Raw genomic sequence first — 60,578 nt, 5'->3', positions numbered from 1 at the left:
CGAATTATTTCATTTAATTAAAAATTAGTAAGTTACATGTATAGGGCAAACCCTGAAGACAGTACCGATTCTACCAAAAGTGTTTGCCTTTCTTTATAATAATTCTGAATACAGTTCCCCTCTCTTATTTGTGTGCGTTTTTATTATGACATATTTCTGATTTATACCCTCTGTCTGAACAATTACCTAAAACAAACATTTCATAAAAACATCTATATCAAGATGGAGAAGGTCTTTAAAGGGGTTAAAGATCTCTTGTAATTTATTTGTAGATTTTATTTCATATAAGTTATCAAGTGCCCTCTTGGATGAAAAGGAGAAAATTTATTCAGAGGAACGTAGCGTACCCCCTCCACAAACACCATTCCCACCCCCTCTGCAGCAATAAGAAAAAAAATCATTTTCACAGCATAATAATTTTGTAGCAGAACGGTCATACCTACATGTGTAGTTAGGGTCAGTATCCTTAATTTAAGATAGCAATAGCAACGTTTACTTTTAACTACTAAATACTTTATTTTAACTACTAAATACTTTGAGACTAAATTTTAGAAAATTAAATATGCACTGGGTGTCTGCGCCACGACATACAGGCTTTGGAACGATAAAGAACCCTGACTGCTAAATGACTGAGTGTGTAGTAACGAACGTAATTTGAATATTATTGAAGTAAAAAAAGTATAAATCAAAATTAAAATTTTACCCCCCCCCCCAAAAAAAAACCCAATGAAGGGGTTATTTTTAGATTTTATATCCATTTCATTTTAAATATTCAAGGGCCGATGAGCACGAGAAAACTTGGATTTTAAGTCTTATTCTTATAACTTAGGTCTATCTAAACTATAAATTCAATGTTTAAATACATAAATGTTCATTCACTCTCGAGAAATTAAATTGTCAGCAACTCAGTCTTTTACAGCTTTCAGAAGACCTACATATAGGCCTATATATATTTTCATTCTTGTATGATTAAATCACTGCTTCTTACTAGTATCTACTGTTGGGGTTTTTCTGGGTCCATTTGGGTAAATCGGCGTACCGTTTCTATATAGTAAATTTTGTATTTAAATCATGACAAATATACAAAGACCAAGGATTTCGTGTTTGTATAACGGAATGATGTTTCCACTTAAAGTAATAGAGCGTATACATCACGGAATAGAGAATTTGCCTAATGTAAAGACTTATTTACATCACGTAATAAAGTTTAGACAAAAAGTCAAGACATTTTCGTATCAAGTTATGTACTTTTGACATAAAGTGATAAAGTGTTGACATAATGAAAGGATGAGTTAACACCATGTATTAAGGTGTTGATAAAATGTAAAAACGCATTGATATCATGTAATAAAATGTTGACATAATGTAAGGATAGAATCGCGATACGTACTGCGGTGTTGATATAATGTAAGGATATATTGAAAGCATGTAAAAAAAATTTGACATAATGTAAGGATACATTCGCCCCATGTAATACAGTGTCGAAATAATGTCATGATGTATTGACCTTTGGTTGTACAATGTTGGCATAACGTAAGGATGATTTTACATCACAACGTAAAAAATTGACATCATGAAAAGACATGTTTACTTCACCTAACGTGCTTTTGACATCACGTAATAACGATTTGACCTAGCGTAAAGATATATTCACACCACGTAATGGACTTTGACATAATGTAATGATAATTTGACATAATGTACCTATAGTATTATGCTATAAGGCAGCCATGGCGTTCCATATAAATTTATATATCAGATATGAGCTAGCCTGTTTTACTGTACATTGTAATAGTATAAAATATATTTATTTTTGATTGGAAAGGCTGGGCTAAGGGTCCAAATAATATGATAAATTCATTTGAATTGCTTAATTTGGTGTACATGGTATTTAACAAATCTGCAGATATCTTTGTTAAAAAAAGAATTGTGTTATTTTTTTTAAAGTCAACATCCCCAACAACCCCATTTCAAATTACGTAAAAATAATATGAATTCCTCAAAAGTACATGTAGGTTAAGGTATTATTGACCACCGAGACAAACAATATTGTATATAAGTTTTTAATGGTTGTACATATTACTCACTATAACCATGATATACAGCAGGTCGGACAGTTAATATTGTTCCTTTTCCCTGTTAGTTATCGTAAGCCTTGCTAACTTAGGCTACTTCCATTATTTTTTGATAGACACACTTATATATTGTTTTAAGACTTGTGATACATCATTAAATATTGTTGAAAACTAAACTTTTGATAACTTTATGAACGTATCTTTTAGAAGTCTGAGAAAATCCGGTATAAATTTGAAACACAATATTTGGTATTCCGATCCCGATCAATAATGATGTAAGATCACATTTTCACAGGTAATGGGTTAAAACAATAACATTTATACATCAATGAAATCAAAGTCTAATCCTTGTTTTAAAATGAAACTACGAATATGCAATATAATTATATTATTACTCTTAGATACATGTAAAAATGATAAAGATTTTTAAAATTTTGTTAGGAATCCCACATGATTGCTTAGATTATGTAAACCGTCTGTTAATTTTTCAAAACTTTTTATTATGTAAAAAAATATTTCAGAATATCCTTTATTCATTTATTTATAATACACAGTCATATATGTTTGCTGTTTTTTTTAAAAAGAGACATAAAAGTGATCGTTTTTCTCTAATTTTAAAGACTGTATGGCTCATTATTGTCGTGGTTGCCATGGAAACCAATGGGATACTACATCTTTAACATTAGAAAAAAGAAGAGGGCATTGTATTCTCTTCATACCAACATTTTTTAATAAATGAATTGACACTGAATTTCTGAAAATCCTGTCAGATCTTCATACCATAGTGTTTTCATTGTGTTTAAAAACTGTGACAGAGTGGATCTATTTTTAGTAACACAGCTTCACAATTATGCACGATTCACTAAAAATTTTATCATTTTTTGAGAAAACTTTTATATACTGTTCTCAAAGTAAATTATCATCTCAATATGAAATATATGACTTATCACTGTTTGCCTGATTCTTACGTGAACCTGTACTTAAAAACTAAATCTAATTTACAATACACCCTGAAAATTTGAATGAAATCGGATGACAAACAAAAAAAGTTATTGAGGTTAAAAAAACGTCTAGAAGAAGAATATTAATAATGAAGAATTACCATCAGAATCAGTACAAGGTCTTCCGTATGAAACGGAAGACCTTAATAAATAATTCAAAGAACAATGTAGACACTTCAGCTTTTAGAATCTTTCTATCGTATTTTTTTTTGCATAAAAGTGTACACTTAACATAAAAAGGTTCATATTAAATGAGGTACTGTTTAACATCAATTTGAGTATAAGTAAATTTCATCAGAACATGATTGAATTCATACTAGACAATAAATAGCTTTCAAGGTAATGGGAGTTTGAATCGAAGGAAAGAGACAAATGTTTACTTTAAATGCCTTTTTAAACAGTGTAAGTTGTTTGGTTCAAGTGTTAATGCATCATTTCAATTTGGCACAAGCAATTTATTTTTACGTCAGGTAGTATTCAAGATACTATTAAATGTACTGAAGCGTGATTAATATTAACATTTTCTAAAAGCTTTTCAGGGGAAACAAATCCACAAAAATTGATATCAACAGTTATTTGATTTTCTATCCAAAAACAAAAATATTTTTATCGAATAAACACGACGTTATTCGTCTTTTCACGAAATTGTTAATATGCTGTATGCTTTTTATGAGCATTATTTAGTTCGCGATAAATTAAGTGTGGTCAAAAACTACCTATCCTTTCCCCATTAGCAATTTTTCAACAACAGTTTCTTTTAAGAATAATGAAAAATAAATACGCATATCCCCACAGTATACATGTAACTCCACATTCACGTAAATGAAATTAAAAATTGTAGATTCCTCTTTATTGAGTGTTAAACTTATGAATTTACATGTATATTATTCTAGATTTTTCAAATACGACACAGAGTTTTAAAGCTACGATTAATGAAACTAATGTACCTTATTCCAATTCAATATCGATTGGTTGCTCATAAAACGAGACAAGTTACAGACTTGAGGTGTGATCAGTCAGCAGATGGTGTTCTTTCTTCTATCATGATGGCACCTGATCCTACCTCTTGTGAAGGTCCGTGTGTTGTATTAATCCTATTGATATGTTTGATTCACACTTTAAGAATCAGCCTATATGCCATGCGAAACAAAAGATAATAAACATCAGGTGGGTCATCAAAGGAAGAGAAAAGGTTCAAACTGAAATGTGAACACATATTCTGATGATATGCAACTTTGAATCTGAATAATATGTTAAAAACGGTGTTATATTTACAGTGTAGCCTCAGTTATCCGGACGTTTTCGTTCCCAAGTCAAATCGTCCGGATAGGTGAAGTGTCCGGATATCTGAAATGTGTCTATTGTTGTCACAAATGATAATGTATTAGTTTAAACTAATGAGTGTTAATACTGTTTTCTTTCCCGTTTCATACACAGTAGCAACAAATTAAAGTTGTCTGTTGAAATTCACCTTTTTAATACAATATTATGGAACACCGTTTTACATCGTTAATTCAACAGAAAAAATATTAATTGGACTATAATAATAACCGAATTTAGCCAAAATCCTGTGATCAGGGACATATATCTTATCAGGGTATGTACGTCCCTGGTGTGATAGCTGCTAATTTACGTTAATTATTTTTTATTGTACGCTTCACGACACGCCAATTTCCACAAAATTGATGATTTATTTTTTAAAACTCATTTTTATTCTTCAAAAACGTTTATTTGTTTGTTAAAATTATACATTTCTAACTATAAATTTACACCGATGCACTTACGATGAGTTAACATGCTTTCATTTTGTTTTCTAAGTCTACTTCCGGTTTTGAAATAATCTAACAATGCATTCATGAGACAATCCGTTTAAGATAACTTCTTTGAATATATAAACCACCAAGATATGTAAAACTTTGAAGTTTTTTTTTTTTAAATTAAATTTGCACATTCTTCTTTTGAAATAAAGGGAGATTTAAAAAAAACCCACGAGATAACGATACCAAAGCCTTGTGTAGTGAGGTATTGTTTATCCTGTCTGACTATAAGCATTGTCGGCAATTGGAAATAAGAGATTTTATAATAGCTACTCGTGAGGGTCTACAGGTAACACCTGAAAAAAGATGTGAAACTAAATGACAGAAGTAATGAGTGGGGTACCGTAATATTTTTTTCATCTGGTTAAATAAAGCAAAATTGATAGTTGAACTGTGTTTTGTGGTTAAAAAAAAAGGCCGTCTGGGTCCGAAATGCGGATTTCCGGATAAATGAGAAAAAATAAAGTATAAAAAATATGTTCCCAAATAAAATCGTCCGACAACTGAACGTCCGGATATCTGGCGTCCGGGTATCTGAAGTCCCACTTTATATATATATATATATATATATTATTAAATGATTACTTTGACAGATCTATAAATAAGTTTTCTTACATCGTATTTCCATTATTTCAAGTATGCTATCTGGAAAGAGTGCAAAGTCTGAAAGCGATTGAATCTTTTATTCCAGTTTACAAACTCATTAAACAAAAATTTATATACGTACGTGAAAAACAAATTTTATTACATAAAACGTTTCTTTTATACAAATAAAGACAGATTTTATAAATACTAAAACAACCTTTTAAGAAAATAGGAATAAGACAACTCAATAACTGACCGAAAAATTTTCTACATTTTTTAACTTTAGAGTTTTCGAACCATCATTCTGACTTCCTTCATTGAGTAATAGAAACCTTTCCAGTAATACCAATTGATCCCTTTGGACCTTATTGTGTTCCCATACTCCCCATTAGGATTTGCGGTGTGACATGTATGATACCACCAGCCTCCGCGAAAAAGTGATCCACATTATTATCATTGTCATTGTCGTACGTAGTGAAGGACATTCCGTCATGGAGCCATAAACTGTCTCCTGAAATACAGAATAACGAAAATACAGAAAAAACGGTTTGAAGAAAAAACATTCAAATCAAGATCGTGTCCTTACCATTGTCATGATCTTAGAAATATGTACGCTATCCATACTATTGTAAAGATCTAAGGAATATGTACACACTGTACTTTCGAATAAGTTGCAAAAAAATGTGAATTTCGAAATAACAGTAGTTTAACAAAATCCAGGTATTATACTTAACACCAAAAATATGTGTTTGGTCTTAGTACTTAATATCTTTAATTATATAAATGATTAATAATACTTGTAAATAAATCTTAAATTTAAACATTTTTTGAAAATGTTTTGTACATTTAACTTTAACTTTGTTTCAATCTTATTCAAACATAAGTAATGTGCATCTGCCTAAAGTTTGTTGTTAAACTAAAAAGTTTTATTTTTGTTTCCCTTTTAAATCATTTAGAAACCTGCATTAAATCTATTTGAATGAATGTAATCTTTTTTACTTTTGAATGATTTAATATATTTGGTAATTGTTAAATTTATATTGCCTGACTGATACAATTAAACTCTTGCTAATAGCTCTAAAAAAAATCTCCTATTTTCTTTAAACTTGCTCAGTCATATGCATAATCACAGCATAATAAAAATTAAATGACCTAAAAACGAAAAAAAGATAACTGTTTTTGTATGTAAAACATTTTTTAATCTGCATGATGCCAGTCGATCTAGATTGGATATCTTACATGTATCCAATGAGACACTTTACAATTCAAATTACTATATCTATATTTCAGTGAAAATGTGCTTGGTAGCAAAAATGAGTACAAAACAGTGAATTAAGTAAACAAGTAATTTCAGAAAGCAGTATTTTAATAACTTGAAGACAAATTTACAGAAAAGTATAAAATTAATGACGATTTGAATATAAATGAATCTAGAGTCGATAGGTATTCGCTGTCACCAATAATAAATTGATTTCACAATGATCTGAACAAAAATACCTGCATTCCCAGAATAACCACTGACATGCAGTCTATATTTGAAGCTGTCAGACTCCACATTAAATGTTGAATATTCCGCGTATTTCCAAACATTGTTATGGTCCATCAGTTCTACTCTGAGATACGTATAGCCATCATTTGTTAATTCGTGGATATTCCGGTTACCTAAACGTAAACATTACAGTAAAACACGCTTATAACGAAGTCCCAGGTACGGGCAATTAAACTTCGTTATAAGCTTAATTCGTTATATCCGTCAAGTTTACAACATGAAATAGAGTCTTGGGGAATGAAATTTACTTCGCTGTAAGTTTCAATGCATTATAAGCGTATTCGCTATAACCGTGTATTACTGTATTTCTTATATGAAAAAAAATATATGAATTATTTGACAAGGCATTTAAAAAAGCATGCTTCTTCTCGATTATAAATTTATGATAGAGTTGAATGAAATCAATAAAACTGATTTTTTTTAGCTTGGGGTCGAACTATTTTTATAAGAAATATGTTAATTTTAAAATCAAACCCGGGTCTACAATGGTAGATATAGAGCTGACCCTAAGTAGATATTTGTCACATCCTATGGGAACACATAAAGCAGACCCTGATTTCATCAGAAGACACTAAAATTGCATTGAAAGGAATGAGATGTATCTGCATATTTGTAATTAATATTTGGACTTACGGGCAATTATAAAAGACGTGTATGTTTCAAACTTAGTGTGTAAAGCGGAACAAAGGGGTTGGTTCCAGTCAAGTTCATTACAGACCCAGAGCGGACTTAGACCAAATTTTCTAATAATGCAGACCCCTACCAGATAACCTCAAGTAGATAAAAAGAGGATCGATGGTCAACTTTTTGGGATCGTTTTAGTGTTTGGTTGTGTAAATTCGTTACTGTTTTAGTAGATTAAAGAATCAATAACACGAAATGATTGCAATAAGAAACATAGATTAACAAAAAAACATTATGATGTATGATATGCATTATTACAAATTGATAACATGAATATACCAAGCCAAAACTCGGATCCCAAGCATCCAAAACCGTTTTCATAATCCGCCCAGTCTCTCGTGAAATTTACTGATCCATCGATACGTCTCTGCATGAGCTTTTTAATTTTTACATCGAAAAAAACCCCCAGAAAAATGGAGTAAAAGACATCGTTTCTAGTGATATAGAAGAGAGAAAAATTACGCTTGCGTTCTTGCAACTTTACAATATTACATTATTGTGTTTTTAATGATAACAACATCTATATTCTTGGTTTTTTTGTTTTTATTTATTCATTGAGAGAGAGAGAGAGAGAGAGAGAGAGAGAGAGAGGGAGAGGGAGATATCTATATACCATCCACTTGTGGGCCCCTTGATTACAGAGAGTAGATATTTCAATTCCATTTGTTAATTGTATTGTGCAATACGAGTCCCCTTCATCTTAAAAAGATTCAGAATATTGAGAGTTAGATATAACACATGAATAAAGAATTATGATATAATTAATAATTATTAAAATTGTATAAGGTTATTATTATTCACTGTTGAATTAAGGTACGTTAGCTTAGCTTAACTTTCATGAAGAAAAAAAAGAATGTCTATACACTACCACAAACTTGAGAGTGGTTTTGATTAAATCCGAACTCCACGACACAAACATACCTTAATTCAACAGTGAATAATAATAACCTTATACAATTTTAATAATTATTAATTATATCATAATTCTTTATTCATGTGTTATATCTAACTCTCAATATTCTGAATCTTTTTAAGATGAAGGGGACTCGTATTGCACAATACAATTAACAAATGGAATTGAAATATCTACTCTCTGTAATCAAGGGGCCCACAAGTGGATGGTATATAGATATCTCCCTCTCCCTCTCTCTCTCTCTCTCTCTCTCTCTCTCTCTCTCTCTCAATGAATAAATAAAAACAAAAAAACCAAGAATATAGATGTTGTTATCATTAAAAAGTCTGTATATGTAAATGAGAAAAATGGAAGGAAACATTATTTTTCGTATTGCTTGCTATATGATAATTTTTTCTTATCTTAAAAATGCCGATGCGAATAGGAAGATTAATTATTTTAATAATGTTTACAAATTTTGTGAGGCGCAAAAAAAGAGATATTTGTTAGCGTATCAAAGATTAAAACACTGCATACTGTAGAAGCAGAAATATTCGTTGAGGATTTAATTTCGTTATTTTCGTTGGCAGTATAATTCAACGAAATTAAATCCATGACGAATTTTTAACCAAAGTATTAATGAATACAAAGAGATAAAAATATAACGAAATTAAATGCCACCGGAATTTTATTTGGTTAAAAAAACACGAAATTTTGACCCAACGAAAATATGTGTTTCTACAGTAGATTGTAAAATGATAAAGCTGATTGAATTTGACGACGTAAAATTTTATAGTGTTGTTTGGCAAGCATGGAGTGAGTAAACAGCCTCATCTATAATCCAGGTATATTTTTGGGCATTTCAGATATGTTCTGTTTTATTTATTTGCTGATTGAAACTGTTGCAACTTTCACATATGACATTCACGGAATTTCTCCAAGCCATCAATATTAAAAAAACACCTTAAGCACACAACATTCATTTTTTTTTTAAAGCAAAATAATTTTACCAGTATTAGTTCCTGTAAGCTATAGCAAACATCAAAGACTATGATATAAAAAAAACCCGAAATACATTAACATTTGGATTACAAGTACAAAGGTTGTCCCAAAATAGCGTACAATATCTTTTTCTGATCTTCTGGAATATTAGTTTTCTTTTGTGTTCTCATTATTGAAATTGTTAAAAATTTTATGCTTTTTTATTATAAAATTGTATATGAATCATATATTTGATAAGATAGATAGATAGATAGATAGATAGATAGATAGATAGATAGATAGATAGATAGATAGATAGATAGATAGATAGATAGATAGATAGATAGATAGATAGATAGATAGATAGATACCTTTTGATATCGAATAACTTGTTTTGAAGTTTTATGCGATGATTTCAAAAAATCAAATCCAAACAAAAGACGACATAGTTTTGCCTCCTCTCCAATGATTTCCATTCCGATACACAGGTCAGAAGAGCTGCACAGTAATCCACATTGCATTTGTGCAGAAGTTGCTGAATTGTCTACAGGAAATTCGTCTATACTGCACTCAGATGATGAAATCTCGCCAGATTGTACACGAACAAAATTATTGACCGTAATGCGTGAGAAAACAAAGGGACACACTTCAATAAAGGTAAGAAAGTAGACTAACATACAAAACTGCATACCGTCTAATATTTTCCGGATTTCAAATTTCCTATCTAAGTGTATATGCCAATTGCATTGATTTTGTTTTGTGCCGGTTTCAAATTCCTCTCCGTAGATTTATGATTTATATGTTTGAAAAATTGTGTGTATCTCATTTATCAAATAATCAAATAAAATAAAATTCATTTGAAGCCTCCGTCCTATATCATTTGTCATTTAAAATCTAACAGAGTTTTGTTCACAGACAAATTCATTTCTTTGATCATATTGCTCTAAGGAAGATTAGATGATTAAACAAACATTTTTTATGTATACAAAGTTTTTAATGTTTTTACGTTGATCAAGTAATGAACTAATATTTATTCAGGTCTTTTGTCTTCGGGATTTTGATTGTTTATCAAAGGAAGCTTAAACAAAAACGCAAACTACAAACGCCTGCATGGATCGAATATTTATTCGCTATATTATCTATTGATACTTCGAAGAATGAGCATCCTGTCCAAAGGTACACAAAGTAACATTGGACATAAGACATCAAAAGCACCTAAGATGTGTTTCAAAGATCTGGGTTTTTGTTAAAATCAACATTTGAATTAAATTTGAATATAACAACTGTTCACAAAAATATCCTTATTATTGCTCAAGTTTATTTTGGCATGACTAGGATCCACGTACATGTGACAACAAAATGACGAAGATGGAATTTAAAATAAAACTTATGTTTATTATTTAAGTATATACCATTTGACCAAGTTTTTATAAAAATATTTGCTCAAAAACTTTCAAAAATTAATTTTAAATGCATTTATACCAATACCAAAACTTCTTAACAATATAAATTTTAGTGAATACATGTATCATACACCGTAAATAAAAAATGTAAAAGCTTGTGTTTACGCAGTGCATACGCAAGGTGATGTGAGTAGAGTATGCCCAATTTTAAGTGATATACGGGGTACCGTTGAAATACGAAATCTTGCAGATCAATTTAAGTTTGTTTAACTGTATAGTATGTTTGGTAGTTCCTTTTAAATTCCCATCACTTGTAATCTTGTTTAATCACAATAATCAATTATAAACCATCGATAACTGCATTTCTGCGGATGATAGGTTTAGAATATAGGAGTAAATTCCAAAATCATGTAAGCGAAAAAAAATTTTCAACAAGTATATATTTAAGATATCTAAAGAACACACTGAGAATTCATCTGACCATGTCAGATGTTTTGGTCGTTTGGTAAACACAATTGATATGGTCGAAACATTTTTTAAAAAGTAATTACTTTTTACAAAGAAAAATACTTTGATTTTTAAGAGATCGCTGGCAGAAAATAGATATGTAAAAATTCTTTTCCAAAAAAAATCTAAAAGTTTGTTTCCACTTTCCACTGTATTTCTTTATTTTTCAACACAATGCGACACTTATTATGTCACCAGGTAAACAGGTGGGTGGCTGTCTGTCAAAATACCGGTTCTTATTTGCTTGATGGTTAGAGCACTGGCACGGTATGCCAGAGGCCTTGGGTTCGAAACTTGGTTGAGACTTTGCTTTTCACAACCTGTTAAATTTGAATCCAACGTACAAATCCCATGGTCACTCCCTGGCAATATGTTTTACAACTTTTCATTTACTCGTAAAGGTGTAATGGTAAATTTGAGGACAAAGTTCTACCAAGAGGCCAGGAGGTGTTACATTTATCAAAAACCAGAGAATGTAGCATAACAATTGCTGGAATCAAAATACTTGGTAAAAAATAAAACACTTAAATAACTTTCCAAATTTTCATGAAGCTATGAATATTGTTATGATTATTTAAATTATATTAAATAATTTTAAGGTTTCCAATGCAAATAGACCATATTTTGTATCGGAAATATAAATGAATGGTCCAAAAACTATTTTGTTCCCTATGTTTGCTATTAGCAATTCAAAATATAGCATGAAATAAAAAACCGAATCAAAAAGTATTTCGTGTATTATGCCTTTGGTGAATGAATAACTGCATGCATGTGTACCTTTCAATTACACATTCACATGCATGTGGTAAAGGGTAAAAATTGATCTTTTGCGTATAAAGGGTCGTAAAAACTTCTTTGTACATATATTAAAGTTAAAAGTAAAGAAAATTAAGAGTCAGAATCGTGAGAAAAAACCCTTTAAATTAACTGACTTTGTAAAGATTGGCGTATTGCATTCAACCACTATTATTAGTTCGGACGACGTACAGGTTTTATTTCACTAAACCGATCCCACGCAAAGATGATGCTGGTCACAAGCTAGAACACGTGCGAGGACATATTGTTAGTAAGAACGCGCCCTTTTTACGGTTGTAAGTGGACCTTATCACCAGCAGCACTATTGGTAATTAGAATTTAAACCAAAAAATAAATCTTTATACATGTAACTTCATACGAAATTTGCATGACGTTTTGAGTATTATTGATTATTGAACGCGGCTACGGTAGGTCGACTGTTAAAGTTATCCCACAATTATGTTCTTTTTTGCTTCGCTCAGCCGAACATAAATTATTTCAAGTTCATAATCATATAAATATTTTGCGACTAAGTGGTCGTAGCTAAGTTGTCGAATGGCAATAGAGCCTGGGTACTGGGTCTAAATACCACAAGAACCGTATAACTCCTTCCAAGAAAATAGTTCCCAGCTATAACATTAACTCCTAAGGTAACCGCTACTTATATGAAAACGCGATACAAATGGAACACCGAATAGTCAAGACAGCCTGAGTGCGGCACCCAAACCCAAAGGCACCGGGATCGAACCTCAAATGTACAAACCAATTTTTAAAAATTTTATATTGAAACGAAAAGAAATATATTACTACTTTACAATCAAATTTCAAAATACACTTTACTTAAAAAAAACTATTGTACAAGAAAAAGCTGTGATTCCATGGGTCTAACAAAGGAAGTTCACTGGATAGTATTTGATTCAGATTTTTTATCGACTTAAGACTTTGCTCTCAATTCAACTGGTAACAAAAGTACGATTTTAGTCAAAGCGACCCGGGTGAGAAAACCGAATGAAGAATATCATCAAATGGCCGCAACTTTATGTCAATGCATTTTAACTTTGTTGGGAATTGATGATGCTACATGTAGTACGATGTTCGGTTTTATACATATTTTTTGTATTTTATTCATATCTCTTTACTTCTAATTTGTTTCCTAGTGTAACGTGTGTCCAGCCGAGCGGTTGCTTTTATTTATTTGGACACGTACCCGGTTACACGCGGGATTCTGCAGAGCATTTTATTATAAATTGGCCTGTTGTCTTTCAGGCTAAAAACGAACTGAATCAATATATATACGTTGATTACTTTAATAAATTTACTTAATCAAGATATTTACGACGATTGGCACTTAATCAAATATTAATTTCACAGGGATTTATCTAAGCCCAAATCAACCACAAGTTTCCCCTTGTTATACTTACCCAATGTCCCCGACCACTAGCTCAGGCTACAAAACTACCCCTTTACCAATGTCCCCAGACAATTGGCATAACCAAGGGTTCAGGCTACTGACTTGAGGTCTCTAACCAGTTGATTTCCCCAGCTCCCTTTGACACTGGTGTACAGGCTTATTCAGCCTTTATTGCCAAGTGTCAAAGCTACGGTGGTTTATCAACTGGTGCAACCTATACTATAAGGCTTATTCAGCCTTTTGTAGCCTTTCATCTAATAAGACCTATTCCGCCCTATTATGTAGCCTTTACTTACTCTATGCTCCTAGAGATCTTCTCAGTCTGGCTGCAGTTACCTCACTCTCTAGCCTCGGCACATTCCATCTTTACTTCCAAGGGGGAGCAGACTATTACCATGGAAATACCCTGTACTTCCCTATTTTCTTTAATTGGTACGACCTGATTCGTCACACTAGACACAGAGCTCAGTAAGGACGTTAAAGTCAAATTCACTATATGACAGCAAATCAGTTACACAAGGAGTTATTTTACTAATCAAATACTACTGTAAAAATAAAGAAAATGTAATCATTTGTTTAAGATTGATTAAGGTTTAAGTTTATTTGACGGAAGTAAAAATTAATAAAAATCCTAGATGGTGTCATAATATTTGACCTGTTGATATGACCTTGAAATTTGTTTGACATAAAGTCTAAACACTGGTGGTTGTTGTATCCAAATTGCAAGTCTTTACTTTGAAAACAACACAAGTTACGCATTTTTAAATGATATAAGGTTAAATTGCACAAAAATCATATGAACACCATATAACCGTATGTTTCAAAATTATCAAAATACGTTGTAGCTCAATTTATGTCAGCTTTGAGTAATTAACTGGTATAATTTATATATTTTTTGTTAATATAATGGATTGAAATTAGTTTTTAAATAATATTTAGTTATATTTTTCTGTATTTGAGAAAATATTTCAAATAAATAATTTCAGGGGTGTTCGTGCTACCTTAATTAAATGAAAAGCGAATAAATGTTTAAAGATTAGTATCTTTAAATCAGAATTGATATGTTAAAAACTATACAAAGTATGTATTTCAAAAAAAGTTAATGTATTTTATGAGCATCTTTGTTTATCTGTAACTGTTAGTTAAAACAGGTCGAGACCATTAGATTTTGTGATGTCGGCATAAATTTGTATACAAAATTAGCTATATGTTTACGTTTATTGACATACCAATCAGGTGAATGAGTTGCAAGGCATTGTGGGCTACTACAAGTTTCAGTGTATACAAAGAGTATTGAAAATATATATCATTTTGAATTGTTCTTTGAAAGCTCATTTTCAATTATTTTTCAGAATCAATGAAATAAATAGAGAAACCATGTCTGATCTTTTATTTCTATGCTAACATTTGAAAAATATTGCCTATGAGGCCTTATATCAAACCTATTTAAATACCCCATTGTCAAAGTTCAAAAGAGAGGTACGTCCTATCATATTTGAAGCATTGAGTACGTTTATCACGTGATGCCCCAGGTTTGGGACAACATTAGTAGAATTTTGATATTTTCTTCAGGGACACTCATCAGAATACTTAGTGTACAAATACTACATGATCCATAGTTTGTACATCTGTACATGTATTTGTATATTTGTTCATTTCTACTATCGTGGCTATTTACGTATGTTAAAAAATGTACAATTATCTGCATTTATTAATGGTTTTCAAAAATTAAGTCACAAATAAACAATTATTGAGTTTTTCCTTATCAAAATGTGCTTGTTCTTGTATACGTATGCATGCCAGTCTATTGATACATGTACTGATCGATTTTGAGGCATCGATTGATAAATTGAAACAATAGTATTTTTCAATGTGAGCATGGAACAAAGTCTACGGTACGTAATCTTTCCTTTTATACCTTCTAAAGTAAAAACCAAGTTGTACGAATTGGCCGGCAAGCAATTATACTTTGTGTATAAAACAGCCACAAACCACGTGTACGTGTTGAAAAGTAAACACGTTGTAGACCATCATGCTTTGTGAAGCATTCAATGGATTGGAGAACCTGTTTGACGTAAAGTTTGTCACAAGTTAAATAATGCTATCCATATTAAAGGAGAAACGGGTTAAATATCTTCATGCATACCAATATTTTGTGATGGGTGCGTAAAAGCTGCAGGTTTCCGTTCGGTGGGGTGCAACTTTTGGATGCTTATAAAAGTTATTTTTAATGTTTAACCATCTTCGCTAGCCAAGGTTTTCTGATCCGCACCGCTTCTCACGAACGTTCGTGAGAAGCGGTGCGGATCAGAAACCCTTGGCTAGCGAAGATGATGTTTAACTTTAACTCAACATACAGAAGTAAAACTAAATTCGACTCTTATTATACTACAAACTCGTTGTTTTAAAGAAAAGCTTAGTTTAACACATGCTTTATTACATTTATCATTCTTCAATTCATTGAATGCACAAATGAATAGACATGTAGGAAAAACTGAATATTTTCAAGCATATTTGTTTTTAAAATATATGAACGATCCTTGTTTGATGAGTTCTTAATAGGTTGCATCCCTAAGATTTTCGAACCATCATTCTAACTTCCTTCATGGAGTAAAAGACACCGTTCCAGGAATTCCAATTGACCCCTTCGCCAAATTTAGTGTTCCCATATTCCCCGTTAAGATTTGCCCAGTGACATGCGTTATACCACCACGCTCCATGATATGTTGTTGCACAGTTCCCCCCCCCCCCCCAATTATCGTTGTCGTTGTCGTATGTGGTGAAGTACATTCCGTCATGCTTCCACATACTGTCTCCTGGAATACGGTTTAACAATAAAAAGATTAAAAATCATATCATTTTTTTTCATTTCAAATCATGTCCCAACTACGGTAATATTATAACGAACATGTAAGCTTCCACATTTTATCACAAAACGAAATAAAAATTTGAAGCAACACTTGTATCCCAAAGTCCTCATATCGTTTTCATAAATTACGACTGAATACAAAAAAAATGTCATGCTTGTTTATCAGCATCAATGAGTTTGTTAACTATCATTTATGTGTGTGTTTACAATCAAATATAAAGATGTGATTATTCTTCAACATTCTATTTTGAGGATTATGGGTGGATGGACGGTTCATAACACTCAAAAACTCTAAATTATACCGGGCTACTTATATCTGTATATTTAAAAAATTTCAACACACATCCTCAATATCAATATGGTCAATGACTTAAAAAAACTTTTCTGACCTGATCACACTTTAAGTCATGCCTAGCGTATCATATCGGGGTGTGAATTGCTAAACACAACACGATTAGATGTCTGTCAAACTTTGATGTTAAGCATATTCATATGTGATGAATAAAAATACGTACCGAGCAAGTATACTTTTTAATTTATTTATTTAATTACACTCTAATCACTATGTGTTAAGTCCGTTTATGGAGACAGAGTAAGCCAGCCCAGGAAGTTAGGACCCTTGTAATATCCCGTGTAAACCCCTATTGTCCAGATTAGGAAATGTTGAAGAGAACATGCGCAAATAATCCGCGTTTCAACCTCTTTTTGCTGCTGACACTGGCCGGGATAAAACGCATAATCTGATCGCTTATCTAATCTACCGGAATCATCATCGGAAGCGTAAGTTAAGTGAAACTTCTAAATTCAAATTACTTTTTCTTATATTTTCATTTTGCGTATCTTTAGTTGCCTTACTTATAAAGAAAATTTTATAAAAAATCTATATGTAATATCTGCTTAATAAGGGTCTAATTTTTATTTTTGTAATTTCAGTCGTGCATATGGTCAATTAAATTATCGCTAATTTACTTAATGACATTTTCTCTACCAAACATCCATATTTATCGATAATTTATCATATATTAAAAATGTATGAATGATATAAATAACTTAAATTAACAGTTACACGTACGTGGAAAATATTTAATTTTCCGGTTTTTTTACCCCTTAAGACATCATGTTGAGAGCTAAACGCAAGTCCACGTCGCCATATGTCCGCCCGTTCAAAGCGCGTGGTACCCGGCTTACTTTCAACAACGCAACAGTATCAACGCCCAGTGTTGCCACAGCCAGTGCTGTGACAGTGATGCAAACAGGGCCCAGAAATGTTGCTCTAGCTCTCGTCATGCGGTTGCCTAAGGATCCGCGCTTTCATTTGATCATGCAGCCAATGTAGTTTCAATCCTCGCCCTCTAGTGTTGCCTAAGGTTCTGCACATGTTCCTGCCTGTGGGATTCCAACAATTTCTGCTTCTGGGTCATCTATATCCAACCCACCTGCGAATCAACGCGACGCATCTCCATCCCCGTCAGGTATGCTGCGTTAGCATACCTGATCGCTTATCTAATCTACCAATAGCTGTCCAACGTAGTTTAATGCTGTCTATCCCCACTAGTCCTCAGTCATTCCCACATCTTACCAACAACTCTACTTGCCTTGTAAGCGTATCCGATAATATTGCCTTCATATTCCGCAAACAACTAAGGACAAAATATGGGAAAAACAGTACATCGACTTGATTAAAGTCGTGCAATCTGATATTGATTCGGGGAATAAACAAAGAATTGCTATAGTTCAAGGTCAGTTGGTTCTTTAACCGAATCCCAATCAAAACAAAATCACTTCAATTCAATCATGGACCGGTGCATTCTTAATAATCGCCAGTATCTACCTCACAAAGTATCCAAATGACGCCTAGGGCATTCTAAACAACATGCAAATGATACGTTGGTGCCAATCGCAGACCTTCTTCAAACTGGATTGAGAATGACAGGGAATTCAGATTAAAAATGTCCAAGTATACGTCCACTCACTGGAGCTCAATCGATGCTGATCTTTGCTTGTTAAATATCTCCTCACAAGCACCAATGACCACTCAGCCTCCTTCCACTTTGAAAAGTTACGATTATAAATTCAGGGACTCTTGCACAAAGTGCTCGTGTTTATATCAACATTCTTGCATAAACCGCAGCAAAACTCACCTTCATTTTTTTTGCAGGCTAAGACCCCTTCAGACCGATATTACACAGCCAAACTTGCAATTCAACTCACGTCCACAACGTAATTCCGCTCTAAATCCCGTCAGACCGAGATTCAAGCCACTTCACCCTGGATAGAGATATATGGGACCTAAACCATAACTCAATTAATTAAAATTCACAATTTAAGAAATGCCTGGTGAATTTTACTTGTAAAAATATTGCAACCTTTTTGCTTAATGTGTTTTAAAAAGGGTTTGAGCTGAATTTTACGGGATTAAAAATACCATTAATACGCAAACACTTATAATCAGCAGTTTCCCATAAATCCCAATTCCTAAGTATTATTCAGAAAAAGTTCAACTGGGGCGAATGTCAGGTCCATTTTTAAATCCGCCTATGGCTAATATAAGGTGTAACCCAGTAGACGTGCTACCAAGGAAAGACGGTGGTTGGAGGCTTATAACAAATCTGTCAGCATTCGTTAGAAATGGTGTTCAACACCAATATTGAGCATGAATTATGTTACGTTTAGTATTCTTCATACGATCAAGCAATATAAATAATATTGTCTCATGGTAAGGCCTATTAACTTTGCAAAATGGATTTGTCCAGTGCCCTCCGACTTATTCCCATCTATCCATCAGACTTCTGTTTGTTGGGCCTGTTTATTGATGGAAAATACTATTTTGATAAATGTTTGCCATTTGGTTGCGCATTCGCTTGGTCAACGTTTGAACAATTTTCTATTTTTCCCAATTGGCTGGTTTCTAGAAGAGTGGGCAATGATAACACTATTCCTAATCTTGACGATTTCTTATTTATAGGTGAACAAAAGTCACAAGCGTACAAGTTGTAAACAAACGTCAACAATAAGGCGTATTTATTAACCACAACAAAACTCAATGTCCCTGTACAAAGTTGACGTTCCCTGGCCTAGGTATCACCACAATAAATTATACGATATTATACCTGATGACAAATCTATTAAACTTCAAGAAAACCTTACCTTACGTACTAAATGCAAAAAGGTAACATTGAGAGAAAATGCAGTCTCTTGTATGTTCTCTAATTTTTTTTATTTTTTTATTTTTGGAAAAGCACTCTCCGGCAGTAGATTCTTCAATGCAACAATAGGTATTAAAAGCCTCACCCATTCATAAAAATCACACATTCCATGAAACAGAATGTGGTTATATCTCCTAACCATTTTTTATTATAAAACTCCATTTCCATTATCAATTTGTTCCAACAACGAAACTTTATTACTTTTCACCGACAGTTGCGGCTCTTGTGGTGGATGCGCATTTTTTAACATTCATTGGACTTTTTAGTTTGACTTGAGATATGGACCCTAGAGTTGCGCTAAGACATTTCCTACTTAGAACTATACCTATCCTTGTAGCAAAATGGTTATGGTCGGAACAATTAGCAGCCCAAAAAATTATTGATAAATACCGACAACATGGCCTTAGTCCCCATTGTCAACTCCAAGTCAAGTAAGTCTGAAAAGGTTATGTCCTTGATTAGGCCTCTTGTGCTCATTTTTTAAAGTATAAATACCCACATGAGAGGATATCCATACCCCTCCTGCGGTACTGACCCGCTTAGGCCTCATCTAGAACATGGCGTATCCGCTGCTGTCTCGCACAATGCAGCCTTAACTTATCAGAAAGGACTGGATTCATGTTGCTCTTTAAGAAGTAAATACTCGCTCCCCGCGCTATGGCCATCTCTGCTTTATCAAATTATTAATTGTATAGCTTACCTTTCTGCAAACTCATGCTCTCATTCTACCGTAAGGTGTTATTTGAGTGCAATCAGTTAATAGTTGCTAATTCAAGGTAAGCAATACACCACTAAAGCATTTATTGTTTAGAATTTTTTTTTGAATGGTTGCATAGATTAAATCCATTTAAGGATATCTGCTCCCCTATAACTCTTCCTCTGTTAAGTCAGATAACGTCCTTATAACCACATGTATACACAAATTCAAACGAAGTCGTATTGTTTTCATCTGCATTTCAGTTAGCCTTTTTCTCCTTATAACCAGTCAGCGAGTTTACTTTTACAAGCAAAAAATCCACTCCTCTTTCCCTTGGTGATATTTCCATTTCGGAATCCGTAATAACCGTTACAATACGCAGTTCCATAACTGATCAACACTTCGCGGGCTCTACAATTCCTATTGACTTTGAACAATGCAGACACATCAAATTTCAGTCAATTTCGCAATATTTTGCAATTAGACCATTTCTTCAAGGCCTTCTATTTTGCCTTTCAATTCAAAACCCCTCACATCATACCAATATGCAAGGTTCGTCAGTTTTACCCAAAGCATTAAATTCTTAAGTTAAGTTACCTCCACATTTAAGTCCCGTTCATTCTGCATCGGTTGCGCCACTCATATGTATTCTACTGGTAGACTGGAAAAGAAAGTTAAAGGTAGAGGGTAATCGAACGCAATGTACTCGAACATTCGCATTTGATTACATATTATTCAATTACTCATTTACAGATTAACTCTAGTGATAGGTTTTTCAGATATTCATTTTGGAAGTTCCATGATACGTAATGCATCCGAACATGCCATCGTGAACTACGGTAACCACCACCTCAACCTCAAGCCTTACAATTTGTCAGATGGTTCGGCAAAGGAGGCATGATCTGGGAAGCCCTTGAACCCTATCTGCATAACATGGTCAGCATGTTTGGTCAACCAGGCGTAAAAGTAGTGCATTATGGTGGAGATAGTATTGCCTCGATGCCTTTGCGTCGACTTTAAAAATTTATGAAACTTACCATCTCCAACATGCAATCTCATTTTCCAACATGCAAAAATATTTGGTCGCAGATTTTACCAAGAAATTACTATGGAAATTCATATTCATTGCTGCAGAAAACCTATCAATACTCACCATGAACCTTCATCATGTGAAGAGGCGGGGGGGGGGGGGGGTTAATTCATTCATTACCCAGATTTTGGTTGTTGCTTGCCGAAACTGTACAGTGATGGAACCCTGTTATTTATCCGACATTGGACAATTCATATTTTTGAATATTATGCTGGCTGGTTTGTATAAAGTCATTATTCAGAACATCACCTGCTATAGTTCTCGATAATGTGCGTATTACCTAAAATATTAGTGTTAGCTTAGTGTTGATTCCCAGTAATTTCGTCTTGGTTTATACAAAAATTATTGGCTTGTGACGGGTGCCTTCCTTCTATCAGCAAGCTGATCAATGGAATGCATGGATCCGCATTTTGAAATGAGTCCCGCTGCACATTTTACTTTAGTCAAGGGTCTACGTATAGTTATATTGGCTCCTGCCATTTTCATTAAATTTGCTTAACCATATACTCTTGAAAAGTAGATGTAGTTTATTGCCATTTATCATTGTCATTGTCATATTATGTTTTTTTCCGGGTAAAATCATTTATTATAAAAAACGTCAGTTCAATACCATTTATCATTGTCTTATAAACAATATCATTGACTTAAAAACCTTATTATTTACTTATAAACCTAATCATTGACTTATAAACATTATCAATTACTTAATCATTGTTATATATATATATATATATATATATATATATATATATATATATATATATATATATATATATATATATATATATATATATATATTTATATATATATATATATATATATATATATATATATATATATATATATATATATATATATATATATATATATCTATATATATGTATCAATTTATCGATATCATTACGGGCTGCAAGAAGGGGGTCCGTTATTTGATATACATTAAGTTATTGTAACTGCATTTCTGCAGGATAGCCTTTTTTAATAAAATGAATATTAAGCTTATTTTAATGAACCAAAAGTACATTTTCATGTAAAAATATGTTGTATGCCTTTAAAAAATGTTACATATGTTTTGTCATACTCGTAAATGTAAAGGAGACTGTCGAGTTAGGCGCGTTTTAACCGAGACTATGATATATTCGGAAAATTTAGGAGTTTTTCTTTCTTTTGAATACAATGTGTCGGGATCAGTATACGGGACATACTAATGACCTGAAACACTAAAGACCAGAATGACGTGAAATTTTATATAAATGATATATTTGAATTTCTATATTCTGCGTCAAATAAAATGACTTTGTGTGTGTATTTATTATATTTCCATGTGAAATATGGTAGGACAATATCATGAAATGACATCCATATCAATTATTTACGCAAACATATGAAAAACCTGAAAATTTGAAATGACCTGAAGATTTGTGCTTACCTGATTTATTTTTAATTCTTTTGAGAACCTCATACAATTAAATAACCATGATTATCTTCATAAACTTAGTGTAGATAAGATTTATAATTTCATTTAGGGAAAAACCATCCGGCTTATTTTTTACCTTTAAAATTGTGTAGTCTCAACCGCATAAGCATTATCTTACATTTACCTTTAAAATAAGACATTTCTATCTTATTATATAGTCCTTTGAAATTATATAAACTAATGCATTAAGTTTTAATTCAAAACAATGCAACAAAAAAGGGGGTTTGAAATACATAATCTTCAAGAGAATAATGATGGGTTTAACTTATGTATGTGAATAATGTACAAATAAATGTGTTCGCCATTACTTCATAATATGGCAGTGGTCAAACAATTACCGTTAGAAATGCTTACAGTAACAATCAAAGTTAGTATTACAAACTCGTTAATTTCTTCTTTGTGGTGTGTTTTTTATGTAAACAGCCAATGATGATTCATACAATAATCCTGTTTGGCGGCCAATTTGACGCTTGCGTCAATATGTTTTCTTGTTGATTCATTTTTGTACAATAAATAATAAAGCCTTGACAGAAACTGCCAACACGTTTCTACTACTCTGTTTTGTCGAAATAATTTCGCTTCGTAATAATTACAGAGTTATAAAACAGTTTGACATGCACTTTTGGGGCAACACACTCATTATATTAACAAAAAACTGTTATTAGTATGATGTGATCATATCGAGAAAAAAATATAAAATATCTATTAAAATGCTTAAATGCAAGCAACTATAATATTGTGTTCTTCATGTGGTACATGTAACACTGTTTACTTTTGAAAACTGGAAAACAAAGCATTTAAAAATCTGAATATTTTGATATCTAAAAGAACAAATTCTGATTTTATTTTCATTTGCATAAAATAAAAGAATACGTACCTGCATCTCCAGAATAACCAGTTACGTTTAGTCTATATTTAAAGCTGTCAGATTCAACATAAAATGTTGAATACTCTGCATATTTCCAAACACAGTCCTGGTCCACCATTTCGATTCTAAGATACGTATACCCATCATTTGTTAATTCATGGATGTTTTGGTTACCTTAAAATAAACATATCAATTCCTTTAAGAAATATATAAAATGACAGACACAAAAACGCTGGATGTTAAACATGCTAACAATACGCTTGGGTATTATATACGTAGATGCTTGATTTACCACTCTTAAGTCTTTTTTTGTCATACGCACATTGTATTCTACACGGTTTTAAGTTACTGCGAAAATTTCCCCGACGCGTAAATATGTTCACAGTATTTGTTTTCTAACAAATATCGTACCTAACCAGAACTCCGAGTCATGAGATCCAAAGCCGTTTTCATATTCCATCCAATTTCTCCAAAAATTCTCGGATCCATCAATCCGTCTCTGAATGAGCTGTTTTTATAAAAAATAAAAAATAATCAAATTTAACAATTCATAAATCATGTATTTTTTTTAAAGTCGGGCAAAAGAGTCTGCACTTACATTCAGAGAGAGAGAGAGAGAGAGAGAGAGAGAGAGAGAGAGAGAGAGAGAGAGAGAGAATGAGATTGACTAACCATCCATTGATGATTTCCCTGATTACATAAGGTAGAAATGCGTTGCCCATTTGCCAATTTTACAGAGCAATAAGAATCTGTGCCTACAAAGAAAAATTTAAAAAGAAATCTTTGCAGTATCTTAATTTGGGGAAAATTGGAAACGTTCGCGGCTATGGTATGCCAACTTTCAGCGGTGAATTGACTAAAAATTCCCCCGATCAACAATACGTCAGAATAAACAGCATTTTATTTATATATTTACTACAGAAACCTGTCTTTTTAAAGCTGATATTTTGCCCATATTATAATAAATGCTACAGGCAAAAATATTTACTGGAAAGTCTTCTCAAGGAACATATCTCCAAATTCTCTGTAATATGTATATTTATATTCATTGCTGACGTAACCAGTATGTTTTATACATGTAGATAAGATCATTGCCGAGAGAAGTGTAAACAAGGATACCAAAGATTAAGAAGAGTGCATGTTATTTAGGACATATTCAGAATAATACGAGAATGAATATTTTGTTTCATCCGGAATTGTAATAAATTAAGCAGAAGGGTATTTATATGGTTCGACCGGCTTTTCCTCTGCCAGTGTGTATAAAAATGGAAAAATATAACACAACCCCACATATTCTAAAATATGAATTTTGCAAACATAAGAAGGACATGATCTAGAATGCTTGAAGAGTCCTGTTAGAAACCATTTGTTTCGATGGCATAAATGGAAATTACATAGTATCTTTGATGAAATTGAAAAAGTTGAGAGAGTTGAGTGAGTTTTTGGTAGATTATGACTTTTTTATGCGAATAGAAATATAGTAACAATGTAGTAAACATAAACTAAATACTGGTCAAATTATGGTATCATACGTTGTAATGAACCCCGCGGGAGTGTTACACTTTTTGTTTATTAGTTTAGGTGAAATCGTATTCTATTTTTAACTGTCACATTATGCCATGGCAAGGCAATTTCAAATAGGAACTCGACTCCATTGCATAAATATAATTCCTAAGTGAACATATTCAATTGTTTTTATAGATGGAATTGTTTTTGTCTACAAAATGCAATTTTAATAATGACTATAGTTTCTAAGATCATCAAACTTTGAGTTGCCTTAATCTACCAGCCTTTATTGTAAATTTATTTATGATATCTTAAATGTGTGATAGTGTTAATAACAGGTTTACTACGTCCACGTCCACGTTAGAATCGCTTGAATTGTAGTCCTAGCTAGTGGGTTTACCTTTAATTAAGCTAGGTTGACAGAGCTTTAGTCTTTTAAACCGAATGGTATCGAGTTCGTGCCTACTTGTGGACGTTTCTACCATAAATATAATTTGTTACTTTTGAAATAAACCAAAATAAAACATCTATAGAAATTTGAAATGTGTGAGGTCTTTAAGAGATTAACATCTTAAAAGTAAAAGGAGAATAAATTGATAGTATGCATATACACTGCCACGCTCCTACTAGCACTACATGTAACTACATTTTTATCTGTTAAGCTCAGTTGACAGAGCTTTGTTTTTTAAAACCTACTTCATTTAATTATAGAACTCTTCCTTCCTTGCTGACATTTAAAGAAAAAAGATCCCAGGAAAAATACTTGAACATCCTGAGATTACTTACACAAGGCTATAACACTATTTCAAACGTCGGTCTTTGTTTGAAACAGTTGTATTTTTTTCCAAATTTTAATTATATTTTTTACTCATTTATACACTTTAACAAATTTTACACTAAGCCTTTTAATTTTTAGTTTTTAGGGAGTGTCAAATGCGGTACGGCAATTCACAATCAAATTAAAAAAATGAAACACGATTTGATTAGGCAATACCATACATCACAATTAACTTATTTTCTAAACAACAAGCATTTTTAAGATTGACAAATTTGAATATAATGAAATAAAAGTAAAACAGTTTTTAAAGATCTTACCAATACTGATTTCAGTGAACTAAAATAAAACAAAAAAAACCCCCTGAATTCAAATCTGAAAAACAATATGAATAGCCATCAAAATTAAATAATAAACAAGAACATAAATTTGAGCACATAAACCTTCTCATATCTGACGGCTTCTGATGCCGTGTGAGATGCTATAAGAGCGGTAAATCCACGCAGAAGACGGCACGTTTTTGATATGCTTTCTATGATATCAAACCCAACACACTGTGAAAGAGCAGTACAAGGCATAACACATTGTAACCGAGCGGAAACTTTCTGATTATTTATCGGAAACTCGTCGAGAATGCACGAATTTGATGTTGTGTTGCCCGATTGCACATAGCGAAATGTGTGTCCTGCTGTGGATGAAAAACACATTGCGAGTTTTTCAGAAAAGGCAAGAAAACAAATTAATAAAAAGAGTTTCATGTTGTCTGGTGTCTCTTGTCTGTCCATGTGAAGTTCAAATTTATATACTATGGAACTATTCAATATTTCCATAGTTCTAACCAAACAAAACACAATTAAAACCTATTTTTAAGGGTACGATATAAAACAAATTAGTTTGAAACTTTTATAAAATATTCTGTGTCATTATACTATTAGAAACTTTCCAGTTAACCTAAAACTATTCATTTAAAGTACATTCTTGTTTACAATTTAAATATTGATTAACTAATAATCATCTAATTGCGATACACGTAATAACTGTATCGGTTTAAGACATTGTGTAAGATGATCAAAGTAAATACATAAGTGTTGACAGACATGTTTAATTGGGTGTAAAAAATATTGCAGGCATATAAATTGCATGTATACTTAACATAAATGCAAAACAAGCAGCAAAAGTCAATTCCTCACTTTCGAAAATCTGTAGCATGAAATTACTGATAAAATCAATTCACTCAGTTTGAATGTACAGTAAAAAAATAACAGGTAATAAAAAACACACCCCCTCCCCCTAAAAAACCGAAAACAAAACAAAACAAAAAAAGACAAAAACAAATCAAACCTAGGTTTCCAGGTAACTGATTTTAAAATAGTCATGAATAAAGAACATACCAATGCAATGAACGATGTAAAAATTATCTATTATAGTTACTTGATTTGATGTTGACATTTTAAAAGCAAAAGAATGCATGAATAACTGTTTGAAAATAGAAGAATGTCTATATTCCAACGCCAACAGCTAGGTTGTCCTTTGGCTAGGGTAGATTTTTGTCTCTTAATGCGTGTAGGAATTACCATAAGGTAAAAGAGGGTAACACACTAAGAGAATGTAAATATACATGTAAAGCTGTAATTTGCAGTGAATGTATACATATGAATGTATAAAGCATATAGTATCCGATGTGATATTTATGAGATATTCAAATGCACATTTTGGCAGAAAATAGCAGATAAAATCTAGTGTGTGTACATGTAGACAATATTTTTTTTTATTGAGGATGTCTTCTTTTGCGTTAAAAATACAAATGGAAATTATTTCAAAAACGTCTACATATAACATACTCCACATCTAATAAGCTTGTAACATATCTGAATATTAAAATGTTAAAAAGAATGGAGTCCTTAAAATATTTAGAAAATATTCCTGTCTTTGTCATAACGGGAGCGTCATTGTCCCAATCTAGTTGGTGTGATTTGTGGAAGCTACCTGTTTCGTATAGGTACATGTAAACGTGGATTATTTAGGTTGATTGGCAAACTATCTATGTTGTGGCAACTATTACTTAAATCTTTTCAGGACACAAAATGGCGACTAGATTTCTTAGCTAAAGATTGTGGGATTCAGGATCTGACACAGTTTAATTTAGTTTATATTGATTTTTGGGAGTTGATTTTAATCAACTCTCCTATGCAGTTACTCTGGCAAACCGAAAGTGAAACAGTGTTTGGACCTAAGCACAAATCATCACCGCTGACAAAATTTAGTTCTTGAAAATAATCGATACATTCGATGTCATGTATCTTGAAGCATTGGTTTTTAAGAAACTTATTTATGAATACCTTGAAAATAGTCAGGTGTTAAATAGTACGAACAATTTAGATATTTTTTGCAATCGTATGTATTCATACGCCAGGGTTCAATAAAGTCTCCTTCAACCATCGGCTGTCTCCGTAAATCTCCGACAAGCAGAGATTCATTCTATATTAAGAGGTCGCGTCATCAAGCTATCACGTGACCTGGTGAACATTCTTGTCTGTTGGAGATTAACGGAGATAGCCGAGCATCTGGTTGAACGAGACTAGAGTTCATGATTCTTGAATCCATACATTTTTTTAATATTTCGATTACTTATACATAGTTTGATGTAATCAATACTATCTTTAATCATTACACAGCAAGATTCATACGGGGTTTTTCTCAAAATTCTTGTCGGAAAAGTCCGAGAATTCATATTATTTAAATGTGCGTAATTCAAAGACAGATTATCAACTACTTGCCAAGCAAAGTAACATATCGTTGATTTTAAAATGAATAATAATCGATAAAATCAACTCCCGTCAGTACTTCAGTACTTTCATTCTTCTTCTTGCTCTACAACAATTATTAATCCTATTCTTAGTAATAACACTGCACATATGCTTTGTACAGGATGATAGATATTTTACTTTTTAAAAATTCTTAAAATTGGTTATAACATTACTCTTAATCAAGGAAATTTCGCGTATTTCACTCTGTTTGGTGCTACTGTAACATTGACTTTTACCTGAAGGTACAAAACTAAATAAATTTAATTAGTTGTAAGATGGTATTTAACATTTAATTTTATATGTTTATATCAATTTGTAACAAATCGCATCTAATTAAACAATTATTGCTGGTTTTTATCACGTTGATTAATATTAGTATGATATTTATTAAACCCGCATTGACTAAAAAAAAGCATTAAGTGTATTGCAGTGTAAGAACAGAGCTGGTTACCATTCTTTTTAGAAATAGGTTAGCCTTGATTTTTTGATTTTCATTACTAGAGCAGTGATTGTCATTTTTTAAAACACGCTTTAACAAATATACGCGCACAAGTCACAGTGTTCGGGTTATTAAAATACACGAATGAGAGGCAACTTGATAGGATTTTGAACTTATATAAAGAGTGTGTAACGATAAGTGTAACAATTATTAGTCAGATTTATAGGAAAATAATGTATGTTTGTGAATATATGTCAGCTTGAATAAAACAAAACTTGCTGTATTTGTCACACCTTGACTTTTTTCGTCTATGAAGTAAAAATTAGTCGAGTTCCAAGAATGATCATTTAATGTTAAAAGAATTTGTTGTTGTTTTTCTATGAAAACGTATTGATCAACAATAAAGATTTACCGTATACGCAGTTTTTCGTATTTAAGAAAGATATATCCAAACACAGATGTGGGTTAAAGCAGTATTTTTTTTCTAGGATTCATTTGATTTTTTTTTTTTTTTTAATAATTTTGTCAAACGTTAACACTTGTGTTGGTGAATATACCAAAGTGTATATGAATGTTTAACAGTAATATTTTACTTATTGTTATAATATGATTTTCAAAAATATATTTTTGGCAACACAATTTATATCTCTCATTTCAGTCAAATTTTTTTTTTTTAAAGGACATTCAGATTACACAATTAGAATAAACAGCAAGTGCCTGAAACACGTATATATTGATAGATTACTTTTTTGAATTTGTACACCGCGGTCAGAATGTTGTACGTGTAAGTATCAAGATAGTTAACCAAATCAAATTTTAAGCACAGAAGCCAATCACTCGGCAGAATCTAGCACTTGACTGTTTATCACACATTGATATCTTATCTTGCGGCTAGACTTCTTTTTCTTTTACTTGTTATTCTCATTATACCAATTATTCATGACAAGTGCATGACTTTTATTACATGCATAGACTTGGACGTAAGCAAATAACGTTTTGTTTCTTTTCCCTCGGACTAAAATTCCACACTTTCGTTAGTTTTAACACAGCAAGTGACTGCATTGCCATCTATGACATTGATCAACCAAATATATTCCTGTAGTCAGTCAGTAACAAACCTAATAAGTCACAGTGATGCATCAATATTTGCCAGCTTTTTACCTGTCATTGGTAAGAAAAGAACGAAAATTTTAGCTAAAATTACCGTTTTGGAATTATTTTGGATCATATGTACATGTATCAGAAGATATAAAGTGAACACCTATTTTAAAACGTTGACAGAATCTTAACTTGTTGAGTGACATTAATTGATTGGTTCAAAATACATCAATTGAAAGATTATCAATTTAACATATGATAATATACAGTATTGTATATCTGAGGGTGTTTGCATGTCTACTCGCAGATTCTAGCTGTATTTTTTTTTATAATTACAAGAAATTGAAGCTAATTCCGAAATATATGAAGTGATAAACACATTAGATTTGCATGTGTGCACTGATATTGTTTAACAAAAAATGAATGAACACTTTTTTTTTCGGAATTATGACGTCAATAGTTATAAATCATTCACTTGAACAACCTACAGGTTTTAGGATTGAAATAATGTAAGAAATTAAACACATTTATTTGTTGACCATTTTCAGTTGATTCTAAAAGATTTTTCGTAAAAATAATTTTATAAATACATGCATTCCAACATCTGCTATTGGATCTATTTATTTTAATGAAACATTTCAAAGCATATTTTGTTATATTAATCTTTAATATACAAACAAAAAATAAAACATTTCAAAGCATATTTTGTTATATTAATCTTTAATATACAAACAACCGTTAATTAACAAATATGCAAGACAACAAGAAATATGTAAAAAAAGAAAAAAAAGAACAAAAAAAATTTACTTTAGATTTCGAAGAGTTGGAAATTTTCAGGGATTTAACTAGTCTCCATTTTTTCGCCCCATACTTCTGAATTCCTTCATTGAGTAGTGAAGTCCTTTCCATAGGTTCCAATCGATGCCATTGGAAGGTTTCGGTTTTTCCAAATTATCCATTTCAGTTTGCATCGTGACAGTATTTGTTACCATCCCAACGTCAAGATTTGGCACAGTTCACGTAATACATGTAGTTATTATTGGCTATTTAACCTTTATGTATTAAAATTATTATTATTATAAGTTATCTTCATCCTTTAAACAATTTCCCCCAAAAATTATTTCTGCAATACCTAATAAATCATGCTTGGTACGAAAACCAACACAGGAGAAGATTTATAAAGTCCTTCATCCTTTTAAAATTGCACATGATCCATTTTTGCAAACTATAAGAAAAAATCACAATTATTATAAGGACGTTAATTGTCATATATGTATATCTATAATGAAAAAGGTTGCATTTACCAACATTGTAAAATTTAAGTTAGTTTTAATTATATGATATTCGACCATAATATAACTACACGTAACAAAGGAGCTTATTTACTCCAATAGTGGCAGATGGCATAGCCAATCTACAGTCAAACGCCTTTAAATATGCTTTTTGGTACAACAGGTTTAGTTTCAGCTGCTTTGTATTTTAAAACTACTTAAAATATGCAATTTTTAAAAAAAGTTTTGTAAATTGTCTTAAATATCAAATCCAAGAATATGGTTTATTATAAGATTAGAGAATACACGTCCACTCATGTTAGCAATTTGCTAATAAGAAAAACATCAAAACGCCTACAATGAAGGTTCGGATCATAAAAAAAGTTACTCAGGAATTTAAAATCTACTAGCTAAATAATTTCAAAGATAGCCCCCCCCCCCTCGACAAATGCATTTTTTATCGTTCTAAACTTTTGGGCTTTTGGACCATCATCATGACTTCATTTATTGAGTAATACAAACGTTTCAAGTTATTTTAATTGAACCCTTCGGGGGGAAATGGTAATGATAAGATGTGCCTTGTGACATTCCTTAAACCATTATTTTCCACGCTATCTTCATCTACAGGATTAAGTTCAATTTAAATTACACAATGCTATCATTCGCTAAAATGATATGACTGTGTAAAAATCTTATTAATTTCGCATTATCAAATGTGTTTGATAACGAGAAAACACATTCATTAACATAATAACAATCATTTATAATTTTTATTGTTGCTAGATGGAAAATTTAAAAAAAAAAAGTAAATGAAAATGTATCATTTTTAAACATTAACACAATTTGAAACATGACACTTTTAAATACACAAATCATTGTACAAGTACAAAAATAGTCCTAGGTAAAAAAAAAAAACCCGGATAAGAATGATCCTTTATTTGTTCATAAAGTCTTTAAAGTTTTGATTCCTATTGTTTTCGAACCATCATTCTGACTTCTTTCATTGAGTAATAGAAGCCTTTCCAATAAAACCAGTTGATCCCTTCGGAATAATTTGTGTTTCCATACTCTCCATTTAGATTTGCCTTGTGGCAGTATTTGTACCACCACCCTCCGCGCCATCTTGATCCACAGTTATATCCTTCATAATCATTGTCATTGTTGTACGTAGTAAAGACCATTCCGTCATGGTATCGCATACTGTCTCCTGTAAAATATCGTTCATTTAAACTCGTTTGCGAACTTCTGTTCTAATTCAACGAAACTGTAATTAATCGACTATTTTGCAAACGTTGAAAACTTTGACCTAACAGTAGAATTACGATCACCACATTTTACTCAATACCTCTTAAAAATACACATTTGGTTTAAGGAAGAAGTTTTCTATTTATTACCTACACATTCACGAAAGGTTCACACAATACATTAAAAAATAATTACATGTGAAAGGATCACTTTGATCAAATCTGACCCTCTTGCAATTGCTTTCGTATAAGGTAAGGTCAATGTCATTATCTATAAGACTATATCCTAAACATACAATGTCTGGGTAGTCTCAAAATAAAGTTGTTCATGTAGCACTGACATGTACAGTTTTTTAAGATTAGAAGTTTTTTTTTTCATTCTTCAGCATCATTACAATACGTGCATGTAACAGTTTATTCTTTTAGATATATATTAATATATAATGTAATCTTGATATTGTTTAGCCTGCATTATCTTTATTATTTTTTTTTTTAATTTAATGGTAGAGAGAGAAAAGAAAAGAGGGAAAGAAACAGAGACAGAGAGAGAAATAGAGAAAGAAAAAGAGACAGAGAGAGAAATATAGAAAGAAACAGAAAAGAAGAGAAAGAGAGGGATTGTGTGCGTATTTGGGTCTGTAGGTGTGTATACCTGCATTTCCAGAATATCCATCTACATGCAGTCTATATTTAGAGCTGCCAGATTCAACATAAAAGTATGAATACTCTGCATATTTCCAAACACAGTCATGGTCCATCAATTCGATTCTAAGATATGTATAACCATCATTTGTTAATTCATGGATGTTTCGGTTACCTAAACAAAAACACATGAAATGATGAACATGTTAATTTTAGAGAGGAATTTTTAATTATTTTTCTCATGAACGACAATAAATTTAAAAATCTGATTAAAGCTTGAAGGATTTTGAAAATATGGTTAAGAAAAATTAAGATAAAGTAAAACGCGTCAACAACACCTTATATTATGATTTTTTTGTTCTCCTATAAGAATAAATGACAATACATTATCTTCTTACTTTAAGGTTTACCATATTGTATATTTGCTTATTTTTTTCTATCAAGTATCTTACCTAACCAGAACTCCGACTCTCTAGATCCAAAGCTGATTTCATAGTCTGCCCAGTTTCTTAAAAAAAGTTGTGATCCATCAAACCGTCTCTGAATGAGCTTTTTACAAAAAAATTGAACAAACCAAACAAAATATAAACTGTGTTTATGAGTAGGTGTATGATATCAATTTCGCAACAATTAATGGAGATAGATAGATAGATAGATAGATAGATAGATAGATAGATAGATAGATAGATAGATAGATAGATAGATAGATAGATAGATAGATAGAAAAAAATAAAGAAATAAAGAAAGAAAAAGAAAAAAATCTTACCATCCATTTATGATTTGCCTGATTACATATGGTATTTACAATTAACCCATTCGTTAATTGCACTGAGCAAAAATTATCCGTTCCTACAAAAAGGTATGTTTAATGACGACTTTTTAAGAGAAAAAAGTATATGGTTATGCAAATATAACATTTTGAGAACAATAAACTCTTCAAATTGAATTCAATTTTTGTGAGATTGTCAATCATCATAACATTATGATGTTATGTTTATACACACTGGCAGAGGAAAAGCCGGTCGAAACATATAAATGCCTTTCTGCTTAATTTATTACAATTCCGGATGAAACAAAATATTCATTCTCGTATTATTCTGAATATGTCCTAAATAACATTCACCAATAGCATGGAAATGGGGCGATGAGGAATCCAAGGCGTTTGAGTGCATCAAGGAGAAATTGATGTCATCACTTATCCTTGCCTATGCTGACTTTGACCAGCCTTTTATCCTTCACACAGATGCATCTAGTACTGGTTTGGGTGCTGTGTTGTACCAGAGACAGAATGGTGAGAAGAGAGTAATTGCTTATGCAAGTCGTGGGTTGCGGAACAGTGAAAGACATTATCCAGCTCAAAAGCTAGAATTCCTTGCGCTAAAATGGGCTGTCACCGATAAATTTCACGACTATCTCTATGGCAACAAGTTTGATGTGGTAACTGACAACAACCCACTCACCTATGTCTTAACCACCGCGAAGCTTGATGCTACAGGCCACCGTTGGTTAGCAGCCCTCAGTAACTTCCAGTTTTCAATCAAAGGAAGGGTACAAACAACGCTGATGCAGACGGCCTGTCTAGACGACCAACAGAGGAAGTAGAAGTCAGCCCCAAGGTCATCCAGTCCATTTGAGGTGCTTATATGGCAGACCGTGAAAGTTGTCCTTATTTTGAGAATGTATTCCTTTCAGAGGAGGAGGAACCAATTTTTGTGAGATTGTCAATCATCATAACATTTTTAGAGACATAATTTCTCTTATCTATTATCTTTAAAATGTCACCATGAAAACGCGCGAACGGCTGCACATTTTAAAATGTAATTTAAAAAATCATATACCCAAAAGTGTTACTTTCAAAATGTCACATTCTAATCTAGATATGTAATAGAGACGAACAGACAGACAGACAGAACGATAATATTTCTAAATATTTCTAAGTTAAAAATTAAACATCTTACAAAATAAACTTGATTCTCTCTTATATCTTTCTTTACCTCTGAAGAGAATTGACGAGTCTGTAAAATATGATTTGTGTATACATGTAATTTGATCAAATGTGTAAACGATAAATACTACTTTTTTTGCTGAAAATATTGCGCGAGACTATTCTAACGTCATACGTCAAAATCTATTTCCTTTGCTTACGAATCTCGACTCAATATGAAGGAACGGAAGCATGAAAAAATTATACGGAGTCGCACCATAGCTTTTGTGATACTCTAAACTTGTCTATAGAACAATTTCAAACTAAAAAAAAAATACGAAGCAAAAATATGAGTTAGCAATTTCCAAAACATAGATTTCGATTATATAATTCAAGTGGTGCAATTGGAGAAATCTTAAGTCAAATTGTCAATTTTAAAGATTTCTAACTTTGGATTATTTGCTACGAACCATTTCAGAGCCTTTGTCCGGAAACGAATACCCCTAAACATTTTAAAAACGGGGAATGTTACGATTTCTCATCTTTTTATTTCTTAAAAACTAAATTTAATTTACAATACACCCTGACAATTTGAACAATTTGAATGAAATCGGATGACAAACAAAAAAAGTTATTAAGGTTTAAAAAACGTCTAGAAGAAGAATACCAATAATGAAGAATTACCATCAGAATCAGTACAAGGTCTTCCGTATGAAACGGAAGACCTTAATAAATAATTCAAAAAAAAAATGTAGACACTTTAGCTTTTAGAATCTTTCTATTGTATTTTTTTTTTGCATAAAAATGTACACTTAACATAAAAAGATTCATATTTAATGAGGTACTGTTTAACATCAATTTGAGTATAAGTAAATTTCACCAGAACATGAGTGAATTCATACTAGACAATAAACAGCGTTTAAGGTAATGGGAGTTTCATTCGAAGGAAAGAGACACATGTTTACTTTAAATGCTTTTTTAAACAGTTTAAGTTGTTTGGTTCAAGTGTTAATGCATCATTTCAATTTGGCACAAGCAATTTATTTTTACGTTAGGTAGTATTCAAGATACCTTTAAATGTACTGAAGCGTGATTAATATTAACATTTTCTAAAAGCTTTTCAGGGGAAACAAATCCACAAAAATTGATATCAACAGTTATTTGATTTTCTATCAAAACTTGAAAAAAATATTTTTATCAAATAAACACGACGTTATTCGTGTTTTCACGAACTTGTTGATATGCTGTACGCTTTTTATGAGCATTATTAAGTTCGCGATAGATTAAGTGTGGTCAAAAACTACCTATCCTTTCCCCATTAGCATTTTTCAACAACAGTTTCTTTTAATAATAATGAAAAATAAATACACATATCCTCACAGTATACATGTAACTCCACATTCATGTAATTGTTTTAAAAAATGAAATTAAAAATTGTAGATTCCTCTTAAATAAGTGTTAAACTTATACATTTACATGTATATTATTCTAGATTTTTCAAATACGACACAGAGTTTTAAAGCTACGATTAATGAAACTAATGTGCCTTATTCCAATTCAATATCGATTGGTTGCACATTAAACGAGACAAGTTACTGACAAACACGTTGATAAAGCAAGATTATCAACAGTCTCGATCAAAGTCATCATTTCGTAAGTTTTATATGCTCGATACAAGTTCAATACACATTATTTCCCTTCTAACTCCGACTACCGCCGTATTAGTTATCGATTTCTATTGTTCTGCTCATCGCTGCACCCCCCCCCCCCCCCCTATAAGGCCGAACGCACTATTCATGCTTCAGGGCATTCAGGAATTTCATACACCCGAACACGTTACCTTGGACGAAAAGACTTGTAATAACGCGATTTGAACAAAAATATTATCATAACCACTACACTGGCAAGATATATCCAATAAACGACGAAACAAAAACAGACACTTCCAAAATTCCTCGATAATTGTAGACCGTTTTCCTGTGTATGTTATAACATCGCACATGCGCAAACCACACACTGTGGCAGATCGAGCAATGTCAATTATCGCATAGATTTTAGAAACGGGAAGTTTTTGTAGGAATGGATGGAAACGTTGTTACTTTCTTGGATTACTATCATTTAGCAACTACGTTGGATGTAGTGTCGCCGGGGTTTTCAAGAAGATGCAGACGTTATGCACTCTGTATGAACGACACACGAGTTCGATGTGCATGCGAAGTAAGGCAGCATATATATATATGTATATTTTGTATTTCATTGATTGTTGTTTTCTTTATTCTTTATTACTACATTTCTTTATTCTTTATTACTACATTTTACTACAATGTGTAGTTCATACATTTAGAAGTCCGTGCAACGTGAATGCCTCGATCGGAAAGCAACCGACCGTAACTTTCTCAACCGGTATATATACCCCAGTGGCAGAAGAGGAGCGATCGAAACTAATATGGCATTAAATGCTTTTATGAATTCATGCCAGCTTTAATTGGGTGTAAAAAATATTGCAGGCATATAAATTGCATGTATACTTAACATAAATACAAAACAACCAGCAAAAGTCAATTCCTCTCGTTCGAAAATCTGTAGCATGAAATTACTGATAAAATCAATTTACTCAGTTTGAATATACAGTAAAAAAAATAACAAGTCGAAAAAAAACACCCCCCCTAAAAAACCGAAAACAAAACAGAACAAAAAAGACAAAAACAAAACAAACCTAGGTTTCCGGGTAACTGATTTTAAAATATTCATGAATAAAGAACATAACAAAGCAATGAACGATGTAAAATGTCTCTATTTCAACACCAACAGCTAGTTTGTCCTTTGGCTAGGGTAGATTTATGTCTCTTCATGCATGTAGGAATTACCATAATGAAAAAGAGGGTAACACACTAAGAGAATGTAAATATACATGTAAAGCTGTAATTTGCAGTGAATGTATACATATGAATGTATAAAGCATTTAGTATCCGATGTGATATTTATGAGATATTCAAATGCACATTTTGGCAGAAAAGAGCAGAAAACCTAGTGTGTGTGCATGTATACAATATTTTTTTTTTTTATTGAGGATGTCTTCTTTTTGCGTTAAAAATACAAATGGAAATTATTTCAAAAACGTCTACATGTATCATACTCCACATCTAATAAGCTTCTAACATGTCTGAATATTAAAATGTTAAAAAGAATGGAGTCCTTAAAATATTTCGAAAATATCCCTGTCTTTGTCATAACTGGAGAGTCATTGTCCCAATCTAGTTGGTGTGATTTGTGGAAGCTACCTGTTTCGTATAGGTACATGTATAAGTGGATTACTTAGGTTGATTGGCAAACTATCTTTGTTGTAGCAACTATTACTTAAATGTTTTCAGGACATAAAATGGCGACTAGATTTCTTAGCTAAAGCTTGTGGGATTCAGGATCTGACACAGTTTAATTAAGTTTATATTGATTTTTGGGAGTTGATTTTAATCAACTCTCCTATGCAGTTACTCTGGCAAACCGAAAGTGAAACAGTGTTTGGACCTAAGCACAAATCATCACCGCTGACAAGATTAAGTTCTTGAAAATAATCGATAAATTCGATGTTATGTATCTTGAAGCATTGGTTTTTAAGAACCTTATTTATGAATACCTTGAAAATAGTCAGGTGTTAAATAGTACGAACAATTTAGATATTTTATGCAATCGTATATATTTATACGCCAGAGTTCAATAAAGTCTCGTTCAACCATCGGCTGTCTCCGTCAATCTCCGACAAGCAGAGAGTCATTCTATATTAAGAGGTCGCGTCATCAAGCTATCACGTGACCTGGTGAACATTCCTGTCTGTTGGAGATTAACGGAGACAGCCGATCATCTGGTTGAACGAGACGAGAGTTCACTATTGCTTGAATCCATACATTTTTTGGAATATTTCGATTACTTATACATAGTTTGATGGAATCAATTCTATCTTTAATCATTACACAACACGATTCATACGGGGTTTTTCTCAAAATTCTTGTCGGAAAAGTCCGAGAATTCATATTATTGAAATGTGCGTAATTCAAAGACAGATTATCAACAACTTGCCAAGCAAAGTAACATATCGTTGATTTTAAAATGAATAATAATCGATAAAATCAACTCCCGTCAGTACTTCAGTACTTTGATTCTTCTTCTTGCTTTACAGCAATTAATAATCCTATTCTTAGTAATAACATGGTTATAACATTACTCTCAATCAAGGAAATTTCGCGTATTTCACTCTGTTTGGTGCTACTGTAACATTGACTTCTACCTGAAGGTACAAAACTAAATAAATTTAATTAGTTGTAAGATGGTATTTAACATTTAATTTTATATGTTTATATCAATTTGTCACAAATTGCATCTAATTAAACAATTATTGCTGGTTTTTATCACGTTGATTAATATTCCAGAGGAGTATGATATTTATTAAACCCGCATTGACTAAAAAAAGCATTAAGTGTATTGCAGTGTAAGAACAGAACTGGTTACCATTCTTTTTAGAAACAGGTTAGCCTTGATTTTTTTGATTTTCATTACTAGAGCAGTGATTGTCATTTTTTAAAACACGCTTTAACAAATATACGCGCACAAGGCACAGTGTTCGGGTTATTAAAATACACGAATGAGAGGCATTTGAACTTATATAAAGAGTGTGTAACGATAAGTGTAACAATTATTAGTCAGATTTATAGGAAAATAATGTATGTTTGTGAATATATGTCAGCTTGAATAAAACAAAACTTGCTGTATTTGTCACACCTTGACTTTTTTCGTCTATGAAGTAAAAATTAGTCGAGTTCCAGGAATGATCATTTAATGTTAAAGAAATTTGTTGTTGTTTTTCTATGAAAACGTATTGATCAACAATAAAGATTTACCGTATACGCAGTTTTTCGTATTTAAGAAAGATATATCCAAGCACAGATGTAAGTTAAAGCAGTATTTATTTTCTAGGATTCATTTGATTTTTTTTTTATCATTTTGTCAAACGTTAACACTTGTGTTGGTGAATATACCAAAGTGGATATAAATGTTTAACAGTAAGATTTTACTTATTGTCATAATATGATTTTCAAAAATATATTTTTGGCAACACAATTTATATCTGTCATTTCAGTCAAATTTGTTTTTTTAAAAGGACGTTCAAATTACACAATTAGTATAAACAGCAAGTGCCTGAAACACGTATATATTGATAGATTACTTTTTTGAATTTGTACACAGCGCGGTCAGAATGTTGTACGTGTAGGTATCAAGATAATAAACCATATTATATCAAATTATATGCACAGAAGCCATTCACTCGGCAGAATCTAGCACTTGACTGTTTATCACACATTGCTTTCTTATCTTGCGGCTAGATTTTTTTTTCATTTACTTGTTATACTCATTATATCAATTATTTATGACATGTGCATGACTTTTATTACAGGCATAGACTTGGACTAAAATTCCACACTTTCATTAGTTTTAACACAGCACGTGACTGCATTGCCATCTATGAGATTGATCAACCAAATATATTCCTGTAGATGCATCAATATTTGCCAGCTTTTTACCTGTCATTGGTTAGGAAAGAACGAAATGTTTAGCTAAAATTACCGTTTTGGAATTATTTTGGATCATATGTACATGTATCAGAACATATAAAGTGAACACCTATTTTAAAACGTTGAAAGAATCTTATCTTGTTGAGTGACATTAATTAATTGGTTCAAATACATCAATTGAAATATAATCAATTTAACATATGATAATATACAGTATTGTATATCTGAGGGTGTTTGCATGTCTACTCGCAGATTCTAGCTGTATTTTTTTATAATTACAAGAAATTGAACTTCAAGCTAATATGATAAACACATTAGATTTACATGTGTGCACTGATATTATTTAACAAGAAATGAATGAACACTTTTTTTCTCGGAATTATGACATCAATAGTTCTAAATCATTCACATGAGCAACCTACAGGTTTTAGGATTGAAATAATGTAAGAAATTAAACACATTTATTTGTTGACCATTTTCAGTTGATTCTTAAAGATTTTTCGTAAAAATAATTTCATAAACACATGCATTCCAAAATCTGCTATTGGAACTATTTATTAAATGAAATATTTCAAAGCATATTTTTTATATTAATTTTTAATATCTAAACAACCGTTTATTAACATATATGCAAGACAACAACAAATATGTTAAAAAAGGAAAACAAGTTTACTTTAGATTTCTAAGAGTTGGAAATTTTCAGGGATTAAACTAGTCCCCATGTTTTCGGACCACACTTCTGAATTCCTTCATTGAGTAGTAAAATCCTTTCCATGGGTTACAATCAATGCCATTGGATGGTTTCGGTTTTCCATACTATCCATTTCAGTTTGCCTCGTGACAGTATTTGTACCACCATCCTCACGTCATAATGTAGCACAGTTCACGTTATACATGTAGATATTATTGGCTATTTAATTAACCTTTATGTATTAACATTATTATCATTATAAGTTATCTTCATCCTTTAAACGATTTCCCCAAAAAATTATTCAGGTAATACCTAATAAATCTTGCTCGGTACGGAAACCAACACAGGGGAAGATTTATAAAGTCCTTCATCCTTTTATAATTGCACATGATCCATTTTTGCAAACAATAAGAAAAAATCACAATTATTATAAGGACGTTAACTGTCATATATGTATATCTATAATGAAAAAGGTTACATTTACCAACATTGTAAAATTTAAGTTAGTTTTAATTAAATGATATTCGACCATAAGATAACTACACGTAACAAAGGAGCTTATTTACTCCATAAGTGTCAGATGGCATAGCCAATCTACAGTTAAACGCCTTAAAATATGCTTTTTGGTACAACAGGTTTAGTTTCAGCTGCTTTGTATTTTAAAACTACTTAAAATATGCAATTTTTAAAAAAAGTTTTGTAAATTGTCTTACATTATGTAAATATCAAATTCAAGAATATGGTTTATAATAAGATTAGAGAATACACGTCCACTCATGTTAGCAATTTGCTAATGGGAAACATCAAATTGCCTAGAATGAAGGTTCGGATCATAAAAAAAGTTTCTCAGGAATTTAAAATCTACTAGCTAAATAATTTCAAAGATAGCCCCCCCCCCCCCCCGTCGACTATTGCATTTTCTATCGCTCTAAACTTATGGGCTTTCGGACCATCATCATGACTTCATTTATTGAGTAATACAAACGTTACAAGTTATTTTAATTGAACCCTTCGGGGGGGAATGGGAATGATAAGATGTGCCTTGTGACATTCCTTAAACCATTATTTTCCACGCTATCTTCATCTACAGGTTTAAGTTCAATTTAAATTACACAATGCTATCATTCGCTAATATGATATGACTGTGTAGAAATCTTATTAATTTCGCATTATCAAATGTGTTTGATAACGAGAAGACACATTCATTAACATAATAACAATCATTTATAATTTTTATTGTTGCAAGATGGAAAATTAAAAAAAAAAAGTAAATGAAAATGTATGATTTTTAAATGTTCGAGATATGACTCGAAAGAGTGGACATATCCTATATAAGGAGAATGAGTCTGACTGAATTTTATTCTAATTATTTTAAGTTATAAGGAAAAAAAACTAAACATTAACACAATTTGAAACATTCAACTTTTAAATACACAAATCATTGTTCATGTACAAAAATAGTCCTAGGTAAAAAAAGAACCCGGATAAGAATGATCCTCGATTTGTTCATAAAGTCTTTAAAGATTTGATTCCTATTGTTTTCGAACCATCATTCTGACTTCTTTCATTGAGTAATAGAAGCCATTCCAATAATACCAGTTGATCCCTTCGGAATAATTTGTGTTTCCGTACTCTCCATTAAGATTTGCCTTGTGGCAGTATTTGTACCACCACCCTCCGCGCCATCTTGATCCACAGTTATATCCTTTATAATCATTGTCATTGTCGTACGTAGTAAAGAACATTCCGTCATGGTACCGCATACTGTCTCCTGTAAAATATCGTTCATTTAAATTCGTTTGCGAATGTCTGTTCTAATTCAACGAAACTGTAATTAATCGACTATTTTCCAAACGTTGAAAACTTTGACCTAACAGTAGAATTACGATCACCACATTATACTCAATACCTCTTTAAAATACACATTTGGTTTAAGGAAGAAGCTATTTATTACTTACACATTCACGAAAGGTTCACAAAATACATTAAAAAATAATTACATGTGAAAGGATCAATTTGATAAAATCTTACCATCTTGCATTTTGCTTTCGTATAAGGTAAGATCAATATCATTATCTATAAGACTATATCATAAACATACAATGTACAGGGTAGTCTCAAAAAAAAGTTGTTCATGTACCACTGACAGTTTTTTAAGATTAGAAGTTTTTATTCTTCATTCTTCATCATCATTACAATGCGTGCATGTAACACTTTATTCTTTTAGATATATATTAATACATTATGAAATCTTGATATTGTTTAGCCTGCATTATCTTTCTTATTTTTTTAAATTTAATGGTAAGAGAAAAAAGAAAAGAGAGAAAGAAACAGACAGAGACTGACAGAGAGAGAAAAATAGAGAGAGAGAGAGAGAGAGAGAGAGAAACAGACAGAGACAGACAGAGAGAGAAATAGAGAAAGAAACAGAAAAGAAAGAAAAAGAGAAAGAACGTGTGCGTATTTGGGTCTGTGGGTGTGTATACCTGCATTTCCAGAATATCCATCTACATGCAGTCTATATTTAGAGCTGCCAGATTCAACATTAAAGTATGAATACTCTGCATATTTCCAAACACAGTCATGGTCCATCAATTCGATTCTAAGATATGTGTAACCATCATTTGTTAATTCATGGATGTTTCGGTTACCTAAACATAAACACATGAAATGATGAATATGTTAATTTTAGAGAAGAATTTTTAATTATTTGTCTCGGGAACGACAATGAATTAAAAAATCCTATTAAAGCTTTAGGAATTTTGAAAAAATGAATAATTAGAAATTAAGATAAAGTAAAACACGTAAACAATACCTTATATTATGATTTTTTTTTGTTCTTCTATAAGAATAAATGACAATACATATTGAATATTTGTTTTATTTTTTCTATCAAGTATCTTACCTAACCAGAACTCCAACTCTCTAGATCCAAAGCCGTCTTCATAGTCTGCCCAGTTTTTAAAAAAAAGTTGTGATCCATCAAACCGTCTCTGAATGAGCTTTTTACAAAACAATTGATCAAACCAAACATAATATAAACTGTTTTTTTAATTAGGTGTATGATATTTTTTGCACAATAATTAATGGAGATAGATAGATAGATAGATAGATAGATAGATAGATAGATAGATAGATAGATAGATAGATAGATAGATAGATAGAAAAAGAAACATATAAAGAAAGAAAGAAAAAATCTTACCATCCATTTATGATTTGCCTGATTACATATGGTATTTACAATTAAACCATTCGTTAATTGCACTGAGCAAAAATTATCCGTTCCTACAAAAAGGTATGTTTTATGACGACTTTTTAAGAGAAAAACAGTATATGGTTATGCAAGTATAACATTTTGAGAAGAATGAACTCTTCATATTGAATTCAATTTTTGTGAGATTGTCAATCATCATAACATTTTTAAAGACATATTTTCTCTTATATATTATCTTTAAAATGTCACCATGAAAACGGGCGAACGGCTGCACATTTTAAAATGTGATTTAAAAATCATATGTACCCAAAAGTGTTACTTTCAAAATGCCACATTCTAATCTAGATCAGTAAGAGAGACGAACAGACAGACAGACAGAACGATAATATTTCTAAATAGTTCTAAGTTAAAAAAAAAAATCTTACAAAAAACATTTAATTTAATAAGTATTTTATTCAAGTATATAAATACATTGAATTGGATTGAACAGCAGGCACAGTGCCTATTTATGTTCTCTCCTGTAGTCAAGGTATAATATGAGTAATTATATAATTATATATAATATATATATATATATACATATATATTGCCATGGAATTTTGTATAATAGATTAATATTGTAAATAGTATTGGAAGGAGGTACAGTGCAAAAAAATAGATAAAACAAATAGCTCATGATAGGAAAATGAAAATAAAAAAAAAAAATAGAAAAATAATGGTTTATTGCTAAGGTTGGAAATAAAAAAGTATATGTAATGTAGGGAAAAAATCAGAAAGAAAAGAAAAAACATGTAATAAAAACATAACAAAAATTAATAACAGAGTAGAAAAAAAATGGAAAGTTTGGGGGGATGGGGTGGGAGGGGGAGGGGGAGAACAAATAAGCAATAAAAAATGAAAAGAAAGGAGTGTAAGGAAAGTCAGTGGTACCCATTTTGATACATTTTTTATACAATGTGTATATTTTTACCTATGCATTTATTTAAATCTGTTTGTACTTTTTATGTAAAAATGAATTTTATCAAATAATAGTAGGTTATTTTGAAATGTTAGTTTATCACTTCCAAAAAGTAGATTCTTAATTGTGATTGGTATGGAATTGTCGTTCATATAATCAAATAGAGATTTTCTTTGGGAGGCATATGATGGACAGTGTAAGAAATAATGTTTAGAGTCTTCCACTTCAAGAAAGCACTTCTGACATAGTGGAGAAGCAATAAGGTGGTGTGAATAAAGGTCAGCATTTAAGTTACTACTGTTATTTCTCAACTGACAATGCCAAATATTTTCTAATCTTTTGCCATGGTTAAATAATTTATGCATATACAGTTCTTTACTATTAATATTTTTGAGGCTGTTCTTAAATGCTGAAACTGTAGTTATATTTTTTGTATTTTGAGGTAGATTGTTCCACAATATAATTGTAGATGGAGTAAGATGTTGTTCTTGCAACAGGTGTGCGATAGATGAAATTGTTTCGAAGATTGTAGGTATTATGTGGGGGGAACATTCACCAACAATATTAGATAAGTATTCAGGGGTATAATTGTTTAATATTTTGAACAATAATATTAATTTATGGTTACTTCTACGTTCCTTAAGTGTTTCCCAGCCTAATTCCTGATATAGGTATTGTTTAGATGAGTTTCGTCTAAGACCAGTAATTATTCGTGCAGCTTCAATCTGTATACTTTCCAATAAATTACTTTGTTCATCTGTACAATTGTCCCAGACTACATCACCATACTCTAACACAGGGCGAATAAATGCAAAGTAAATTTTAATCAAAGATTCCCTATTTATTTTATATTTGAGTATGCGTAGCATGTTCAATCTTTGGCATGCTTTTTCGTAGATATTTGATATATGATGTGACCATCCCCCATTTGATTGCAAAGTAAGTCCTAAATGACAATGATTATTTTTTTGGATGATATTGTTTATAGTGTTACCAAAAGAGACCTGGGGATGGGTTTTTTTCTTTCTGGAGAAGTTAACATTAATTGTTTTGCTTGGATTAAAATCCACCAGCCATTGATTAGACCACTGTTTGATTTTTTCAAGATCAGCTGTTAATGATTTAGCTGAATTATTATCATTATCATCAACTATTACAAAAAGTGATGTGTCATCTGCAAAGAGTCTTATTTTGTTGCATATATTTTCAACAATATCATTAATGTATATAAGAAAGAGGAAGGGTCCTAACACTGACCCCTGGGGTACTCCTGCATTAGTGGTTTCAATTCCTGAGGAATAGCCCTCGATAACAACCTTTTGTGTTCTATCAGTAATATAGTTTTCTATCCATCCAAGGATTTCTCCTCTGATTCCATATTTTTGTAATTTATAGATGAGACCTTTATGCCAGACCTTATCGAAAGCTTTTGATATATCACAAAATATGAACATAAAAAACATAAAATTAACTTGATTTTCTCTAATATAGTTCTTTACCTTTGAAAAGAATTGACAAGTCTGTAAGATGTGATTTTTGTATAATTTGTTCAAATGTGTAAACGATAAATACTACTTTTTTCGCGAGACTATTAAAGCGTTATGAGTCAAAATCTATTCCCTTTGCTTAAGTATCTCGACTCAACATGAAGAAATGGAAGCATGTAAAAATTATTCGGGGTCGCACCATAGCTTTTGCTCAAAACTTGTCTACAAACCTCAAGGAATCGTAGATTATGAGTTAAATGTCGGTCGTTTTTGTCATAGCACTACATGAAATATTATGTAAAGAGCATTTTTGAATGCTGATAAAAAATATTCGTAATAAATCCGTGATTTAGCTTATTTTTTTACCCTTTAGTAGTTCTTAGAGTTCGCTTCATTCCCCGGCGCTGCGCTCCAAATATAAAGTGATCTTGCTGAGGAAAACTATAACATTTGTACTGAGCACACTTTCTGATGTTTTAGTAAAGTAAAAGGATACCGGCCATGTCCCAAAATTTGATATCAAAGTACTTTATTCTTAGAAAAAAAATAAAATGTTATATAACTTTTCTGCTTTTTAGCTCTATACTATACTTGTACATGACACATACACATTTTCATTTTTCACACCTTTTTTTACTACATTAAACATACTTCATGAAAAGCGTTTTGATTTTCAATTAGATGGTTGTTTTCGAACTAAAATTGCATTAATTTAAGTACTACACACCCTTAATTGTCCCATTTATCAGAGTAAAATTCAATGCACCTCAACAAAACAGTAATTTTGAGTTATACACTGTACCGTATTTATATTACAATTATTTCAATCCATACATGTACATAATTATGAATAAGTCGTTTGATATTTTAATAACACGCTACAGGAATTTCATGAATCTTAAACGTATATTACCGATAGTTAATCCCCTGAACTACAACAAAATAAAAGATCAATTAATCAAACTATTAAAATCACAAAAAAATTGCATTCAATTCATATATATCAAAGAAGAAAGTATATTTTACCTTCTGATATCTGACTGTTTCCTCTGATGTCTTATTTGTTGGAATCAAAGCAGGAAATCCATACAAAAGTCGACAACGTTTTGGTTCGTTTCCCATGATATCCACTCCGACACATTGTGAAAGAGCAAGACACTGCAAACCACAATGTATCATATGTTCTGTCGAATTTTTTACAGATAACTCTTTAATAACGCATGCATTTGACTGATTTATGCCAGACTGCACATAGAAAAAGTAATAATTTTCCCCTTGTGATAAACGATACATTTGAAGTTTTTCAAGAAGGACAAGAGCTCAAACTATTAGATAAAAATTCATGTTGCCTTTAAGAAAATGTCATCAGCAAGTAAGATTTGTTTTGAGTACGTGAGAATATATTCATGTTTTTTACCAAATGTATCAAAAATCTATACAAAAAGGAAATCGATTAATAAATGATGTAATAAACAAAAGAGGACTGTTTAATTTTTGGAAACTTCCGTACAAGTAAATATACTTTACTTACGAGAGCACATTTTCAAACCTAAATTATTCATCGAAAATAAAATTTTGTTAACGATTTCAATAGCGATTATTCAAAAAAGGTAAAAGCTCATTGCCAATAAATACCTTTTAAAAATGTGCATTGCATTAATAAAAATATTGACTATAGCTGTAAACAGTTAATGTTTTAAACATTTAGGACTGTTTTGTTCAAATTTTAATGTTTCATTTTAATTCTTGCGTTTGACCCCCATTGGAAATTAAGGTAATCTGTATTGCCATTAAAATGTTTCACAACAATTGATATGAAACACGAAGTATAATTACTACATATAAATTTTTAAAAGGTCTTTGCATCGAAACAACATAGATTGTCTACCAAATTTCTAAGCTTTATGTAACACAATAATTGATTCATTATAAGGAATGCATGGTATTTCAATTTTATGTTTTTTGCTTTTTAACTGAATGTTATTATATTTATAAAATCTTTAATAATAATGAACCCCGCCATATTTTCAGTTTCTTTCTTTCTTTCTGTTAAAAGCATGGCCAATCCCGGTCTATTTCGCTTAATGGTGTATTGCTGGTATCAGGCCAGAGCAGGGAATAAAAAAAGCATGATAGTGTTCTGCCTTGTTTTTTGTAGTTTCGACTCCGACACATTGTGAGACAAAATTACAGTGCAAGCAACAATGTAACAAAGCAGATACAGAAGAAGAGACTGTCGAAGTATTTGGAACTTTTTAATATGCATGCAATTGATTGTGATACATAAAATTGCGCATAGAAAAAGCAATTTTGCACTTCGGATGAACGGTTTTTTGAAGTTTTTGTAAAAGAGAAAAAAATATGAAGAACTTAATGCTGCCTTGAAGAAACGCCTGTTTTTCATGAGCAGGTTAACAGTACTTTAGAATATATTTAATGTTGTAATCAATCGTTCCAAAATATTCCAAAATTGAAATAAAAAATATATTCAAAGAACAGTAGATACATGCTGAGCTATTAGAATCTTTCTATCGTAACATCTTGTCATAAAAGTGTACACTTAACATACAACGATTCATGTACATTAAATGAGTCACCGTAAACATCAATCTGAGTATCAGTAAATTTCAGAAGAACATATTTACATTCATATTAGACAATAAACAGCTTTTAAGATAATGAATGTTTTATTCAAAGTTAAGAGACAAATATTAGCTTTAAATGCTTTTAAACAGAGTTCGTTGTTTGATTCAAGTGTTAATGCATCATTTGAATTTTGCACAAGCAATTACTTACGTCAGACAGTATTGAAAGAAACTATTAAATGCACTAAAGCGTGATTGTTATTCAAATGTCCTATAAGCTTTTCCGGGGAAAAAAAATCAAAAATTGATATTAACAGTTATTTGATTTTCTATCAAAATTTTAAAAAATATTCTTTTAAAATAAACATGACGTTATTTTTGGGGTTTTTTTTCACTAATAAATGATGAATTTGTATATGTTGTATGCTTGTTATGAGCATGTACATGAATTTGTAAGCGACCAATTAAGTACATGTATGGTCCAGAATAACCTATCCTTTCCCTATAGCAATTTTTCAACAACACATGTTTGTTTAAGAATAATGAAAAGTAAATACGCGTATCCTAGTAATATAACTCTACATTCACGCAATTGTTATAAAAAGTAAAATGTAAAAATGTAGATTTTTCTTAATTGGGTGTAAAACTTATTGACACATGCATATATATTTTTTTAAATTTTCAAATACTAAAAAAAAGTTTTAAAACCTACGATAACATACAGGTATGTAATGAAATTAATTTACCTTATTCCAATTCAATATCGATTGGTAGCTCATAAAAAATAATAAACGTGTAGCTATGATTTATGTAAATACTCTATATTAATCTTTACACTCTCAGGGTGGTAAGTCATTTTCTGAAGAAAAAAAAAAGAAGTAAAAATATGTAACTCGTATATAAAATGTTAAATCAGACGACAAATATGACGATTAGAAATTGTAGTAATTTGTGAATTTCAATAATTTGTTTTGTTCAGGGTAGAAAAAAGCAAAGAAAAACATGTTGTTTTTAAGGGAAAAGCAGGTGGATATGACGTTTACTGATGAAAGAATATTCTTATTTAGACTTTTACTCATGCATGAATAATGTAGTCGTCTTTTTTAAGTTTAACTTATTATGGAATTTGATGTCTTAGCACGGTCCTATTGATCAACCACGTGAGCCCGCTTTGTTTCTTTTTTTCATGAAGTTTGGTATGCTATTTAGTTTGTTCCTTTAGTGGCGATTTCCATATTTGATTTTTATCCAGCTCTTCAAATTAGATTTTGAATGCATTTAACGATCTCTGATCCTCAGGAATGCTCGATGACTCTAAATTAGTCGGATTTCACTCGTACAATTAATCTGCCTTAAACTGTGGATTCATCAATATTCGTTGAAGATAATTTTTTTTGGATTTCGGTGTTAAATTTGTCAACAATATTAAATGTTCATTGAATTGCTATTTAAATTAACATTCTGTAATGAAAGGATCAATGACCACGAATTTACGTATTTTTGAAATTTTATTTTCACTTTATCCATGAAAACCGATACCCTTGAATTATAACGAAACCACAGTAAATAGAAACATTTAATTAGTTTTGTACTATTAATAATACAAAAACTGTTCAACAAACTGCTTAGCTCATTGGATTCATGGAGATTAATTGTTTAAACTAATACTATTTATAAAAAAAGAGCATTTTAATTAGTTAATTATAATTCACTTGACCCAATGCACATCACTGGTAAAAAAATATTTCACCATAATACTTATAAATATGTGTAGCGAGTACTAATCAAGACAAAAATAAGTTTTAACGCAACCCATGTAAGCCAATAGTAAACATTTGAACTTCTACACATTATCAAACTTTCAAAACGCAGTACAGTTAAGGCGGTCAATAAAAATATGGGCAAATTTTTGTGATGAAAACACGTATACTTTAGTTAAACTGGCATGTCCTTTTTAAAATCAATAATAGTCACTCAAATGCAATATATTACTAAAAGATATATATAACAGTACAATATTTTATGTTCATAGTGGTCACGTGATATGGCAGTCGCATGGTACAAGCAGATGTATTTGTGGTTTTGAGGTCATTTAAAAAATTCAATATTGCAAGGGCATAATCATGTCAAAATTCACAACTGAATTATGAAATAACTTGATGTTATATCGTAGATTTTGAAAAACGGTGCGAACTTTTTAAGATAAGAATATTTGTTAGTAGAAACCGTAATTTATAATGCATATGTTGAATAATTTTGAAGGTCACAGGGTTAATTTCATTAAAAAATAATTAATTTGTAAGATTTTACAAGGATCGTAGAAGTTTTTAAGTTACATAGCATATTTCAAATTCACATGTAAAAGTTTGTCGGGATCAGGTAAGTGTATGCCCTTGCAATTAAGTGATTTATTTAGGTACTCAGATTTTAGATATACGATATTTTATACAAAACCGAGGTGGCTTCTTTATACGATGCATACTTTTAACAAAATGAAAATAAGACTATATAGGTAGCATTCTACTACTAATAATTTTAAACAAAATATTCATTTATACTTTTCCGTTAATGTATGACATTTATTTTTCTTCGCTATTAAACTGCACGATAGCCTTCAATGATTTAACTTACTGCGTCATTTTGAAGCATATGACGTCATATTTTGTAGTACAGCGAGAACGACATCTCGCTTATTTTTCAGTGTGTACGATATAACGGACATCAAAATTGTAAGTAATAGCATTTGTTGATTTTACTTAAAAGATTAGTATAAGTTAATTTTACTAATAAATATATTAATAAGTACTTTCAAGGTTTGTAATATAATGTGATGTCATAATGCACATTTCCCGTACTTTTTGTCTGAACAGAGTTTATTGACAGCCTTAACTGTGCTGCGAAGCGTTTCAAATTTTAATTAAAGGTCTAAAAACATATAGAAATAGAAAATCTTCTTTGGAATTATTTGCTTTTCCAAGTTGCTTTGGTAAGAAAATATCAATACTGAAAGGCTTTATGGCAATGTCTGAATTTGACATCATTCATTTATGGATAAAATCACCACATGTATGCATACGAATCATTTTTCCCCGCCAAATTACGATATATATCTTTAAATAAAAACTATCAACATGTCTTTACTGCATCATGTTTATTAAATATTTTGAATTCAAATAAGCAATAAAAAAAAGAAAGAAAAAACTGAAAAGAAGAAAAATTCAACAAAAAACCCAAACAAACAGTCAAAATTAAAAAGGATAAAAAAGATGGTACACATGTAAGGGATATTGAGTGTAGACTTTTTCAAAGATATACCGTGCAGTGTATTCCGGTTTTTTTTTCGTGTGTCACACACTTTGCAAAAATTGGGAAATATGTTGTATTTTTAAATTGCGTCAGTCAATTTTTGCTATATGAATAAGATCTTACCGGATATACGGTATATGTATCATTTCAATTCTGACGATGCTATGTGAAACATTTAGATACCATTAATTAATGCTACATTACTTTTTAAACGTTTACTTACTACATGTATAAAGACCAGACATGTTTGATGAAACATTATGTATTACACAATTATGATTTATATTTGATATTTTTTTTAATCATAAGACTTGATTGAAACACTTCATATGTTATTTGACTAGACAATTTGAACTTTACAGACAATGACAGCTAGATTGTGTAGTAAAGACATAAAAAAATGATAAATTAATCAAGTTTCTAAACTTAACTAGCATAAAACTGTGCATTTCTTCGATTTCTGAAAAAAAAATTTGCATTACTTACGCGTTAAGCATTTGTACACGTTTGTTGCAGTATACATTTTATAAACGAAAAGACTACAACACATGTGTATTTACAGATTAAATACATAAAATAAAAAAAAAAAACAACTTTATAAGTATACCTATGTAGTAGTCGTCTTGCAATAATGACAATTAAGTGACATAATCTTTACTAGATTCTCACTAAATCAAACTATATGGTTCTCCTGGTTCCGGCAGTGGGCCAGGATCTTGTAGCGGACCACGTCCCTCGTGTACCGGCTGATGGTCAGGTTGTGGTACTTTATTCTGTTACAAAAAGAAAATGTTTACTGTAAACGTAGTACATTTGACTGCATGTGCATTCTATTTAACTATTTTAAGGGAAAGCAGCTTCCACTAAATCAAATCCACGCTTGCATGTTGAAAAAATAACTTCCGCCAGATATCATACATGCTAGATGTAAAGATGAAAGGTTTACAGAATACCATGCAGTATTAGCTTATGACACTAAAGGTTAAAAATAACCGAAAAGTTACTTATATGTATCTACCTGTGGTATTTACATGTACCTGATGTATCAAGCTGTCTTATCTACCTTTTGTATTTACCTGTTGTGTGTACTTGTTGTGACTACCTGTTGAACCTACCTTTGTATCTACCGGTACTTTTTGTAATTACAAGAAATAGCCAAATCTGGAATGTTTGATTGTTTGATTGGCCATTTAAATGAATTGCTCAACTTTTCTTTCAGTTTCGACTTGTTAGGAAGAATATTGAGAGAATTTTCTTACTTTTTTAATCTGTTTTGAGTGTCACATCAAAGCCAATACTTTGTTAGATTCGAAAATAATTGTATACACGTAATACTTCTAGCTATCAAGATAATATTGTATGCCTAAAAGGAAGGACCGAATCATAAGAAGGTACCGCAAACGTTCAAAATCTAAGAGATCAATTTCTATGATCATTAATTTTGCATATTATATTATGTGAGTGCATAATCCAAATGAAATCACATCTCTTATCGTGTCTTTGTGTCTTTTATTTTTATTTTTTTTTTTAAAGAAAGATTATGATAAATATAAATAACTTGTTTTTATCAAAATACATTATTAGATATATCAACTGACTTTTCTTAGATAAACACTTTAAAAATAAACCTAAATATTACATCATCTGTATTATCAAAAAAGGGTGGAATTGTGTTGTTTAGACAACTTAAAAGTGATTAGATATATTAAAGATTGTAAAGATGAGATCTGAATTAATATCTTATGTCAATAACGATTCTTTGTTTTTATTTTAAGATATTAACAAGTCTAAGCTTTTCGGAAACTGCAAAAAAACATACACTTTTTATAAGTATACCTATGTAGTAGTCGTCTTGCAATAATGACAATTTAGTGACATAATCTTTACTAGATTCTCACTAATTCAAACTAACAATAGCCAAATCTGGAATGTTTGATTTTTTGATTGTCCATTAAAATGAATTGCTCAACTTTTCTTTCAGTTTCGACTTGTTAGGAAGAATATTGAGAGAGTTTTCTTACTATTTGAATCTGTTTTGTGTTTTTTTACGGTGCCTCAAAGAAACGTTTGCAACTCCAAAACAAGGTGACGTTAAAACTGACTATAAGGAGTGACAAATGAATAGATTTACAATGAAGCTGTTTTCTAGCGGTACTGATGCGAAGATTTTCGAACTCCCGAGGAGTACAAAACGGGTTGGGTAGAATACCACTAGAGCCCATTTGATGAAGAAGATTAAGTGGGTGCAAATTGATCATGATCTCGTGTGTTCTATACTGACAGATTTAAAAATAAAAGTAATATATTTTTAAACTTTTGCCAATTATTGTTGTTTCATACATGTATAACTAAACAAATGTTTTCTTCTTTGTTTTTATGCAACATTGTTTATTTGAAACCCGTTACTATTTGAATATTGATACAATTTATCAAATAGATTAAATATCAAATCAAATCATCAAATAAGTATAACCTGGCCCATTCAGAGAAATTCTTAACAAAAATAAGGAAGGCATTATTGATGAAATATCAAAGAGTAAAATGTTGATTTTATTTTACGAATACTATTTGTAAGATTGAATAAAAAAAACCGTAATATTAAAACCATTCAATGTTTATTACAATTGATACAGTTTAACAAGCTTTTTCATTATCATCTATTAGTACTTAAAATGTATTAATACGAACATTTTAAGTTTTTTTTTTTTTATGAATTACCTTGAGTGTCACATTAAAGCCAATAATTTGTTAGATTCGAAAGTAATTTTATACACGTAATAATTCTAGCTGTAATTGTATACACGTAATAATTCAAGATAATACTGAATGCCTAAAAGGAAGGACCGAATCATAAGAAGGTGCCGCAAACGTTCAAAATCTAAGAGATCAATTTCTGTGATCATTAATTGTGCATGTTATATTATGTGAGTGCATAATCCCAGTGAAATCACATCTCTTATCGTGTCTTTAATATTTTGTTTTGTTTGTTTTTGGTTTTTTTACAGAAAGATTATGATAAATATAAAATAACTTGTATTTATCAAAATACATTATTTGTCATATCCACTGACTTTTGTTAGATAAACATTTTAAAAATAAACTTTAATATGTCATCATCTGTATTACCGAAAAAGGGTGGGAAATTGTGTTGTTTAGTCAACTTAAAAGTGATTAGATATATTAAAGATTGTAAAGATGAGATCTGAATTAATATCTTATGTCAATAACGATTCTTTGTTTTTATTTAAAGATATTAACGGATCTAACCTTTTTTCGGAAACTGCAAAAAGATTAAGGAAAAAAGTAATAAATCATTTTTGATGAGAATTTTATTTTTGCAAATTTATCTAAAAGGTTTTCAAAATTTGAAGTGATTACATGTAATTGAAACAGTTTAGTATACAAACTCTTATAATCAATGTTTATATTATTAAGCAGTTAATTGAACATTTGATTAAATACACAAATAATTACAGATTTCAAAAAACACTAAATATCCTTTTTATAAGAAAGAGACAAGGACAATTCCTTGATAGGCCGATAGAATCTCTAAGACTTTCAACTTTAGGGTTTTCGAATCATCATTCTGACTTCCTTCATTGAGTAATAGAAGCCTTTCCAAGTGTACCAATTGATCCCTTTGCCAAAAGATGTGTTTCCATACTCCCCGTTGAGATTTGAATTGTGGCAGACATTATACCATCAAGCCCCCGATAAAATGAACCACAGTTATTCAACCAGTTATCGTTGTCCATGTCGTACGTACTAAAGGGCATTCCGTTATGGAGCAACATACTGTCTCCTGAAACATTCAAGATCGTTTTCTAACAACTGTAATAATCTCTGAAGTATGTTTCAGAATACATTGCAAACAATGTGTAATTCAAAGTTCAATGTAACACTGTCTAGTGTCACGATGTCCAGAGTTTATAATAAATACAAACAAATATACTTGGTTTTAAGTAAGTAATGGTTGAGATGTAAATTAGAGTGGTTTTGGGGGGGCAAAATAGAATAACATCACCATCATCATTAGTATTATGTCCAACCTCAACCCCCCCCCCCCTCCCCCAAATAAAAGAAACAAAACAAAACAAACATATAGCTTGTCTTCTTAGCCCGAACCGCATAGTTTATCAAATTAACTGAAGTAATGTTATCATATCTTAATCTCTGTATCTAAAACAGTCGGTTACAGGTTTCCTTTTTGAGAAAAAATAATGAATCTGCGTTGAGTTAATTTAATGAAAGTATTTGCCATTGAGATGTTTTGTTGTCTTCTATTTCACTATTAATTATTGTAACCATATGCTCCCATACTTAATAAACGTACTTAAACCTCTAAAATTTCCGTGTCAAAAATAACATAAACGTGACCATACTAAACATTATTTTTCAGTTGATATCTACACTAAGATTGTACACCTGTATGCGGCTCGTTAACAGTTCTAACCAATCACTGTATAGAGAGAGAGAGAGAGAGAGAGAGAGAGAGAGAGAGAGAGAGAGAGAGAGAGAACCTGCATTCCCTGAATAACCATTGACATGCAATCTAAACTTCCAGTTTTCAGATTCTATATAAAAGGTTGAATACTCTGCATACTTCCAAACACAGTCATAATCCATCATTTCGATTCGAAGGTATACAAAGCCATCATTTGTTAATCTATGAATGTTCCGGTTACCTGCAAGTAGATAATTTATGTCCGAAAGAAAAAGAAATATATTAGTTGACGGACAAGGCAATTTTTAATTTTAACGACGAAACATTTTATTCTTAAAGTTTGAATAAATTCTAAAAATCTAGTAAAAATCAAAATTAGATATTCTTTGTTGAACAAGGTTATTACCTAACCAGAACTCTGATTCTTTAGATCCAAACCCATTTTCGTAGGCTGTCCAGTTTCTAAAAAAATTCTCTGATCCATCAAAACGTCTCTGAATGATCTGTTTAAGAACAATAAAAAATAAAGATTAAAACAAAAAAATAATACATAATATATATGAGTAGATAGGAATGAACTACAAATACATAGAGAGAGAGAGAGAGAGAGAGAGAGAGAGAGAGAGAGAGAGAGAGAGAATACCTTACCACCCACAGATGAGTCCCTTGATTACACGAGGTAGATAAGATTTGCCCTGTTGATAATTGCACAGAGCAATACAAATCTGTTCCTACAAAAAGTAAATCATACGAAGGTATTTTTAAAGGAACACAGAGGTTTTATGAAGAGAATATAAAAAATACATTGAAATTTAAGTTTAGATTTATTATATAAGACAAATAACCCCCATGGAACATGTAACTCTTCCTCTACATGTTCCCTATATTAGCTAAAATTTTTCCAACAAGAAACACAACTGAATTTGGCGAACATAATTTTAGTGAATCCATTTCCTACCATCAACTAATAACCCGGTCGTAAAAACAAGGCACATTTAAAATTCGCCACACTGTAACATAAAAGTCTAAAAAATAAAATGGTGACCAATGACTGACATTCCACAATTATGACTATATTCCCCCACTTTTATCAGTAGGGCGGTAAACCAGTTTTCATTTGATATTGTAAAAAATAATCAATTGCAATTACAATAGTTTAATAAACCATAATTTTAAAAAAGTTATATTCACCAGTATTGACTCCAGTGGACTGTAACAAACAAAAAATAAATATGACTTTTGAAAATCAAACATTCAAACATTTCAATAACTCAGCTATACAATGTAGTTATACCTTTTGATATCTAACAGTTTCGTCTGATGCCGTGTGAGTTGATATAAGAGCTGGGTATCCATACAAAAGGCGACAGCGTTTTGCTTCTTTTCCTATGATATCGACACCAACACACTGTGAAAGGGCATTACAGTGAATGCCACATTTTAACAAAGCAGAGACTGTTGAATTATTTACTGGGGTTTCCTTTAAAACGCATGCATCGGATTGTGTCATGCCAGACTGCACGTAGAGAAAGACATTTTCCACTTTAGATAAAAGACTAATCTGTACTTTCTCAGAAAGAACAAGAATTATCAAATAGAACTTCATATCGCCTTGAAAAAAATGTCTGCTTCTGGTCAGCAAGCTAAGTTTTGTATTAAAAACTTCGGTATACATTTAAAGTTTTTCATCAGTTGTTCCAAAAATCGAAAAAATGAAACAATTCATAAATGGTATACTGAACAAAAGACACGTTTTTAAAATCTTTAAGAAATTATATTAAGTAAATATACTTTACTGAAATGAGTTCACTTTAAAGTAAAACCTTTCATTTAAAATCAATTTTGATAACAATTTTAATATTGGTAAATATACAGTCAAAGCGCAAAGCTATTAAAAAGCTTTTAAAGAAAATTAATGTGTTTTGCAATCAATGAAAATGAAGACTTTATAGCTGTTGAAAGCTAATTATGTTTTATCACAATGTTGTTTCATTCAATTTCTAACGTGTCATTTTAAGTTTTTAAAAAAGTAATTTCATGCACTTTACTATATTGAAAAGTAATATTTATTGAGTCTGATTATACTGTATATATTGTTTTTGACAAAAAAGTTAGGCAAAAATTAATTATAGTCTGTCCCAAGATATTTATGCTGCATATTTGAACGATTTTTAATAAAAATACGCAAACCTGTAACAGAAGTGCAATTAAAACCGATGAATTCCCAAGATAACTTCGTTCACACATTTATCATTTTTCCCTCGTAAAAAGTCACAGGAACGAAAACAGATTTCCTACGGAGATTTATAATGGGGAATGTTGACATCTTTTCTCCATTTGGAAGTACTCGGGACACCTCGAACAATTTTTCAACGTTATCATCCGGACGTCTTATCTCCTTGGCAATGGAAAAACCCCGTAGACTTTTTTTTCATTTTTAGCTGTGTATTGATACCCCACAAGCTAGAGTGGGCGTTTCAAAGGGGGAAACCTTAGGTTTTTTACGGGCCGCCAGAAGCCGGTCCGTTATTTGATACACATTTAGATATATAAAATTACTATTATGCCTATTTTTATGATAAAAGTAAATTTGCATGTAGAAATATAAAGTTGTGTGCCTTTAAAAAATATTACATACTTTTTGTTTTACTCGCAAATGTAAATAATTTAGGTCATTTAATGACATTTATAGACTGTCGCTTTTCAAAACATTGTA

At 31.2% G+C, this 60,578-nt stretch overlaps 2 protein-coding genes and 2 pseudogenes across 2 annotated transcripts; all 4 read right to left on the bottom strand.

Annotated features, from left to right (window-relative positions):
• Window positions 1-5,760: 5,760 nt before the first annotated feature.
• On the bottom strand, window positions 5,761-10,273 carry LOC128162222 (ficolin-1-A-like; annotated as a pseudogene).
• Window positions 10,274-16,195: 5,922 nt separating this feature from the next.
• Window positions 16,196-26,781, bottom strand: LOC128162102 (ficolin-1-like). The gene is made up of 6 exons (XM_052825302.1): window positions 26,632-26,781; window positions 26,509-26,527; window positions 24,580-24,662; window positions 24,319-24,415; window positions 23,917-24,081; window positions 16,196-16,516 (listed from the first exon to the last, which is right to left on the bottom strand). The coding sequence occupies exons 1-6, from the start codon at window positions 26,764-26,766 to the stop codon at window positions 16,272-16,274; spliced, it is 744 nt and encodes a 247-aa protein (XP_052681262.1). The 5' UTR covers window positions 26,767-26,781; the 3' UTR covers window positions 16,196-16,271.
• A 5,990-nt stretch (window positions 26,782-32,771) lies between these two features.
• LOC128162221 (fibrinogen-like protein 1) lies at window positions 32,772-48,871 on the bottom strand (annotated as a pseudogene).
• A 7,938-nt stretch (window positions 48,872-56,809) lies between these two features.
• On the bottom strand, window positions 56,810-59,468 carry LOC128162220 (fibroleukin-like). The gene is made up of 6 exons (XM_052825396.1): window positions 59,157-59,468; window positions 59,054-59,072; window positions 58,511-58,593; window positions 58,269-58,365; window positions 57,939-58,103; window positions 56,810-57,220 (listed from the first exon to the last, which is right to left on the bottom strand). Exons 1-6 carry the CDS (start codon window positions 59,466-59,468, stop codon window positions 57,015-57,017), a joined length of 882 nt encoding a protein of 293 aa, XP_052681356.1. The 3' UTR covers window positions 56,810-57,014.
• Window positions 59,469-60,578: the final 1,110 nt, after the last annotated feature.

The sequence above is a fragment of the Crassostrea angulata genome, chromosome 9, assembly GCF_025612915.1.
Source record: "Crassostrea angulata isolate pt1a10 chromosome 9, ASM2561291v2, whole genome shotgun sequence".
NCBI lineage: Eukaryota > Metazoa > Mollusca > Bivalvia > Ostreida > Ostreidae > Magallana > Magallana angulata.
The sequence above is the reverse complement of the archived record's forward strand: the minus strand, read 5'-3'. Positions and strand labels throughout refer to the sequence as shown.

Bases quoted from the DNA above. Each gene is read 5' to 3' on its own strand.
- LOC128162220 (XM_052825396.1), bottom strand. From the start codon at position 59,468: ATGAAGTTCTATTTGATAATTCTTGTTCTTTCTGAGAAAGTACAGATT. The intron at 58,104-58,268 runs GTAATAACCTTG...ATCTACTTGCAG, and splicing joins AGAATCAGAGTTCTGGTTAG to GTAACCGGAACATTCATAGA. The intron at 57,221-57,938 runs GTTCTCTCTCTC...TGAATGTTTCAG, and splicing joins TGGTTATTCAGGGAATGCAG to GAGACAGTATGTTGCTCCAT.
- LOC128162102 (XM_052825302.1), bottom strand. From the start codon at position 26,766: ATGCCTTGTACTGCTCTTTCACAGTGTGTTGGGTTTGATATCATAGAA. The intron at 24,416-24,579 runs GTTAGTCAATCT...TTATAAAAACAG, and splicing joins AGGGAAATCATCAATGGATG to CTCATTCAGAGACGGATTGA. The intron at 24,082-24,318 runs GTACGATATTTG...GTTTATTTTAAG, and splicing joins TGACTCGGAGTTCTGGTTAG to GTAACCAAAACATCCATGAA.